This window comes from Dysidea avara, chromosome 2 (genome assembly GCF_963678975.1).
Source record: "Dysidea avara chromosome 2, odDysAvar1.4, whole genome shotgun sequence".
NCBI lineage: Eukaryota > Metazoa > Porifera > Demospongiae > Dictyoceratida > Dysideidae > Dysidea > Dysidea avara.
Window position 1 is genome coordinate 28,864,950 of NC_089273.1, and position 72,089 is coordinate 28,937,038.

The window sequence follows — 72,089 nt, forward strand, 5'->3', positions numbered from 1 at the left end:
ATTATTTGCTTAATCATTGCAGCACTAAGGACTCCTTCACTGACCACTACTACCTCCTGATTGACAGAGTCAAAGACTACAGCATCAGATTTATTGTTGTTGCGTGGAATTACTGCAAATTTGCCGATTGAAGTAACATCCCCTTCAGTATCCACAAAATAGGCATTGATAATAAAGTCTTTAGTATAGATCAAGTTAAATGCCAATCCTGAGTATCCTTTAATCGAGTAACAAAGTATATCCTTAGATAACAGTGGAACCATGAAATGTGGGTCACCTTCTGTTGAGAATATTAATTATTGGAAACTACACACATATATAATTTATATTATAAAAGGGTAGCATGCACACTGTAAGATGTAATGCTGCGATATTTTTTTACAAAACTCACTAGTCAGTCCACATGCTGTAGTACAACTAGTGCCGTTATTGAAGGATCTTCCTCCCAGTTCACAACACTCAGAAACACTACTAGCTTGGATAGTAATACTAACATCATCACAAATGTCAACCTATCGCTGTATGTAAGAAGATAAATAATGTTATTGCAAAATACTGTAGAAAGCTATGCCATATCCATACAATATCAAAGCGTATATCACAATTGCTCACCACCTCCTCAAGGCATAGATTTTTAAAGTATTTATGGTACTACTTTATGCAGAGAAGTTTTGTGCTAGCTTTCAGTAAGGTACATGTAGGGGGGGGGGGGGCATAGCCATCCTTTCTATAGCCCTCTACAGCTTATAAACCAAGTCACTGAAAAAGAATTTGAGATACTCTAAAAGAGAGCAGTCTATAGACTTAAATGGTACATCACAGCAATGCTAATGTTTTATATATTTTTGCTGAGCTAAAAAAAATTAATTGTAACTGATGTAGCCTAGTCAGAAATACTGCACAAGATAGGGACTTAGTAAAATAACACACTAATGATAGCTGGTATAGGGGTAAATGTAAAGTGTTTTCTTTGTTGTGCTTTTTCCAGGAAGCATGAACTTGGTAACAATGATCAAGCAGTTACGCCAGATGTTTCAATGGCATTACCCAGCTAACCATGCAGTTCATAATTTTGACCTTATTTTGGAAAATCAGTCTTAATGTCATATTTGAAATACATATAAATCTATACTTTGCTGTGTCACCAGTAATTGGGCACTTAAGCACTTATGCACCTAGTAAAATATTTTACAGAATTTCTTGTAATTGTACTGACTACTGATCTAATCACTATAAAGCTGAGTAAAAGTTTATATTGTCTTGCTGAAAATGTGACATCAAGACTGATTTTCCAAAAACTGGACACAGTTAATAGTCTGTACATGCTACACTTACAACAAGTAGCTCCAGTAAATCCATTCCTGCAATCACAAGTAAATGAATCAATTCCATATTCACAAATCCCACCATTTTGGCAAGGATTAGAATTACAGTCATTAATGATAGTTTGACAGTTATACCCAGTGTACCCGGGTGCACAGACACAAGCAAATGAGTTAGCCTCAATTTGACATGTTCCACCATTGAGGCATGGGCTAGAAACACAAACATCGGTGTGTATTTCACAGTTTATCCCATTGTAACCAGGTGGACAAACACAAGTATAAGAATTAACTCTGTCAAGACAAAATCCATTTTGACAGGAATTAGGAAAACAGTCGTCGATGTTTATTGAACATGTTGCTCCAGTGTACCCAGATGGACAAGTGCATGTAAATGAGTTTACTCCATCTTCACATGCTTGTTCATTTCCACAAGGATTAGGATCACAGTCATCAACGTTAGTTTGACAAGATACTTCGTAATCCTGTATGAAGCACAAGATACTTCGTAATCCTGTTGGCTTTACTTAGTATCCAGGATGATTCCTGTAATAGCATATCCTAATGCAGCCTTAATTTTCAGAGACTCCCTACAGTAATGTCAATCTTCCTACAGTAATATGGCATATCCTATGATCACAACATGTGCAAATGAAATTAGCTATATAGAATTCTGAAACAGCTTCAATAGTTTTGTGGCAAATTTAATCAAATATATTTAGTTAATTTATATTAATTTTAGCCAATGTATTTAGTTAATGCATTATTTAAGTACAAAAAGCTGTGAACTATTTGACTTCATGGTCAGGTTAATGTCACTTAAGTATCACATCTTTTATGACATTACTCTCCTATAATAATATACTATGTGAATACATTATAACAAGTGTATAATATGTACTGTACAATGTACATAACTTCGTCTAACAAATTATGTAATATTCTAAACAGTGCACAGTATGAACAATATTAACAACTTCTATGTGATATATGAACAATACTAACAACTTCTATGTGATTTATGAACAATACTAACAACTTCTATGTGATTTATGCAGGTACTGTATACGACATGTAGTAAGACGTAGTGAAGCTTTGAAGTAACTGTTGACAATTTCGTGTGATAGAAAGAGTAAATACTTTATACTACTTTTAGTCTCCTGAACCATAAATGTATATCTGTCATAGGTCCTTGAGGGATTATTATTGTTAAGACTAATGTATTACAATTGAAGTATTCTGAGTGTAGTTACTTACATAGCTGGCAACACCCATGCACAGACGGCAATTAAATTTCAGGATTCCTTAATTAGCTAATCTTATTATGACATATACAGCTATTAGCACACAATAAAGTGAACATGACGATGGTGTACAGATTTTTATCTCTTACTTTCCGAGCTACAGGTAATGTTTAACAAAGTTTTCCTACCTTATGTAGCTGATTAAATAATAATGATACCATAGCATTTTCAACATCATAGACAAAGTGCAGATGCTGACATAAAAGCTTGTAGAAGTGCAGAGTGATCTTTTCAGGATATTATGTAAGTTGGTGATTCTTAATTACAAACTAGCTCCCAGGTGTAACAGAATTCAAGCCATATACTAATAAAGCCATGCCATATGTTCACTGATTGGATATTAGGTTTCTAACATGACAAAATTTCAGATTCAGTATAAACTCTCAGTATATAGTAAAAATTCTTAAATGTGTAGCTAGATTCAAGCATTATTGACATGTACTTATAATACTTGATGGTGATGGCTGACTTTCAAGTCTCCTTAAAAATCCACTGTCTAGAATTAGCTATTTATATACACATCAAATACTTACAGTATCAGGGGCGGATCTAGGATTTATAAAAGGGGGGGGGGGCTAACTCAAGGTACTAATCTCTTGGGTAGAGGTAGCAAAGCACACTTCCCAGCATGTGAAGCATGCTGGAACTAGGGGGGTCTGGGGGCATGCCCCCCAGGAAAATTTTGAAAAATAGATGCTAAAACATTGCAATTTGGAGACATTTCCACATAAAATTCATAATATTTTTTGCCTGTAGATATTTTATATACTGCCTTTAGATTATAGGTATGGCTCTCTGAAGCATTTTGCTAATGGAAAAGTTTGGGTAGGTACAGACAACCAAGTACATGATGCACCCCTCTCACAATTGCACAACACTGAATAGGTGCATGTTAGAATAATAATGTTGAAAGTGGAAAATTTTGAAATTTGAACAATACAAGATTGAATCTGAGAGCATTTTCAATGGAAATTGTGAACCTGAATTAAGTATTGTCATACATATTTACTACATACACAAGTAGATGAATGAAGCCCTTTAAACAGACCAATTCATTTCATTACATGTATAGGTGCAGGCAGATTTGGAAAAATTCCATAACAGAACCAACTACATGTTTCCAGTGAATGTTCTATTAGAGTAGTTAGCTGACTGCTCTATTAGAGAATCTCGATCTTGTAAACCTCCAATGCTGATTCGGGTCCTTGTTGCATAAATTTTAGCATAAATCCACTGATAATACCTTGGAAAGACGTTTATAAGGTGGTTTTATGAGTATTTGTATTATTAGTGATCATATAATTATGCTAAGACAAAATTTCATTACTCAGCATATTGATCAAGTAAGGCCTAAATATGAAGGGGGGCTTCAGCCCCCAAAGCCCCCCCCCCCCCCTGGATCCGCCCCTGAGTATACAGATAACCAAAAAGTAATGCTCTAACTAATTAGCACTCTATGGCTACTAAGATGCCTGCATCTCATTGTTTTTGAAGAGAAATGAAACATGTGATATACATATTGTTTAATGGCTCTAGCGTTAGGTCATGTCTTAGTTTCCTTCAAACAATAACGTAGAGAGATTCCTGCATATGAAAGTGTCATCTTTATACATCAGAGTGAACACAAAGCCACACACATGAGGATGAATTTACAGTACAATCCAAAGACAAAAGTTAATGCATTTATAAAATTTAATCTGTCTACAATTCAGTTCTGGGATGGCATCATGGCAGACCCATGCACCAAGTGCATTTTGTAACTTGAATTACAAAGCCAATTAATGAGGACTGCCATAGCATAGTGAATTATTATGAACCATGAAAGTTATTAAAAAGCAAATAAATTGATTTGTGTGACTACGCACTTTATTTTTCACATACAATTGCAATAATATAAGCATGAGCAAGTCCATATTTTTAAATTGGGGGTCCTACCCTAGAGCATGGTAATTGTAGCCTCCGTCTAGTTATATCTAGTAGTAATATTTTATAGAAAAGGAACACTTTTCATTTAGACCTTTAGAAATGACTAAAGGCTTTTAAAAAGCTGTCAATAGTAAAAACATAATTACTGTTAGAGGTCAGTATCGTTTATTTGACTTGCTGTGTAACTTGAATCAACAGCTTATCAAGTAATGTCAAGGCTCTTCCAGAGTTTCCAGAGTTCTACCTGGATCCACTCCGGAAATAATAAATTGTGACCAGGCCTACAAAACTGGGGTACATGGGTACAAACTACATCCCATCACATGACGGATTATATCTCAGCACTGGGATAGAATATCTGCTTTCTGTAACTTGTGTTATGAAGTCAATTAGTTTAACAAGTGATAAAAATTGCATGGACACAGCATTATTAAATGACACATGACAGTGTGAAAAATTAGACAAATTTTATGTGCCCACACGCCCTATTTTTGTAAGCCCAGCCAGTCATTGTGCTTACCTACATTATGAAATTTTACCATGATTTTTATTCAAAGACAGGTCATGCCTATAGCTATTTCATTTTAGAAAAATAGCTGCCACAAATGAAACTTTATTACACATAACTATGTAGCTGCAAAAACAGTGTTATTAGCATAAGTCAGTCTTTCACAATTTAAACTTAGGATTTAAAATTAGGAGAAAAATAAATTTAGACTTTTCCAAAGGTAAGCTTCATAGACTAGTTGGGGGGAAGTATTCATCTGTATGCTTTTTGAAAATGTTGGTCTTGGTAGCACTATATGTATGGCAGAAACTGACAGATGAAGTCTGCATGCAGGTTCTCCCTGTTTTGTTGTTTGATACTCAATCACAAAAGGTAAGTTTGAAAAATTCAGAAAGGTGTAAAGTAGCAGGTGAATAAGCATAAGTTCTGGATAACTGCCAGTTTCAAATTTCTTTCAGAATTCTCCACAGTCTAGGCCTCTACGAACTCCACCAGACATGCACTGAATGTATTCCACCAGAAATATTGCCTGACTAGAAAAGACACAGTAGTAGATCAACAGTCTGAATAGTCTGAATGATTACTTTTCTGTGTATATCCCCAACCAATATCTGCATCCATCCTCCAACAGATATTTCCATCCTCTAACAAGTCAGAGGATGGAGTAGGCAGATGCAACTAAAAACATTAACACTAGTTATTTAGATACAGTATAGCATCAACATTTTGTATACCTGTAGTACGCTTTTGGGTAGGATGGAGGGCATAAATTAAAAAAAAATACTAAAATGTTGAAATAATGGATGATGTCTTAATTATTAGTATACATCATCATAATTTTTTGCTGACTGCAGCAGTATTGCATACACGGTATGTATTTATTCCATAATTTGTATCACTTTATGGTGAAAACAAGAACTTAAATCAATGGAATTATACATACAGCAGTGGTGTTGTGGCTTATAGTAACTTGACACAATGACATCCATCATACATAGTTGGTATTGACAACTTGTTTACATAGTATCCAGGATGGTTCCTATAACAGCATATTGTTCTTAATTTTCAGAAAGCATGATGTCAATATTCCTACAGTAATATGGCTTATCCTATGATTCTAATGAAATTAGCTAAATATACGTGACTGGGCCTGCGAGGGCATGTGGGCACAAACTACACCCTGCCACACAATCAGTCATATTGCAGTGTTAAAATACAATATTTGCATTCTGTAACTTGTATCATATATCCAATTACATATTTAATAAGGGATGAAAATTTCATGGCCATAGCATAATGCCAGTAAACGTTACGAGTCATGAAAGGTTGAAAAAGTAGGCAAATTTTATGTGCCCACATGCCCTATTTTCGCAGGCAAGGTCACACAAGAACAATCTCATAAAAGATGTTATACAAGCCACATAACCAGACAGCATGTCTGTCGTGTGATTACTTCATTGCTTCTTGTACTCAAATGCTGTATCAACTAAAGCATATCTTACAATGCATGGTTTCCAAAGTAGGATGAAATTCACACTGTGATAAAGTAGGCTGGAAATTCTTGTTACGTTTGAAACTTGTTACAAATCAGAGTGACCATAACTGGCCAAATAGCTAGCAATATTGATGAAATTTGTCACAAAACTATTGAAGCTATTTCGGTATTCTACATAGCATACTAATAATATATTTGCCTGCATAATCTATACAGTACTTAGTAGCTAAACTTAGTGTGAGGTAATGAATCATTGTAGTTACTGATTACCACACCACCTCAGAACCTGCTGTTTATAAAGTGCAGCACTTAAGACATGACATCAATAATTTTGCTGGTGACTACCACAAGTAACATTGTCTTTCTAATTACCTATATTAGCTGTCCTGTGAACACAGAATAGCATTGATTGTGACAGTTTAAATCACTCAATACATACAGTATGTAGGATTGAATCCACCCCGACTTCGAAATATACACTCTCCTAAATTTAAAATCGTCAAAATTCAGATTTTGCCTCTTCTGTGAAATTTTCTGTTTTGAAAGTAACCCACTATACGGTAGTTAAGCTACAGATGAGCAGCAAAATTGTAATAATGCCATACTAGCATACCTAAAAGTGTAAGTAGAATCATTACATTTATCCAGGGGTGTCAGAGTAAAAGTGAAAGTGGTAAGGCCCAATCCTTATAATGTTTTCCCAAGACAAATAGTCTAGGGGGTGGGGACATGCTTCCCAAGAAAATTTTGAAAATTATTTCACATTTGAATGCTACCTAGAGGCAGATTTGGATTTAATAGTAAGATGTTAGTTGCTACCTGACAAGTGTTCTGTGTTATTATTATAGGGATACAAAACTGGACTCTGACCAAACAGCACCACAGGGGCGGATCTAGGATTTATAAAAGGGGGGGCTAACTCAAGGTACTAATCTCTTGGGTAGAGGTGTATGAAGCACACTTCCCAGCATGTGAAGCATGCTGGAACTAGGGGGGTCTGGGGGCATGCTCCACAAGGAAAATTTTGAGAATAGATGCTAAAATACTGCAATTTGGAGACATTTCTACATAAAATTCATAATATTTTCTGTCTGTAGATATTTCATATACTGCCTTTAGATTATGGGTATGGCTCTCTGAAGCATTTTGTTAATGGAAAAGTTTGGGTAGGTACAGACAACCAAGTACATGATGCACCCCTCTCACAATTGCACAACACTGAATAGGTGCATGTTAGAATAATAATGTTGAAAGTGGAAAATTTTGAAATTTGAACAATACAAGATTGAATCTGAGAGCATTTTCAATGGAAATTGTGTACCTGAATTAAGTATTGCCATACATATTAACTACACAAGTAGATGAATGAAGCCCTTTAAACAGAACAATGCACTTCATTGTATGTATAGGTGCAGGCAGATTTGGAAAAATTCCATAACAGAACCAACTACATATTTCCAGTGAATGTTCTATTAGAGTAGTTAGCTGACTGCTCTATTACACACTGCTTGAAGTATCTTAGTTTACTACAGTGGTATATCCCCAGTATATGGAACATTTAATTGTTTGTTATTTTAGTAGTTTTTCAGTAAACCCGCATTCACTGATGTTTTACTGAGAGTTTAAAACTTAGTAAAATAATTATGTTCCATATACTTAAGTTTACTGACACTTTACTATCAGTATAACTACAGTAAGGCATCTTAACAAATTAGTAAATTAAGAACCTTCAAGCAGTGACAGTATCTCGATCCTGTACACCTCCAATGCCGATCCAGGTCCTTGTTGCATAAACTTTAACATAAATCCACTGATAATACCTTGGAAAGATGTTTATAAGGTGGTTTTATGAGTATTTGTATTATTAGTGATCATATAATTGTGACCGGATTTGCAAAAAGGGGTCTTCCACACACATCCAATTTACCAACTTTGATAATTTGTAACTTCAGATTGGAAACGGCTATTGACCTGAAATTTGGTCATAAGTGAGCACCAACAGTGGTTAATAAATGGAGAAACATTCAGGTTTACGTGTTACTTGAATACCAAGTTATGGTCTCTCAAGTTCATGGAATTGGATGTGTGTGGAAGACCCCTTTTCGCAAATCCGGTCACAATTATGCTAAGACAAAATTTCATTATAGTACTCAGCATATTGATAAAGTAAAGACTACATATGAAGGGGGAGTGGGAGGGGGGCTTCACCCCCCGAAGCCCGTCCCCCCCCCCCCCCCCCCCCCCCTGGATCCGCCCTTGCACCACCTCTGTAAAGCTGTTTAATACTTAAACATGACCATTTGAATTTATTAATTAGTATAAGGAATGTTGTCAAATTATATATAATATAGCTACAGATTATATAGGAGCATGGTGTTTTTATTATTATACCATTAAATGAATGGATGTTTACTACTTCTAGTTTTGGCTTCACAATTACAAGTTTGGAGGTTTTTTTATTTCACCAAAAAGTGGTGAGGCTCTGGCCTTACTGGTTGCACCAACTCTGATGCCACTGCATTCATCACATTATAATGTACTTAATGGAAATTCCTTTGAATTAAATCCCACATTAGCTAAAAACTAGCTGTATTATTTCAGACGGTGCATGCTCAACAAAGACCCAATTTGTCATAGGTAGCAATAATGTCTGCCGGATAGGCCTGAGTCAAATTTTTGCCCAAAATTCCTTCAGGAATTTCCACCTATTATGCTCTTCAGTGCTTCCATTATGCTTGCATTATGGTCCTAGTTTAGCAACATTTCTTACAATTATCTTGGAACATTTAATCAGTAAATGTGACCCGGTCTGCAAAAAGGGGTCTTATAGCCTTTCCAAGTTGTCAAGCTTGACTAATCATAACTTCTCATGTTTTCAACCTATCACCTTCATATTACACCAAGCCATGGTGCTATGTTAAGGGTATAAGGGGACCAAATGTCAGGGTGATATATACCACATTCACATGTCAAGTTACAGGTTACCAAGTACATGCAATTGAAAAGGCTATAAGACCCCTTTTCGCAGACCGGGTCACAAATGTTCTATTAGAGCATTTCACTACAAGGTGACTGTTACCATTTCATTACAAGATGACTGTTGTACAGGATTACGAAGTATCGATCTAAGGAGCTATGTACGATGCATAATTATGAGTGCTCTATTGCAGTTTTCAGGTTCTAATGACTGCTCTATTAGCATCTATTTTCATAGAAGGAAGCTCCATAGTTTGTATTATGCTAGCAATATACTGGCATAGCACCCAATGCAGGCTTACTGCCAGACTTATATAATTGAAACACCATGTAATAAGTTATTATAATTCAAAGCATACCAAATAATGCATGTTGTACAATAGCTATACATTTTACTGATGTATTTAACAAAAAAGCCTCTAAACAAAATTCAGTTAAATAAATTGTAGCTGATTTAGCCACATATACTTGAATAGGTACAATATTTATGCACATGTCAAAATGACAAAACCTCTACAGAATAACGCTATATATAAATACAATAGTTTTGTTACTGTCAGCCTAACTATTACTTCTGTGGAGTATACTTTCTGTAGTGGTCCTTAACAGCTTGACCTTTGGGACCTAAACAGAAACAGTTTAATGTTATGAAATTCGCAGTAAATCCTTTATTTCACAGCTATTAGTATGACAATATGCATGTTAATACAGTTATGTAATTGAGTTTTGCTGCTTCATTTACTTATTTGTGTCCACAGAAGTATGTATGTACATATTGTACACCTGGCTACACACAATAATTCAAAGCTGTACATGCAGTGTATTTGTTTCAACAGTGCTATATTTTCCAGTTTACCAATACCAGTCATGCATATTACCGCATCCCTTTACAAGACCACTACATTGTTTATGATGCCATTCAACAATGAGATATGATTGACATGTTAGGACAAGTACAAGTTACTGTTAGGTCTTCAATGTTGGTAACTGCAAAGTTCTAGTACTAAAGATAATAAGACATGTAGCGATTATGTCATTAATAAATTAATTTAAAAATGAATGAATGTTCGAGAGAACTACAAAGCCTAGGGCTGTGCACTAACTGGGAATATAATAAATAAGAAATAAACAATAATTAGGCATCTTCCTGCAGTGAATAGGCAGACATTTTCATTTGATATAACACCCATCATACAGACACTATACTCAGTATGCCACAGAAATGTGATTTACGTATAATAGTATACAGTGGAACCCCTCTAAGACGGACACCATCGGGGAAATAAAATATGTCCTTTAAATGGAGGTGTCCTTATTTAAGGGGATTTCTAAAAATAATCAGTTGTAATGCGCAAAACTAGACCAAGTGGTGGAGCAAGATGGGTTATGGTACTATGTGAACCAGATATAATCAATTTAATAGCAACAGAAGTAATGTTATTGGGTATGGGTTACCTATGGTGTGTGGCCTCTACTACACTATCCAGACAATTAGGCACCACAACTGAAATTTTATAGCTTGTCCAGATCACTCCATATTTGATTAGTTATCAAGATGGTTGGCTATACAGATTATGTTGTTTATCCTGTAGTGCAGTTTATTCTTAAAGTGCACCAGCTACTATTTTCAGAAGACCCGTGTAAGAAAATTAACAGCAGTACTTGTATATGTATTCATATGGCTTCTCGTAACTTCAGCGCTTTGTCTCACGCTTTGTAGAATAGGCAATGCAGAGACAGTACTTTCTGCATTAAATGATGTAGTTCGATTGATTATTGTAACTGGCAATGAACCTTTGTTACTTGTGTCCGCGATTAGTGAGGTGTTGTACTATAGTGCTTGCCATGTCTGGGAATTGTGCAGTGTCCGGTTTATGGAATAGAGAGGTGTCTGTTATTGAGGAGGCATTAATATGTACAGGTATTGGAAGTTGCATTTGGGGCTTTATTAATTGTCTGTTCTAAAGAGGTTGTCCGCCATTCAGGGGTGTCCGTTAAGAGGGGTTCCACTGTAATTTACAGTAACTGATTTACACATACTTTGTTTATCATACTCTTTCTTCTCAGAAATGCTCAGAAGTATTTCACTGAATTTACTCCCATAATTGTAATGATCCTCACATCCTCCTCGATGAAGACCAACAATCTCTAATCCATTTTTAGTAGCCTTCAGTATGGGACCACCAGATGACCCACATGCTGTCTCACTTGTATACAGCAGCAAATATTCTGTGAACATACAGGCAATACTAACACAAAGGTTGTGCATGAATCACAGGGCTACTGATTGTGACCCCTGAGTAAGTCATTATTAGGTAGGAGTCTATTATGCCTTTTGAGCTTCCAATTATTCCTACCGGCAATTCTTTTAAAACTTGACTATTATTCCCAAAATTATTCGTGATTTTTTGAAAAAACAAGCATATTAGTGCGAGTTGTTACAAAAGTGACTGCTATATTAAATTAGGGACTGTGCATTGACTGTTCTATTAGAGTATATCAATCTTGTCAACCATTTTTATACTTGCACTGTTTCAGTGTTGTATCCAAAAGATTGTGTTACACTACAAGAAAAATGCACTAATTATTCCTAGAACTTATCCAATTATTCTAACAATTTTTTTGTACCACCTGAAATTATTCCGGCATAATAGATGCTTCTCTACTCATTATACTTACATAAAATGTTTTTATCCAGTGGTTTTGCTATGCACAAATTGTAGCCAACAAGTTTGTGTAACGTATTAAATTAACATCTTCACAAATTATGTGTGAAGTTTCCATATCTATGTTCATTGTCACTGTATATTTTTAAAGTGTATGGGCATAACAAATTACAGAACCTGCTTTCACAAAAGAAGTGATGATTTCAGTAACTGTGTTGTGGTAGTATTGCAACTATTTATTTTATCTTAGGTATGTTGTTGCAACAGAGACGTATTATACAATATAAACTGCCACCAAAAACCAGACTAAAAATTACTGAATCTTTAAAGGTTAATGTCAACATGTGGAACATGAACACGTGGAAGTGAAACACAACATGTAGAAGTAATTTTTAATTACAAGTTCCTGTTTGTAAAGAAATTTTATTTGAAGAAACAAGCCTACAACATTTCCACATGTCCTACTACATGTAAATTTAGTATGAAACAGTACGGTAGTAGTGTTAAAGTAGGGATGCCCCAAAAGTGATGTGCACCACCTAAGATATACTACCTTTAAGAATTATCTCAGAGATATCTTACACAATGAAAATCACTTTTACAGAATAATATTATTAGACCATCTAATATCAAAATTAATCTGCATTAAATACAAGAAAATAATTACAGGTAGCCGGATATTAAATTTTGAAAAAAAAATCATCAAAACTCAAATTTTTGTCTACCAGCCTGCAGCCTAACCACAGTCACCAAGCCAGAAGCCAAAGAAAGCACTGCACAACCACAATTTATGCCACAATAATACATTCAACAATGCTATTTGCCTTTTGGGGTTCTGACGAGTGTGTACCTTTTGTGCCTTCCCTTTTCTTTTATCTCAGTCAGGCTGGTAATCGTCATCTTTATGCAATAAAACCATATCATGGCATTAATTTTCCATATCAAAGCTTTCTTTGAGCAGCATATTTAGATTCTGCATAATTTATTTAAGGTGCTTGCGCTACTGTAAGAGATACTGGACACCTGGTAGATACCTGTACCTTCACGATAGGTTGAGATCATGCCAACTAACATTCTTGGTTGATTAATAACAGTTGAGTGTGGAGACCACACCACTTAAAAATCTATTTATTTGATGGGAAAGACCGCACCATACTTTAAACAGTATTCATGCTAATGGAACAGTCACAAGTGTATAGCTTTATGCTATGACAAAAATAAAAAGAAACTAGTATTTTAAAAGTTATATTTAAAATGAAGTAGGGATCTAAGTAACAAAAAGTAGTGACACAAGAGATGAATGATGGTATTACAGACTAGCTTAGTGGGAAATTCCCTAATTTGGCACTGAATAAAAAGCTGTTAACATTCCAATGTATGGATTTTCTCACTGAGCTTTGCTGCAATATCACTATTCCTCTATTGTTTCACTACTTTTATCACTTGGATCTCTACTTCATTTAAAAAATAATTATTAATAATTTAAAAAAATATTATTACTGTATAGCCATGTACGCATAGAGCATACAGTTTATTGTATAATGTGATGGAAACACAATGGTAGTGACAACTGGCGAGTGAGAGCAATATTAAGCTGGGCATGCATGTGTTTAATATAGAATGCCTCAAACTACACTGCAGCTACAAAAATATGTTCATTTTAATGCATTCACACAGTTAGGTTGATCGAAGGCCTTCTAAAGTCATTAATAGGTGTTCATAATTTTAAAGAGTGCCAAGGGTACTCACTGTATGTTATACAAGTTGAGGATGAAAATGATAGCTCTCCACCAGCAGGATGTTGGATAATTGTAATATTATCATAATCTTTGATGGGTGCTGGTTTACTGAGATCAATGTATTCAGCAGCAGGGTGTTTCTCCTTCAATTTCTTCCAATCAATTTCTATCATTGCAAAATCCAGCTGCAGGTAAAAGATGAGGAAAACTTAAATTGTAATTTAATGCATTAACAGGATTGAATAACTCAAATTAATGTGACCAGCTGAACTAAAACCTGATTAGTTAGAATTTTTTCAACTTCTTTTTGTAATTTATTTGTAAGAAAACCAAAATGGTACCATAGATAATATACGAACCATGAATTGGAAACGCCCATATTATTTATGTAGTGACGTCATAGACCATCCTCGTTACAGTGCGCGAAAAGTTTATAGTCGTTACAGGTGGAACATTTTGTATTTCTTGTAAGCTACAAATACGTGTTTATTGGTTACAGCTGGGTTACAAAGCACCTACACTAATTGGAGGCTACACTGGTGAGTAGCAAACAACAACGTAACAAGATCCTAGTTAAAAGGTGAAGTATAGTGTTTCATAACAGTTGGGCAAATTTTCTGAAGAAATAAAAAGTGCAGCATCATTTGTTTTCTGTTCTTAGCTTCACTTGTAGCAGGTAGAGTGGCTTTAGTTAACCAGATATCTAATGTTTCACTGTATACTCAGACTGTTTGGATAAAACAACAGAAAACAGGCACTACTTTGGGCAATTGTTTTACCCAAGTCAAACAATTCTTTGGCTAAAAATTCACTTCAGTCTATCAAACATTTATTTGGTTGTGGCATAAAGGCTATGTTAAGATAGCTGGTAACGATGCTACTGAAATATTTGTTAACACATACCTTCCAGTATCCACCTGTCGCCAATGATATTCCATCCAACCTCCACAGACAAGCTATGTTCTTGTTCAGTACAAAACGCTACACTATAAACAATGTAAAAGGAATGTCCATGCCTTGAAACTAGCCTTCAAACAAGCGAGAGAAAGCCAAACAGCCACCCAGCACATTTCAACAAATTTTCCAATGTATTGGCAAAATAGGATAGATAAATAATAAATAATTTATTATTTATCTATCCTATTTTATTTATCTATCCTGTTTATTATTTATCTATCCTATTTAATTTATTATTATTTATCTATCCTGTAACTAGGATAGATAAATAATTTCATGGGCGTTTCCAATCCATGTTCATATATTATCTATGATGGTATTAAAGTTAAAATGGAACAAATAATGTTGTTACTCTCAGTATTTGTCGGGAATTCTGATGGTTTAGTGTTATATTGTTTTACTGTTTATTAAGGCAATTAAAATGAGTCACAATCATTACTATATGTTACAGGATTTGCAAAAAGGGTTCTTCCGCACACATTCAATTCTGTGAACTTGGAAAACAGTTACTTCTACATTTCCTTACACATCCGCATATAAATGATTTTTAAAGTGCCTTAAATTATTGAAACTTATAGCACATATCAAAGCCAAACACAAAGCTAATTACACAAACTTGTCAGGTTTTTGCACAGCAGGGTATTAATTATGATGCCAAAGTAGCAAATTTATTCACCAAGGTGACAAATTTATTAGTAACACATAATGAATTCAGTTGCCACTACAAAAAAATCTAATTATAAAAATAAGCAATTAGCTAACTGCTGAAGCCTGAAAATGACAGCATTAAAAGTATTATAACCTATAAACATTCAGATGAATGAAATAACTACTGTAACAGCAACCAAACTGGATAATTTAATGGTGCACATATCAACTTCCATATATTAAATTCAGCATGCATTTTATTTGTTATTAGAGCATGTACTTGTACAAACATACACAATTTAGACATAGCCAATTCATTATTAGAGGAACACACTTTAAACAGTTACCGTGTTCATATCGCTACAAATAAAAGTAGCTTTCACCAGCAGCTCCTTCAATTGTATGTGAACATTTGCACCTTCAAATTCAAGCAAACTGTTTTCAGCAACCTCTTCATTACCAATCACATGATAATTGGTCACAAGAACAACTGAAGACTTGTCAGAAAGTTGCATGGAGCCAAAAAATCCAGTACCATAAGCAATTACCTTCCCTTCTTTGTGATCCCTTCAAGTAAAAAAATCAAGAATTACAAGCAAGAAAAATAAGTGCTTAACTTACAGTAATTTAATCAAGCAGACAGCTCTTTTAACTAGTTGTCTAACTGATTCTTTAACTGAGCTGCAGCCAACATCCTTTCTCACAGGACCAAGGGCAGCAACATCTGTTTTGGTTTTTGGTTTTTTGGCTACATACAACAAAACAGTGAAAGTGTAAATAGTGCAGAAATCTTCTTTTCCAAGCTAAAATCAGCACTATCGTACTGTATGATTGTTTGGCACCAAACCCAGCCAACCAACACTGGTATGCATAATACTTCCAAATAGCCAAAAACACTAATGCAGGTACTGTAGGACTGGTGCAGGCGCCTATATGACTAGCACCTTTAATAATGGGTTACATCAAGACATACAATAGTGTGTTGTGCAGCTCTAGAAGCTGGCATGCCACAACAGTGTATCATTAATAGGAAGAACATCTCTATGAAATTAGCACATTTTTGGTGCAGAAATGCACCAACACTTTTGGTAGTCAACATACCAAATTTGAGTGAAATTGTTTCAAGTATTCTAGAGATACTGTACGTATGAGACTTAAAAAAATTAGCTTAATTTCTCTTCTTTATTCTCTCTCCCTTCTTGAGTACCTACAAAACCTGCTATACATCGAAAACCTGTAGTTTGATTTCCTTGAGATTGGCACACATAAGTTATGTTTCCTAATAAAATTGTGTCTTTCACCAAATAATTTCTTACCACTGCAGTTTGTTTATCTTACTAAAGTGATGTTCAAACAAAAACTGGAGGCGTGATTGCGCTAGTTTGAGAAATAACCTACTGTAGATTTTGCATGTATTTGCACTAAAAATGTGACATTGTGAACATGGGTACCACTGTAGGACAGGCTTGAATGTTCTCATTATCTGAATGTTGTTAAAGGTTGTCACGGTTATGCTCAGCAAACATGCATAGTAATGGATAAAGGTCTAGCTGTATGTGCTGCACACTTGGTAAAAATTCAAGTTTGGGCTGCCCTGCCAACCAAAAAGAGAGAAGCCAATTCTTGCTCACAGCATGGTGATGCAATTGGATGTTCACTCAGTCCATACTGCAAGTTTGAAATTAATTGGAGATTGTTTGTTATTGGTGGTGAAATATATCACGTTAATAAAAACACACCGTATAGTGGAAAACATTAGCGGTGGAAAACATTGGTGAATTGAACTATGATTTTTCTCTCCAAATTTTATCAAAGAATGCACTACTGGGAAATTTGGCATTGAAAATCCAATGAAATTTTCAAAGAAACCTATGAAAAGTCAAAATTTCATTGGTGTTACCAATGAATTTTTATTATCATAGTATTTTCATTGGACAAATCAATGAATATTCAATGAAAATAACCACACAAAGAAAAATATATTGCCACACAAAGAAAAAATATATATATTGTGTTACTACCACACAAAGAAAAATATAGCTCACTTTAGCACAGTATGGAATACACACAGTGACACTTTCTCCTTTGAAGTTGGATGGTTTCATAAATTAACAGATAATTATAGAACTGCCAGGCCTGTTTGCAGGCTGATAGCCTGCATTGAGTGAGTAATCACTCATTCTTTGCCAGTACAACCAATCAACCAAGCTACTCTAGGCTGATAGCCTGTACTCCACTGGCTGACCAGTCAACCCCAGAACAAAATCACTGCATTTGATTTATAGACATACTTGAATATTTCAATGATGGTTGCTTGTGGGTTAGCAACAGTGAACGTTCTTACTACGTTTTGTTCACATAAATGGATGAACCCTAGGAATATCACAGACATACTATGCTTAATATATATCACAATCAAACACTTTTAGTCGTTGAAAAGATGGACTAGACTCATCCTCTTGCTCATCGGTGCAGCAAAAGCGAAACACAGGTGAAATTCCTATTCTACTGATGATAAGACTGCTCCGTGAGTTTCTAACTGCTTCATGTATCTTGTGTGGACCTCAAGTTAATGGCTCTCTATACCAGTTAAAGCACTGCCTAGGCTCATGCCATACATCAAATAATATAGTAATCAATTGCAAATGATGGTCTTGAGACGAAATATAGCACTTGGCTTTATCTTGTGCAATATTAATTTTGTCTTTTGTTCACTTTTGTATGGCTATAATTGATGCATTATTATTATAGTACTGGCAGCAGTACTTTAACTCTTATAATCATAACTTCAAATATTGTTATGAATATGATCATAAGCCAATCGGGTGTGTGCAATGGAACTGGATCAGTCAAACTCCTCAGCACCGTTTCACCTAACGGTCAAAGAACTGAATTGTGCTATATTTCCATACAATAGCAAATATATAGAAACTACAGTGCAGTTATGTTGTAAAGTTGTAAAAATTGCTATTTTATATAAAATTATGAAAACAACCTCATGACAGTATGGTTGGTCATGTGCTTGACATTGCAAATCACAAAAAAAAAACTTGCAAAACTAACCCTATATGAGTTGTGTGGACACTTACTAATACCAAAATGTAGAGGTTTGAGTAATCGTGATGAACACTCTAAAGAAGTTGACTAGAAAGTACACAATAAAACAAACTCTTGTGCATAAACATGACAGTGGAAAATCCCATACAATCCTTAAGGTGGTGGTCACCTGGAAGTACTAGTTTATGAAGCGTTTGAAAAGTGAAGCCATATGTATCGCCACAAGAATCCATTAGTTGCATCATGTAATTAGTTTTTGCATAATATTAAATGGCTACTCTGTGTGTTATCGGCCAGAGTTTTGCAACAACAAGAAGATTGCTGTTGTTGTTAAGAATTTATTATAGAAGACACCCCTAAAAGTAAATAGAGTAGCAGAGATGCCTTGTTTAAGAAAGTTTGCAGGGATATAGGGAGGGGGCTCCAAGATGTTCAGGAACCCCCCTGTAAAACTCAAATTTCTGTTTACAGCAGGATCCTAACACACCATTTAGTGTGGCAGGACAAAATGAGTGAGTAATAGTGTATGGCACAGTACAACAATTGATAAAACTTGCATTCATCTCTGAGAGAAGGATGTACAGAGGTAACATGAGCCCTCTTCAAAACGATCGATATACTCTAATAGAGCACTCAGGTATATACTCTAATAGAGCAGTCACGTATATTTTAATAGAACATGCATGTAAATATATCCATATTGTTAAGGAACTTCATTAGCGAAGTTTATCAGACATTCTAACATTAAATGCACATGACCTATACTGCTACATAGCTTTGATGTGCAGTGTTTAAAGGTATAGAACTTCAGTAATTTATCACTTGTGTTATGCAAAATGAATCCATGCTATGCATATTTGTAGTTATAATGTTTTGATTGTAAGTTATTCCATTTGTATCAGTGGATTCATGGTTCCTATACCAGTGAGATAACTATAACTTACAGATTACTATGTGTCTATGTGATATGCTGTCTGTTTCTACTAGGTAGCTTTATCTAGTACTAGCTTTATCCCAGGGGCACTTATATGCATTATAATTAATGTACTTTTTGTATAAAATATAGCAATTTGCTGAGTTATGATTCATTAAAATATTGAAACTCTCTAAGCGGCTCCTAGATCCTAGCTTCTGGAAACTCAATACTGCTGTTGGAACCCCCTTCAAAAAATCCTGGTTATTCCCCTGGTTCGTGTCATATGCATGACACTTTGGGCAGTATACATCATCTGTGGATTAGGATAGTGTGCTAGAGAGCCTATAATACTTTCTGCGTCCGTTTATTCTTGTATACAAATGAGGGAGATCTCTATTGTTGTGTACTATAAGCGATTACACGGTGGCATGACGAGAAAAAACAATTTGTACTGCCTTTCAATATTATAGCGACTTTTGGCTCCTTTTGAAAGTTTTGAAATTTGCTAGTGTTGTTTCTGCTTGGAACAGCATTAAATGGTGTTCATTGTGCCCCGTATGTGCTGTTGGAGGGTAGATTCGTAGTAGAGTTAACCTTTAATATGCCAAGAGTTTCACGTAAAGTGACGTAAAAAGAAATTTTGCATACTCCTACAATCGACCTCATAATTCCAACTCTTAAAAAGCCACCACCATGAAAATTAGCATAGGAATAGTATAAGAATAAATGTATTACCTGGTGTTGAGTTCTTGGGCATACATAGCTAGTTAGACGAGCTTGCAGCGGAGTTATGAAAATGCACACTTCAAACCAGAAGTACAGGTGACCGCCACCTTAAATGTAAGTACTATTATAAGGAATCCTTTCTTCTCAGAAATTTAATGTCCAGCTATGAATTTAAGCCTTCTATCAGCATTAAATTTAAATTTTAACCCCACATGTGTGAGCAGATGCAAATTACATAAACATATACACATACAGTAGAATAAGACACTTTTCCACAACAATTGCAGTAAACCAGATGCATGACTTCAGTTAGCTGCAGGTAGCCATACACGACTATTTTTCAGAAATGGACAGTTTAAAATGTATTATACGATTGGATCTGCTTAAAAGGAGTCTTATTACCTTTCCAAATGTCCATGTTTGACTAATCATAACTCCTTTCTGTGTTTAACTAATTGTCTTGAGATCACAGTAAACAGTAGTGGTATGCTAGGGATACAACGTGACCAATTTTCAGGCTTGTACTGTATTCACAGGTAAAGTTAATATGCATTGTTAAGTATATGCATTTGGAAAGGCTATAAGACCTCATTTTGCACATCCGGTCACATATTGCATAAGTTGATACCAAGTTGTAGTAAACTATGACATGCATTAAGAATTATGTCAATTATAATCACTACAGTCATATTGTGGACAGTTGCATTAATCTTTAATCACCGGGTACTCCAATACTGTATGTGGGTAATGTACTGAGGAAAACAGTGTACAATTTGAAGAGCACAATTGTTTTTAAGAAGCATTTCCTTTCATTACAGCTGCGTAGTAAATTAGTTAAACAAAAAGTATTTTATTTACCCACATACTACCTGCTTTATATTTTTTTCCAGATTTGCATTGCAGAATTATATCTCTGATTCTAGTTCCACATCTGTATTCTTTATTGAATTTTCCACGATGAAGACCAACGGCCACGAAATTGCCATCAACTGCTTTTAGCACAAGACCACCAAATATTTTTGAATATTTTGCTCCTTCATAAAGCAAGAGGCAACCTGTATACAATAAATACAATACATTTCATAGTTAGATAACACAACCCTATATTTCAGTGCTGTTTATTTGTACAAAAAAACCTATACTGATTCTCAACAATTAAATGCAGCTGTAAAACTTTTTGAAACATTACACTAAGTGATGGAAAATGTCTACTTGGGATGGACACATTTTTGTACCATACTCACATAATAATAGCTAACTATGATTATATCATGAAATTGAAATACTTTTAAATCAAGTTAATGTTGAGGACAACAACAGCATCAGGCAATCGATCATAGAGGGGGCAATAATAGGAACAATTGAACATTATTAAGAATATGTGTGTATTCTCAGTAACATGTGCTGTATCATTTGCAGCTGGTGTGAACAAGTGGCCGTTAAGAGCTACGAGTTACAGACATGACAAAAAGGACTCAAAGCTAGATGACTACATTGCTGAAATCCCAGAAGAAAATGGCAACAAAGACTGTAGCTATGAAAACAGTATTGCGTGCAAAAGATAGCTCAGCTTTGATGACCACCATTACAGCAGGAAAGAAGAGAAAGAACACAGACAGCAAGGGAGCTACCAGTGAGAAGTGACAGAACATGCGCTCTTTGATGATGGCAGACTTTCCTGATATTGTGAGGGTGGCCTTCAAAGCCTTGCCACAGTCAGGTGTTGAGACACCCCTCCTCCCCAAAAGTGAAGAACATACTACCTGAATACCTAGACATCGCATATCCGGAAGTGCAGAAAAGTCCAACCAGTCTTCATGTCACCGAGAAGCAACACCATGAAGTATCGCCAAGCAGCGCATTTGAACTGACAACAAAGACTTTATGATGACAGAGAAACGCATCATTGGTATGCACACTGAAGACAAACAATGTAAGGATCACACTAGATTCTCAGGCTTGCTTAACATAAGAAAAGCTTAAAATGGATTCCCAACCAGGTGGCAGGCAGCTTGGTTATATCTTGCAAAAAGGTCACAAAAAGAGAGACACTGTCTTTAGTAGGCCTTCTGCAGCACACTACTAAGGTAGTAATTTCAGGAAGGACATTTGTTTACAGTGCAGCAGCACATCTCAAGCAGTTATCATACTTCAGACATCTCAAAAAAGACTTCCACTCAGACCTAAGGTGGTGGCACCTCTTTGCCAACCACTAGAATGAGCTCAGCTTTTCGACTGCTCATGACCACACAATTATCACGGACTGTTGGGTTGTGGTGCAGTCTTTGGGACTCAATGGATGGTCAAATAAATGGTCACAAAGGGATATAATGTTAGTCCTGATAGTGTTATTAATTAATTAATTAATTAAGCTGTGCTATGTGGGGACCACTACTATCAAGGTAACAGAGTGGAATATGATTGTAACAACAGCGGTGTTGTGGAATTAATCAACAAAGGCTCCTCCAAGGACCCAACAGTCATGCATTTATTACGATGTCTTTGGTTCTTCTCAGCTTATTTTGATATCAAAATAACAGCTCCCTATACCCCGGGTGTGCTGCAGGCAATCTGTCAAGAAACAGATAAACTCTACACTTATAGGGTCCCGTACTGATCACAACACCCCTTTTAAATATCATAATCTCTTCAAACGTAAGACTAGACCCCCCCCCCTCCTTCCTACGTCACTTCAAGCACACCCTAAGTATACACTCCATAGGCACTCACATTGACAACTAATGCACCTTTTTGTGAGCTAGCAAATTCGTAATTTATGATGTGCATATTGTATTTGGTTATATTTCTGCTTTTCAACTTGATTGTAGCTGATCCCTGTAACATTGCTGATCTCTCTACATGGTGACATGATCATAGCTGAACTCCTACAGGTTGACTTGCATTGTAGCTGAACTCTCTACAAGTTGACTTGTTTGTCTATAATTGAACTTTACTGGTTGACTTGTTTGTTTGTTTATAGCTACACTCTCTACAGGGCAACTGGTTGTGTAGATGAATTATCTGCACAATAGCTGAATTCTCTACATCATGACTTGTTGCATATACGTATAGCTGAATTGCTAATAGAGTGACTTGGACTATAAGAGTGTCTAAATCATGCACTTGCTGGGCTTAGTTGGTTTTCGTAGGATAACTCAATGGTTTTTAATCTGGTTACTTGTAAACCACTGAAAGGCCTTTTTAATCTACCTATATATTAGAGCTGGGCGGTATACTGGTATTGTTAGTAATCTGTGATATTTAAGTCATAGTGGCTTTGATACTGCCCATTTTTTTTAATACCGCCATACCATGTGGACACTATGGCCTCCCTGTGGGCTTGTCTCATCCCATATTTAGAAGGTAACCAGACATGTGACAATATTTGTAGGCAGGTGCTGATGTAGTCAGCTAACCAAACTATGTAAACAAGTTTGTTTGTGGTAATTTGTACCTGAGGTTTGCTGAGCTACCATGGGTATTTGGTGCTTTTGTTGAGGTAAATGACAGTTACTTTAATACCAATGGCTTTTACATTAACACTGCAATATTTAGTAATACCATGATACTTTTTATGGAAGGTATACCATGTGCTATTTTTCAATACCGCCCAGTACTACTATATACTTATTTTCAGCTCATTCCATTTTAAGTATTTACCCGGTAGGCAAGTAATACTTTTTATTAATAAATGTGACCTGCTGACTGAAAATCTGAGTTGTTTGCATAATTCTATTTTTTTAGATACATAACTGCCATTGAAATACAACACATGAATAACCACACAGTACAATAGTACTGTATAATAGGGATCACAAAGGAGTGGGCATAGTCCATGAAGAACATCACTCAGAAACCAGCTTCACTTTTCCATGATGACGATGAAGCAGTATTGGTTAGATAAAACTAAGCCCAAACAAGCCTTCAGATCTACCCAAAATGCTTTCAACAAGTTGCTACATTTTATTAAACTGAATTTTCTACTGACTTAACTGACTGACTGACAGATTCCTTCAGACAACTGTAACTCGATAACAGCCGGCTAATGCTACTAACTTGATTTTTTCACTGTTTGTCGTCGCTTCAGCTCGAGAGGTTCCTTTTGGCATATCACAGTATGTACAATGCACTATTCATGGACTTACGAGTTTCCTCCTTTGTGTCCCATTTATGTTTTCTGACAGTGAAAAGTGTTGATTTGGTGGTAGCACATGATGGCTTCCCTTTGTAACTGAAATCGTCCATATTTTTCATAGTGGCTATTTTGATTGTAGAGGTGCTTTTCGAACAGTTCTTGATTCTTAATGCTGTGTAATGGGTTGAACTGAACATAGCTGACAATGAAGCATAATAGATACTTCACTTTTCAAATGATAATTGAAGCTGGGGCACACTGCATCATTTCTTTGTTTTGATGTTGTATGCTCCAGTGCATTTTATCAATGTGCTATGGTCCCTACTCTAGTTGAAAATTCCAATTTTTTTATGCTCTTATTTGTTAACTATTTTGCATTTTACATACACTTTAACTGCTTCAGTAAACAGTGAAGAAAGATACAAATTAAATATACCAATTGCTTAGCCTCTTCATGGAGTGTAGGAATATCTTTGTGTTGATTCTGTACCATAAAGCAAATATGAGTTATGTGTGTTTGTTTATGTTGCATTAAAACATAACTTTACTGTAGCCATTTCTAAGCTTTAACAGCCTCTGTAGTCTGTTACACGTACATATGATCGATAAAGCAAGCACTTGTAATTTTTGCCTTATAGGCACTGTATAATTTGATTGATTTGCTCTTTTCGTCGTCTATTGCTATAACTCTGAAAGTATTTACCAGATAAGGCTGAAACTTTAACAACCCATTGGTTTAACCCTCTAGACAACAAAAAAGTCATTAATGAAGTTTTAGGAAAATGCAAACAGGTCGGGTTTTCACTCAGCGTGTCAAATATCAATCATGTATTTGCTACACATGTTTGCCATTTCTATTATTATAACTCCACGGTGATCCCATCCTTTCGAACCATGAAAGATTTGCACCATGATGGTTACTCCATTATAGGTCGATTTTCTTCAAAAATGGTTTACCTTGTGTCCATGACAACAAATCTATTACATTTTTCGCATCACTCATTGCTCCCTTCTTTCCTTTATCCAATCTGTATAAAACTGGACTGTAAATGCACTTTAATATACTCTTGTTTCCCTCCAAAGTTGAATAATACTTTCTCCATTAAAAATAATTGACATTATCACCATTTCAACCATTTCTTGGCTGACACCTTTGATTTCATAACTATTTTTACCATGACTCTGTTGTTTTCTTTTGGGGGGGAGAGGGAGGGGGGAATGGCACATCCATTTCCACAGCTTGTTTGTTTTGGAAGTTATGGGCTTTCTTGCTCAAAAATATCACCCTAAAACCAGCCTCAAATTTCCTTCATAACAGCTTGGCAGTATTAGTTGGGCATAGCCAAGCCCAAAAATGCCTTCAGTGTGACCCCAACAAGTTTCTACAGGAATTTAAAAAAATTCTATTTAACAGAATTTTATTCTGACTAACTAACTGATTCCTCAGTTCAGCCAAGCATAACTCGACAAAGGATATGGCTACGGGCTTGATTTTTTTAATGTTCGACGTCGCTTTGTCCCGAGACTTGCCTTTTCGCCAACCGCAGTACGTACATTGCAAGTATCATGGACTTACCTTTGTCTTCCAGTTGTTTTCGCTGACAAAGCAAGGTGTCGATTTGCGATAGCATGATACTGCTTCCCTCTGGCTTGTCATGATTTTTGCCTGCATTTTCCGTAGTGACTGGATTCATTGCAGAGAAGTTTCTTGTACCATTCTTTGTTGGTAACACTGAGTGATGAGTGGAACATATCTACAAATAAAGCGTAATGGCCACCTCAATTTTCAGTGCATAATTGATTATTGGGGTGCACGTTCAGACACAAAATTATGTTATGGAATGCCTGGTGCCATTCTTTCTTTTAATGTGGTACACGTGGATTCAGTAGTCATAAGTGTGTTATTAAAAAAGAATAGAAGGAAAAATTAGGAATTTTAAGCTGGATTAGGGATCAAAGAACAAAAAAGCAGGGAAACAAGGGAAACAAGGGAACAGCTTTAAAAGTTGTGAAACAAGGGAGGTTGCCTATACCTGCAGATATACTAGTGGACATCTAATCCCTAATTCAGTCATGGTTATAGACTGAAGTGTAGGAATTAAATGTCCACTAGTATATCTGCAGGTATAGGCAACCTCCCTTGTTTCACAACTTTTTAACTGTTCCCTTGTTTCCCTGCTTCTTTGTTCTTTGATCAGCTACTACTTGTATTACATACCTCCACACAAAATCTCTATAACTTTAATTAGTGCTCACCTACTACCTTACAACTTGAAGTTGAGTATTGTAGATCCCCACTATCTGAGTAGTGATTAATGACTGTCACTTGATCATAGTTCTGGACTGGCACTGGTTTAGTGAGATCAATGTACTCTACATCCTGGTTTATTGCTTTTAGCTTGTTCCAATCTATTTCTATCTTGGTGAAATCCAGCTAGGCAGAGAGAGTATTTACAATAAATCGTTAGACATTTAAAATTACTTTTACAAATGATAGAGCACATAGAATTGAATATTGTAATTCACTCATTGAATACATTCTATGACTCTTTTTACCATGCCAATTTGCTTAGTATGTTCATGTGGAGCTGAATCCTGAAAAACAGCTAAAAATTAAAACTGGATTTTTTCTTAACGGAGTTACCATTTCAGCCAACCAGATGATTATTGGTAACAGCAAAGGTATCAACAACAGACACGTACGGTTTGGCTCTATTACAAGTTCGGGAAAGGGCTGTAATGGCCACTATACTTATATAGATTCCCCATAGGAAATGTATTGTGAAAAGTTTGATTGGCCGTAAATATTATGTCTAACATTTGAATAAAACGATTTTGAAATATTTTTAGCGGGTCAAGCAGTACTACAAATGAGCCAAATTTCAAGATCGTGTGTAATTGCATCCATGAGTTTTATTAAATGTTTTGAGGATTCAGCTCAACGTGAACATACTATAGATGTAAATATAATACATGCAAAGCACACTAAAAAATTGTGAATGCTAACTTCTATGAGTAGTTTAGTTGCTTAAAAGTATAGTTGTGTTTATGCTTAATATACTATCAAAAGTACTTGCATGTAATACTATTCGGTTGTCATAACATAATGTTGAATTGCTGGAGGCACAAAAACATAATTATAGCTAACTATTCCTTCCATTTTTGTATCAGATGCGAATCAGAAATTTGCCACTTAGTTTAATGGCAGGATAGCTCAGAGCTGTTACTTGTTCTAAGCACAAAGTGATAACCAAATTACAGTGGAGTGAGGTAGTTATATCAGGCAGTCTTATCTGGGTAGTCCAGTGTATACTATTGTCTCTATCTGAAACTAAGAAATACATGTTAATAGGCCAGAGTAATTTGCTTGCATAAAAGTATTGCTGTCTTTAGAGGAAGTACTACAGATCACTCCCCTGGGCTGTATGTTATAGTTATATCCCGGTACGAGGGTGATATCATCGTTATTACATCGTTATTACATGAGTCCGAGGCGGAGCCGAGGACAAGTGTAATAACAATGATATCATCCGAGTATACGGATATAACTGTTTTATATCCCAGTGCGCGGGAGTGCGCAGAAGTTTACGGATAGTAAATTAACTTCCGGTTTGAGTTCCTGTCACTGTGCTCAAGAATTCGTCCGAATTGTGTGGAGATTCTACTTCGTAGCTACAAGAGAGACCTTACATACTGCCTACAAACTGTAGCGAAGGGCGGTGTTATGAAGCAGCGGTTCCAGGTACGATTCACCTTCGTCAGAAATTGGTATGGTGGTGTCGCATGGTGTGCAAGAGAAAAATAAAGACCAACAAGTGGCTACCATAGTCCAAGATAGAACGATGAAGCTAGAGGAAGTTAGTTCTTCACCATACTGACCGTTGGGAGTGATTGCTGGAGCGAAAATCGTCACGGACTATTCTTGACATTTGTTAAACTAGCTATCACGGTATTGGTAACTTGTAGTGTTATTGTGTAAAGGATTAACAGTTTTCTTGTAAGATTTAGGTAGTTTTAAGTGCTGTATTGGTGTGTTTTGTATCAATATTTCCTTATTTGGCTCTTTGTTTCATTGGTAAACAATGCCATTCGCGGTTATTATGATGTCACGAAAGAGACTGAGTGGCTCCGCAACAGGGTGATAAGTTAGTTATCACTGGGTGATAACTAATATATCGTACAGTAGCAGCGCCGCTCTGTCTAGCTGTATGGTAGTTATAACCCAGCGCGGCGCTTTGATACTCCCACGCACTGAGGTTTAAAATGTATTATCGCCTAGTGATTAAGTGGAAGTTGATATTAATGGAAAAAAAGCAAGCTACCTAACAGGAAAACAGCAACCTCTGGGCTCCTTCCCTGTACTTTCATTTAACCCAAACTTCATTATTATCAATAGACTACAAGCGATGTGACTAATGTGGGCTGTTTGAGCTTACCTAAAAAAACATGGATTCCTTCCCATACTATTAGCATAACTATAATCAATTTGTTGCTGTAGATTTTGGTATGGAGCAGCTCTTTGCAGAAAATTTGGATTTATAGTGACCCAGCAATCAACAGAAGGAAAGTCACCAAAACTAACCATACAGCAGCATAGAGTGGAATCTCTCTTATATAGACTTCTATTATTCAGGCTGCATTTTCCTGAATATAAAACAATCTCATGATTTTTGTTTTACAGTATGAAAAAGATAGATCTTAGAAACCTACCTGTTGGGCACAATGTACATACATCCGTAGATAATGTACATCTGTAGATAAATGGTATTTTATATTTTAAATGGTATTTCATGTAATAAATCACCAACTTTGGTAGCTACATGGATGAAATTTCCCTGAAGATGAAGACATTTATGGCCTTTCAAAGTATCTAGAGTACAAGAAGCAGCCTCTACAATTTCCACCATTCTAGATGGGTTTCCAAGAGCATTGCTGGATTTCGGGTCCTCACAAAGGGGTGAAGGGTGGGGGTGGTGGGGTGGGAAACACCTGGAGTGCACAATGGACAAGTGTCATAATGGTAAGCTTCAGGCCAAATTAAATGTCTCCAGGATCTCTAGGTGAATCACAATGGCACAAAACACACATTTCATATTACAAAAATTTTCCCTTACTATTTCAACCTGTACGGAACAACCTATTTTTCTACATGCCGCCAAACCTAAATGTGATCTGATTTTAGAAAACCTATCTTTTGAGTAACACCAGCACGAGATGGCCATACTACATGTATCTAAGTAACAATTTTTACACTAACTTAATAGTTTTGCCAGGTACTGTATGTTTTCTAGAGACAAACTTCTGTAAGCATTTCAATGCCCTTATATTGCTCTAGATGTCCTGAGAAGACAATGGAGTGATTCCATCATTAAAAGATAACTCCACTATTATTAACTCTTGATATCATGAATATGACTTTCACTGTGAACCACATGAGAAGTAAATCATTGAAAAATGTGTTTAATATTTAGGAAGAATTAAGTAAAAGAGGACCAGTAGTCCAGTAAATCAAATTGGCATCATCAAAATTGTATGCACAATGCACATTAATTCCTGTACCTCTTTTGTATTGCTAGACAAGTGGGACTTTTTCACAAAGAGTTGATCTATCGGTATTTCAATAGCACCAAATTTTATTGAAGTGTTCTTAGCAATCTCATCACTGCCAAGTGCATGATAGTTGGTCAGTAGCACAACTGAGGGCTCCTCACGTAACTTCACAAGAGCAAGAAAAGCAGTTGCCAGATTAATTTCTTCACTATTCTTCTTACTACCACATACACAGTACTGTAAGTACAATAATATACTGTGTCTGCAAGCTTACAGTATTTTGATCAAGCAAACTGCTTTTTTAACATTCTCTCTTGCTTTTTCACCAACATAGTCATGCCCTCGACATGAATCTACAGTACTGGGGAGAGTAGGACTTGACCCTGTACAATATACAACAATAACAATATAATAGGACTAAGACCAATAATAGAGAAAGTATAACATGGTGGGGCAACCGTTGTGATTTTCAGATACATACCACCACTACAACTGAAAATTGTTCTTATGATAATCAGTGCTGAAAAACATGGAAGGTTTCCTTCTGTTGTTCACACTTTGATCAGTGGGGTTTTTTTTTTTTTTTTGCATGATTTGACAATAAAGCAATACAACAATAGTTTTCTCTACCTCTATTACTGAAATGTACCATTAGAAAATGCCACACTAAGTGATACCTGGTAATGGTTTCAGATTCTCCAAGGATTTATATGCTGACCAGAACAGATAGACATTTAATTCATAACGTTAAGTTGAATTATATTAAAAGAATTTTATCAAACAATAATGCATATACGTAATTTGTGCAAGCTACATATCTATGGCATTACAAGTCCACCTGAAGAAAGGTTTAGGATAGCTCTAAAAAGATATATAGTAATATAATAGGTTCTGAGTAGTTACACATAAATTATTTGATCAAAGTGTACCTGCCTTTAGTATGGAGAATTATATAATATCAGTAACAAATCAGAATGATAATATGGAGGATCCTTGGTTTACCAAAACAAAAAAAAGTATTTGAAAGGTGACATGTATAGGCTGTGTTTAACAAAGTATTGCCATACAAAAAAATAATATCATTATGCCTTGTCGTATTCCTATATCTATCTACTACTTTTTATGTATAGTTCATAGTTTGTTTATAGTGCCACTCCAATGGAGGATGTAGTTCCCCAGCTGGATGTTTCTAAAATTCAATGCAGGCAAAGATATTTATTGTCATTAGAGAAGAATCTCTTTGAAATATCCTAAATAAAACCCTTCTTGCCTGCTATACTGTAAGATTTCCTATTTACCTGCTAAGAGTGTAGAATGGTTTTAATGATATTTGTGGTATTGCTATAAAAATTGGCGCAAAAGTGGATAATTGAAGTGCAATATTAATATACAGTGAACTACACTTTTGAATACAATGTATGTAGATAAACATCACATAAACCTACATGATTCAGGACCCATCTTTTTTCTCATTTCTGTAACAAGTTCTTTCATTTCATAATCTGCTCCTTCAAAATCTTCCATTGCTGAATAAAGCCTCTCTATACGTACACAAAAATTTTTACTACTGATCATATGGTCAAGACAAAGATGTAGCTCTGCTGCATTATCTGATGGTGTCACTTGTGATTGTATAGCCTCTAGCTCATCCTCAGTAAAAACACCATGCATAACCAACATACATTTGAAAACATAGTCATCTATTGGTAGTATTTGTGCAAGTTTGCTTTCAAATTCTTTTAATCCTTCTATTGTTGGTGTGAGTATCATTTCAGGTTGTAGTATTGGAGATTCAATTGTATATTTTAGTTGGGAAACTGGTAAAGGCTGAATAGGAATTGGTGTTTGCATTGGCTCCCCTTCACTTGACATCGCTTCTCCAGATAATCATATATTATCGAAATGGTAGTTATTGCAAAATGTACACTCTACAAAAAGCATATATATGACAATCAGTTGTATTCAGGTGACAGGCATATCATGTATATGCATTATAATGCTGTAAGTGTTCTTACTGTATGTACATAATATTACGTACTTCAGTGTCAGATCAAGATACACAGTAGTACAGTATGTTGTGCCACCCTAGAAGCTAGCATTCCACACCACTAAGTGTTTTATCAACAGGAATGCCATTTTCATGCGTAAATAGCTCTGGCTGCCTTTACGAAGTAAAATAATCTTTTGATGTATATGTATTCACTAGTCTAAATACCAAATTTGAGTAAATTCGCTCCAGTCATTCCCGAGATATTAGCCTTCAAAAATTGGCTTAATTTCTGAGTTAATTTCCTCTTCTTTCTTTCTTTTCTTCACACTTACAAAACTGCTAAACATGTGATCCAACTGCCTTGAAATTTGACACACATAAGTGTAGTATAAAGGCTAATCTTGGTACTAATTTTTGTTTGAATATGACAAACAGTTGCGGATTTATTAACAATTATCTACGAAAAAACAAAACACCAATATAGTATATTATTGTTACACTACACCGTAGCTAAACCACTTATGGGAAGAGGCTAAAATCAATACATAGATAAGTGGGCAATAATTGTGAAACTGTTCTCTCATGTGGCATTGAAAACTTTACATAATTAATTAATCAGTTTACAGAGTTATATGAGATAATGTTATGGATGTTCATCAAAAATTTTAAAGCTACAGCTGACATATCACTGCTAGCACACACCCAGTGTTGGGAGTAACGCGTTACTTATGTAACGCGTTACGTAATATTATTACTTTTGTGGTAACAAAGTAATATAACGAAATACGCTATAAAAACAGGTAATATAACGCAAGCTACTTTACTTACAAATGTAACGCGCTACCTAAGTAATATAGTTACTGTAATGAGTCTAATATTACGTAATATTATTACTACAAGTAACGAAGTTACTAATCTCGTTAGCTATCCCTGAGTAACGCCTAGCCACAACAAAGTAACGAGGCCTACTGAATGAAACTTATTCACCAGCTTCTTACTTATAACCAATATTTGCATATTGTCCAACAACGCAATCATGTCACGTGATAAGGTGGTAGTTTCACACGTGACAGCTTAAGGCTGTGGACACTAAGTAATATAATATGTAATATTATTACAGTTACTTTATTTTATGGGTAATATGTAACTGTAACTAAATAGTTCAGTTGCAAGTAATATGTAATATGTAACTAGTTACTTTTACAAAGTAACTTGCCCAACACTGCACACACCATGAAATTATTATACTATATTACAAGCATAGCTGTGTATTGGAAAAAGCAGTATTCTAAACTTCAGTTAATTTCAATTAGACAATGGTATGCATAGTTTACTTTGATTTATGGACGTCTCTCATTTACGAAGAAACCTGATATCAGGTGTTGTATTGGTAAGAAACCTGACTCAATAGAACACTTGTTTACAACCACAATGAGATCCACAGTAATGCAAACATTCTCTTGTGTACAATATTAGTATGGGAAGTGATACAATCATCACCCTAATGTAACAGGTAAGAATCATAAGATTACAGCTAGCAATATTGTACTTGGATAGAGTAAATAACCAAAAATCCAAGCTGTAAAAAAGGGTGTGGTCCCCTAAAATGCCTTAGTGAAAAGTTGTGAAAAGTTGTGAAATTAAAAAGTGGCCAAGAAATGACTGTGATGGAAGGTTAATGGCAAAAAAAATTAATAACGACAATTCGGATGAATTTGTGTTGACTCCAAGTTTCACTAGAATTTGGCACAAAATTCACCTGAATTGGTTTATTAAAATTTTTGCTATTAACCTTCTGTACCATCACGCCATTTCTGTTTCTATTACACATTGTTTTGATTTCTTTTCAGACCACCAAAAGTCACTCCTATGATGGTTACTCTACTACAGACAAATTTTCAACTGATTTTGTGAAGCGTTTAGTCTGTAGGTGTAACAGAAGTTGATCTGATTTTCTGTCAATAATTAGTCTTAACTCCATAAAAATAATGTTGATTGGATTCTCACTTAATTTGGCACTGAGATGTGCTTTAATAATCCTTTTCAAGGAACCAAATTTCAGCTTGATTGGAGTACACGTTTGTGTTTTATGGTGGATTTTGCAAAGTGTGTGAACAAAAGAAGAAGGAAAACAGCACTTGTACATACCTCGGAAATGGCTGGGTGAATTTTCTTCAAAGATTGTACATCGACTCCCTATCTGGCAGGCAATCCTATAGCAAAATTTGGTTCCAATAGGTTAAAAGGATCATGGAGCTACATATCTGTGAAAATCATGTTTTGCTTCCTGTCAACATACTTACGGTGTGACGCCCCAGCTTCTTGGGTTGCACGACAAGCTACCGTGTGACTTGATAGTGGTAGTTGGTTAACAGGACAGAAGCCATTACTCAAATTTCCAGGTAACCTTTGCTGTACATCACACCATAGACCTAGACAGCCATGCTGGCACTGGCTATTCAAATTCACTGTCATTCCCACTTATTGAACCCTCAAATACAAACACTACCAGTGAACAATGCCATGAAATAATTAGCTACCTATGGCTCATCTATTAAAATGATCCCCATGAATGCAACATGAGCAAATCACTTCATAGATATGATTTCCATGCCATGAAATAGCTACCCATGAAAGGTAGAATCCATGGCACTGGCAAAAATAATTAGCTACACCCCTGTAGCTATGTCATGGTATAGTTGGAAAATTTCATAAATGTACATGTAGTAGTGCCCATGAATTGTTTTAGTATTTCATGTATAGGCAGTGTCCTTGAAAACTACATGAATATTACTTTACCAAGGCATTTTCGTAGCCTGACCTAGTCTCTCCAGATCAGGCCAGATCACTTTTTCTCCCACGGTATTTATCGATTGGAAATTATAAGTGCCGTGGGAGATCAATTGGAATGAAATTATAAGTGCTGTGGGAGAAAAAGCAGTCTGGCCACACAAGACTAGCTATGTAGCTATAATGAACTTAGGGATTTCACTGCAGTTGCCTTGTCTGAAGTTTGTTATGATGTGGCAATTGAGCCAGTGTTGCAACCCCTAGCTATCTGGTGAATCTTTTCACTATGCCACAGCTAATGTGGAGGATGAGGCATGTCTGGATGTCAGTGTGTAAGGATTTTGGGAAAACTGCCATCAAAAGGCTTTCTTTGATGTAAGAACTTTTAATCCAACTGCTCCTAGTTATAACACAGCAGTTTCTTATCTACATACGTAAAGGGTTTGAGTGCGACAAACAGCGTAAGTATGAGCAGCGTGTAAGGGATGTTTAAATGGGCTCTTTCACCCCTTTGGTATTCTCTACTTTTGGGAGGAATGGGAAGTGCAGCCACTACTGCTTACAAGAGGTTGGCATCTCTGCTTGCTGCTAAGAGAGACCAGTAGTAGTGTCCTGGATTAGATGCTCCACTAGTTTTTCTTTACTGAGGTCAGCTGTAAACTGCTTGCGTGCATGGAGCCAGGTCTCATTGTGGCAGCCCAGTGACTATCGGAGCACTTGACTTTGCAATATCTGAGGGTCAGGTGCTTCCTTCACATGTACTTTGAATTGTTGTTTCTTGTTTTTCTTGTTTTTTTTTTTCATTTACTTGAAATAATAAAAAAAGCTAGCTACCGTAGTTGTTAGACTAATCCGGCACCGTAACTCAGGCTCCATGGCTCGCCGTGACCTCGAACGTTTTGCTCACTTGGCCACGGTGTGTATGATAGGAATACTCTCTGTGTGTAGCTATGCCATACCGTCGACTTCGAGGATTAAAAATCATCGCTGACGTTAATAGAAAAAAAATAAGCTGCCTGGCTAGCTGTACAACGCGTGACGAGACTGGAGTTGAGGTGTTTAGTAGTAGCTACAAGCCTATAGCGGGAGCCTTACTTAATGATTACATATAGGCTAGCTAGCTACAGAGCTAGCTGGTTAATTATTTATTTATTTATTTTTTTATTATTAACACTTTACAGTGACCAGCACTGAAGGTCTACAGCAACATGTGCTGCAGCCTTAGGATTACCTAACCTAATTTCAAGGACTTAGACTTAATGACTTATAGCTGGAAAGGTGTAACAGAAAAGGGGCCAAAGTAAGGAAAAAAATCCCTCCAACCCCAGGATTCGAACTGCAGGTCACCCAATGTCTAGTCGGGGCCACACTCAGTCTTCCTCCAGGAGGGATGGTTAAGGGTAAATACACCAGTAGCTACCCCTATACAGTAGGTAGATACGTAGTGAAGAACACGATCGTATTTCAGCCGTCATATTTATCAATTATTTAATACTCGTGACTGATGCTGAATGTGCCACTACAGTACCTACGTACAGTAGCTACATAAATTGTTTGGGCGCTCGCTCCCGTGCCGTGGGACATGACAAAGATGACAAACAATTCAACTCACCAAGTCACCAACTGACAACTATTACCACACAACCAAAACGAACGAGGCACAATGAGAAAGATTTCTACTGTAGCTGGATGTAGTTATTGCACACACGTTCAGATGATAACCGCTCGGTTTGATCCACTTCAATTAATCTCACGTGAGCCACTAAGCATTTGAAGACAACAATTACTAAAGCCAACCAAGTTGCAATACTTCCACTTGGTGGAATTCCATCACCTCTAAAATTATTAGCTAATTAACTTACAATTAACTCTATCTACGTACTTATTAAAAGTAATGATGCAGCTAGCTACTTGTTTGTACTTATGTGTGTTGTTGTACATTAGTTGCTCTGGTAAGGAAACTGGCTTTTGCCGCTTTATATCAAGAGGGTTGAGGGTATGCAATAAATCAAATCAATTCACTATCAAGGGCGGATCCAGAGTTTGGAAAGAGGGGGGACACCTTGCTGAAAAAAGTTGAAGAGCAAAAACAAAGAAAGGTCACAGCAATAATAGCTAGTTATCCTTTACCAAATATATTATATCACGTATGTTATGTAAAATAAAATCCTATTTTATAGCTTCATAAGTAAGCTGCACTGCCTCATGAAAATTGTGACTGCTTTATTAGAGTAATTGACTGCTCTATTAGAGTATCTCGATCTTGTATGCAATTTCTTGAAGGGGTCGGGGGGGGGGGGGGGGGGCATTTGCCCCAAATGCCCCATCCTGGATCCGCCATTGACTATAGTAGTTGTAGCTATTTATCTATTTTACCAGTTTGGCAAATGAACATTCCACAATGTCTACGAATGGTGGTGGGATATGACAGAAGTGTATTCAGTACCTGTTCAAATACCTACAGCATACTATTGATCATTTACACAAGGAAATTTGTTTGTAAAAGAATATATGATGTCAAGTGATCCACATATAATTTATTGTATATCCATGTCAACTATAGCCTATAGGTAAACATATATGTAAACATCTGCTCTCAAAGCATTAATGTTAATTATCTAAGGAAAATTATTTTCTGTAAAAATAATTGGTTATTGGCTGGCATTATGCACATTCTCAATGCATCTACAATATAGCAACAAAAGCTTGTATGTGTACTATAGCAAATAAATTATAACCAATGAGCATTCAGTGACAGTATCCTGAGAGATGATTCATTGTAGGTCAGAAATTGTGTGTACTAAAAGTCCTGAAGCTAATTCACAATTAAATTGATGCACAGATTAATACGTATGCATTAGAAGCACCAACCATTGTGCTAAAGTGATTAGCAAGAGGTAAGATTCTGCCTGTAAGAGACAAAATTCATCTTTAGGTTAGATGCAGGTTCAGTGATACCACATGTTATCATCTACAGCACCATATATACAACACTGTACACACTTCACTGACACTTGAGACTAGATATGTTTTTACACTCACTCAGGAACCTGCAATAGCTAACCTCAGTGCAGTCACCACAAGCATTATTTATACTTGACTACATTGCTGTAGTTGAAATGATATGCAGCTTTTGCAGTGAAAGATGACCACCATAAAATAACACTTATGTGTACAGTAGCAATAGCTACATGATTATGCACCACATGTCCTGTGTAGGGGTATGTACAATGTCATATGATTGGTTAGACAGTATGATTTCTTGCAACTCAAACCTGCTCAGATGATTGAGAAACCATAGCATGTTTACTCTGGCAATGACTATAAATATCTGTGGTTGAAATATGATATATTAGTGGAAGGAAACTACTACATTCCATGGGACACATTAAAATTTTTATAAAAAAGAACTATAATCTATATACTTGAGATAACCTGGCTTCCACGCACACAAAATCCCACCCATGTTTACCTGAAATGGTTTGCTGGCTTAATATTCCACTTTATCTTTTCACCAGTGTTGCCAAGTCTGATTTCTGCAGAAGTTTTAATCAGATCCTGTGAAAGCCACAATGATGCCCTTTAACAGCCATGGCTTTGTTGAAATGGTGTGTAAACCTTAGAGAGAGACTGCCAGTTGTGTTCTCCTTCATTGTAAATGATTTAAGCACAATGGAGGTCCATGGAGAGCCCAAATTGGATAATGGATTGCACTTGTATGCTTTTAAACTCCTACACTAAAGCCTTCAACTGCCACCGCAATTATCATCACCTGTAATACATGAAAAACAGAGCATATTTTGAACATCAGAAACTGACAAGGTGATAATATACAGTAGCTACTGGTACAAATTTAGTATGCATGGCTTTAGGTGTGAAATTACTCCACAATGATTATTTAAATTACGACAAAGATTTGTCCATCAAAGTCATGCTTTGTTAAATTCAGTGGCATACATTATTGCACAAGCAGAAAAAAAATTTCTAAATGAAACAATAATGTATGATGATTCCACAATGATAATGCTTTGTGTCAATAGATCCTTATATGGAAATTTCTATTTTCTACCTTGTCCTAAGATATTCCTTTTCCGATAAAAATGGTCATTGTAGGTGAAGCCCTATAAATTATGATCATGATGCAAAAATATTATTTAACATAGAAACTTAAATTTCACAAGCGAAAATATTATACTAACCCACCTGTTTTAAACCAGCTATACCTGCCTATTAAGGCCAAAAATGTTGCCTTAAAAGTGACCAGCTCAGACAGATACCCCTGCATGCAATGCTTTGGCATTTAATCAATTCAAAATGATACATATTGTTCAATTGTTATCACACACACACACACACACACACACACACACACACACACACACACACACACACACACACACACACACACACACACACACACACACACACACACACACACACACACACACACACACACACACACACACACACACACACACACACACACACACACACACACACACACACACACACACACACACACACACACACACACACACACACACACACACACACACACACACACACACACACACACACACACACACACACACACACACACACACACACACACACACACACACACACACACACACACACACACACACACACACACACACACACACACACACACACACACACACACACACACACACACACACACACACACACACACACACACACACACACACACACACACACACACACACACACACACACACACACACACACACACACACACACACACACACACACACACACACACACACACACACACACACACACACACACACACACACACACACACACACACACACACACACACACACACACACACACACACACACACACACACACACACACACACACACACACACACACACACACACACACACACACACACACACACACACACACACACACACACACACACACACACACACACACACACACACACACACACACACACACACACACACACACACACACACACACACACACACACACACACACACACACACACACACACACACACACACACACACACACACACACACACACACACACACACACACACACACACACACACACACACACACACACACACACACACACACACACACACACACACACACACACACACACACACACACACACACACACACACACACACACACACACACACACACACACACACACACACACACACACACACACACACACACACACACACACACACACACACACACACACACACACACACACACACACACACACACACACACACACACACACACACACACACACACACACACACACACACACACACACACACACACACACACATTAATAGTTGAGCCATAGCATTGCCACTTACAAGTTAGTATAGTTTAATAATGACAAATTCACGTTTCATTTTAAAATATTAAATCCAGCTTACTAAACTGTAGTTGATATGCAGTAGCTACAATACAATATTAATTATATGAATATGCACATGTAAATAACAGCAAAACATAAATACAATAGGTTTGTTGCTATCAGCCATGCTACAATTTCTTCTTTGCAGTTAACCTCCTGTAGTTATCCTTGACGGCTTGATCTCTTGGATCTAAACAGAAACATTACATTTTAAGTGACCATCCTAGGTGCATGCAGTTTAATAGTTTATGAATTAAACACAACATCATGATAATAAATCATTGTCCTTCAGGTGTGTGTTTAGCTGCTTGAATTGTTAATCTCTACGGGGAATTATTCCATGATTGCTATATACAGTAAACAAAGACAAAATACATTCAACAGTGATGTGTGATACACCTAGCCAGAAATAAGAGCTATTAGTGTCTATGTTTGAGAAAAGGCTTACTGTCTGTGCACTATACATACAGTAGGTAAAAAGAATACTTAAATTTAAATCTTGATCAATTGAGCATTTTAATTATAGCAAAATCAAAGATGTAGCCAGGAGGGTATTCCTCTGATGGTTCAGGCAAACTACCCTTTTTGTGTCAGAAATTTTAAAATTAGAATTCACACCAAACTTTCAGCTTTGGATCTTTCCAGTATTATGTACACTGCTGCTGCCCTCCTAAGGACAAAACTACGTCAATGGTGAATCGTTAATGATAAAACAAATTGATTACATTTGGGTGAATCACATGATAAATTGTGCATATGATACCTGGTGGAAAAGGAGGAGAGATAAATTGCAGCAAAATTTGTGGAGATAAGTTACAAGGTAGTAACTACATTAAACTTTTGTGGTCATGTTGTCCATGTGTCAATACTTGTCTACAATAAAGGCTTAATATCATTAGTACTTGCTTTGCCAACAAAGGAATCCTGGTTTGGAGGAGGACGGTATGCTAAAAGATTTATGTTGGCAATCAGTATGCTAACTGGAATTAGCTAGTTATATATTACAGTGTAGTTTTGGGGTGGTGTAAAACTGGGACGGGCCGGGGACAATAGGGGTATAACTGGGACGGGCCGGGGACAATAGGGGTAAAACTGGGATGGGGACGGGGAAAATAAGGGTAAAACCAGGATGAGGACAGGGACGGGGACGGCCAACAAGAGTAATACCGGGATGGGGACAGCCAAGGGTATAGGGACCACTGACGCAAGGGCTCATCTACTGTGAACTTAGCTACTACAGCTATGACCAGAGCTTCATGAATTAGCTAGTTAGCTATATGTTGTTAGAGACTTAGGGTATTATATGTGACCGGATTTGCAAAAAGGTACTTTTTTCACACACAAAATTAGATCCCTTTTTTGAACTTTGAAACTTCATAACTTTTTTATCATTGTATGTAATTGCTTGAAATTTTCCATGAGTGCAGATAACGTATCTGGCTGTATTTTGAAACTAAAAGTAAGTTAATCAGTATAAGTATTCAAGTGTTGCATCATTTTGTTTGCTGGCATGTATAATGTGTGGAAAAGGTACCTTTTCGCAAATCCGGTCACATATGTAGTGATCATAAGCAATTTTCTCTGAATGCCTGTTTACCAATAAAAGTCCATGGGCAATTCAAATCAGCATAGAATCAATCAGCCTCAAAGAAATCAATAACTTGTCACTGTCACTTATCATTATGGTCAGCGTTATTAGCTTGGTGGCGCACCATCAATACCGGAGGACATTGTGTCTCTATCAAGATGTGGCATGGATATCCCTACTATTGTGATGGTATGAAGTCAACAAAATAACAGTGATTTGTCAAATATTCCTCTAACGTGGCCACAAAGTTGAAAATTTCAACTGGTTCATATGCTAATTACCTTTGTAGAGACAAACTCTATGCTGTGCATGCCACACATTGCTATACAGCTACATCTATGATTTTTCTTAGCATTTGTTTTATTATACTGTAGGCACTGAGCTGCAATTTTAATTCATGATTTTGGTGTCTTGTATAGCTAATCCTATATTTTCAGTGTTTATCATGTCATCATTGTCTTATCAGTATAGTTAGCTAGTGGCAATCTTATATTACTATATTATAGCTCCTGCATGCTGGAAGTATATTAGCCGCCCTGGCCACTGAGCCATATTTAATTTAAACACCATCATGAATATGATGAACAAATGAAATTAAGTATATATGTGACTGGATTTCATATAACAAGGCTTCCACACACACAAAATCAAACTTACGATTTTACCAGAAATGGATTGCTGGTCTAATACACTATCATATTTCACACTGTACTTCCTTCAGCACTGGCAAGTCTGGTTTCTGTAGCAGCTTTCTTCCGACCCTGTCAAAGCCACGAGTGGGAGATTGGCACCATTAAATGGCCATGGCTTTGTGATAATGGTGTGTAGTGAGCTGGGACTTCACAGAGAGCTCGCCAATAGTGTTCCCAGTCAATTTGGAGTAATTTGAGGGCCATGGAGAGCCCAAACTTGGCCTCTGGATTCCAATCGTCTTCTTACTCCATTTTATACGCCGTATATTTGGATTCCAATCGTCTTCTTACTCCATTTTATACGCCGTATATTAAGATCACCGTCCACCCCCACCCTCCCACCCTATTACTACCATCTGTGATATTATTACCCGCTCGAAAAAAGCTGCTCAAAACAAGGAAAATTTTGGGTATCAGAAATGTATACACCCACTCAGTGATAACTAGTGAACAGATGAACAATTGGTGCAAATTTTGTTTGCACAGCTGTAGGCACTGGGAAGTTATTACACAATGATTCCTTAAAATCGCCATATCTCCTAACAAAGCTTTGTGCGTCGAAGCCTTGTTTTGTCAAATTCAGTCACATATATACAATCTAATCCAAAACAGCCAAGCTGTAAAAAAAGTGTGCGGCCCTCAGAAAGGCTATGGTGAAAAAAGATGTGAAATCCAAGGTGGCGGCCAAGAAATGGCTGTGATGGTAGGTTAGTGGTAAAAATTTTAATAACGACAATTCAGGTGAATTTTTGTGAAGCGGCACAAAAATTCACCTGAATTGTCATTATTAAAATTTTTACCACTAACCTACCATCACAGCCATTTCTTGGCCGCCACCTTGGATTTCACATCTTTTTTCACCATAGCCTTTCTGAGGGCCGCACACTTTTTTTACAGCTTGGCTGTTTTGGATTAGATTTCATTTCTTTTTGTATTTGTATACCCCAAAGCCGGCCTATGGCCAGCTTTGGGACTTTTTTAACCTATGTTTTTTTCTTTACTACAGGAAGAAGAAAAGATGAAGTAGATGTACTTTAAATATTTTATCAGTAAATGTACAAATTATATATACTGTATAATACATATGTGACCGGATTTGCGAAAAGGGGTCCAATTTGCCAACTTTGACAATTGATAACTTCAGATTGGAAAGAGCTATTGCCTTGATATTTGGGCAGTGGTGAGCACCACTATAGCTGAATACATGGTGAAATGTTCAGGTTAATAATTATGTTACTTGAACACTGAGTTATGGTCTCCAACATTTACGGAATTGGATGTGTGTGGAAGACCCCTTTTCGCAAATCCGGTCACATATATTGATTACAGAAATCTCCATGGTGGTTTCTTTGTAACTGAACACTCTACAAGGTGACTTCTTCTAATTGCTCTCTCTACAGGGTGAATTGTTTGTAGCTGAACGATCTACAAGGTAACTTCTTCTAGCTGATCTCTCTACAGGTGATGTGTTTGTAGCTGAATTTTGTATAGGTGATTTGTTTGCAGCTGAGCTCTTTACAGAATGGTTTCTTTGTAGCTGAACTCTCTAAAAGGTAACTTCTTCTAACTGATCTTTCTACAGGGCAATTTGTTTCTGGCAGAATTTTCTACAGGGTGATTTCTTTGCAGCTGAACTCTCTACATGGTGGTTTCTTTGTAGCTGAACTCTCTACAAGGTAATTTCTTCTAGCTGATCTCTCTACAGGGAGATTTGTTTGTAGCTGAACTATCTACAAGGTAACTTCTTATAGCTGATCTCTACAGGGTGATTTGTTCGTAGTTGAATTCTGTACAGGTGATTTGTTTGCAGCTGAGCTCTTTACAAAATGGTTTCTTTGTAGCTGAACTTTCTCCAAGGTAAGTTCTTCTAACTGATCTTTCTACAGGGTGATTTGTTTGTAGCTGAACTATCTACAAGGTAATTTCTTCTAGCTGATCTCTCTACAGGGCGATTTGTTTGTAGCTGAATTCTGTACAAGTGATTTGTTTGCAGCTGAGCTCTTTACAGAATAGTTTCTTTGTAGCTGAACTCTCTACAGGGTGATTTGTTTGTAGCTGAAATCCCTACAAGGTAACTTCTTCTAGCTGATCTCTCTACAGGGTGATTTGTTTGTAGCTGAACTCTCTACAGGTGATTTGTTTGTAGCTGAACTCTACAAGGCGATACTTCTAGGTGATTTCTCTACAGGATTCCTTGTTTCTAACTGAACTCTCAACAGGGTGATCTGTTCATAGCTGAACTTTCTACTGGGTGATTTGTTTGCAGCTGAACTCTCTAAATGGTGGTTTCTTTGTAGCTGAACTCTCTACAATGTGACTTCTTCTAGCTGAACTCTCTACAAGGTGACTTGTTTCTAGCTGATCTCTCTACAGGGTGACTTGTTTCTAGCTGAACTCTCTACAGGTGATTTGTTTGTAGCTGAACTCTCTACATGGTGGTTTCGTTGTAGCTGAACTCTCTACAAGGTAACTTCTTCTAGCTGATCTTTTTCACTGCATATTTGTTTGTAGCTGAGTTCTCTACAGGGTGATTTGTTTGCAGCTGAACTCTCTACATGGGAGTTTCATTGTAGCTGAACTCTCTACAATGTGACTTCTTCTAGCTGAACTCTCTACAGGGTGACTTGTTTCTAGCTGAACTCTCTACAGGTGATTTGTTTGCAGCTGAACTCTCTACATGGTGGTTTCTTTGTAGCTGAACTCTCTACAAGGTAACTTCTTCTAGCCGATCTTTCTACAAGGTGATTGAGTTTTTTGCAGCTGAACTCTTTACATGGTGGTTGCTTTGTAGCTGAACTCTCTAAAAGGTGACTTCTTCTAGCTGAACTCTCTACAGGATGATTTGTTTGCAGCTGGATTCTCTACGTGGTAGTTTCTTTGTAGCTGAACTCTCTACAATGTGACTTCTTCTAGCTGAACTCTCTACAGGGTGACTTGTTTCTAGCTGATCTCTCTACAGGGTGACTTGTTTCTAGCTGAATTCTCTACAGGTGATTTGTTTGCAGCTGAACTCTCTACATGGTGGTTTCTTTGTAGCTGAACTCTCTACAAGGTAACTTCTTCTAGCTGATCTTTCTACAGGGTGATTTGTTTGTAGCTGAATTCTCTACAGGGTGATTTATTTGCAGCTTAACTCTCTACAAGGTGACTTCTTCTAGCTGAACTCTCTACAGAGTGATTGATTTTTTTTGCAGCTGAACTCTCTACATGGTGGTTTCTTTGTAACTTAACTCTCTACAGGGTGATTTGTTTGTAGCTGAACTCTCTACAGGGTGATCTGTTCATAGCTGAACTCCCTATAAAGTAACTTCTTCTAGCTAATCTTTCTACAGGGCGATTTGTTTGTAGCTGAGTTCTCTACAGGGTGATTTGTTTGCAGCTGAACTCTACATGGTAGCTTCTTTGTAGCTCTACAATGTTACTTCTTCTAGCTGAACTCTCTACAAGGTGACTTGTTTCTAGCTGATCTCTCTACAGGGTGACTTGTTTCTAGCTGAACTCTCTACAGGTGATTTGTTTGCAGCTGAACTCTCTACATGATTGTTTCTTTGTAGCTGAACTCTCTACAAGGTAATTTCTTCTAGCTGATCTCTCTACAGGCCGATTTGTTTGTAGCTGAACTCTCTACATGATGGTTTCTTTGTAGCTGAACTCTCTACAAGGTGATTTCTTCTATAGCTGATCTTTCTACAGGGTGATTTGTTTGTAGTTAAACTCTCTACACGATAGATTCTTTGTAGCTGAACTCTCTACAAGGTGATTTCTTCTATAGCTGATCTTTCTACAGGGTGATTTGTTTGTACCTGAACTATCTACATGATGGTTTCTTTGTAGCTGAACTCTCTACAAGGTAACTTCTTCTAGCTGATCTCTCTACAGGACAATTTGTTTGTACCTGAACTCTCACATGAGTGTTTCTTTGAAGCTGAACTCTCTATGAGGTGATTTCTTCTAGCTGATCTTTCTACGGGGTGATTTGTTTGTAGCAGAACTCTCTACAAGGAAACTTCTTCTAGCTGATCTCTCTACAGGGAGATTTGTTTGTAGCTGAACTCTCTATACATGATTTGTTTGCGGCTGAATTCTCTACATGATGGTTTCTTTGTAGCTGAACTCTCTACAAGGTAACTTCTTCTAGCTGATCTCTTTACAGGGTGAATTGTTTGTAGCAGAACGATCTACAAGGTAACTTCTTCTTACTTATCTCTCTACAGGGTGATTTGTTTGTAGCTGAACTTTTTACAAGGAAACCTCTTTTAACTGAGCTCTGTACAGGGTGAATTGTTTGTAGCTGAACTATCTACAAGGTAACTTCTTCTAGCTGATCTCTCTACAGGATGATTTGTTTGTAGCTGAACTATCTACAAGGTAACTTCTTCTAGCTGATCTCTCTACAGGGTGATTTGTTTGTAGCTGAATTCTGTATAGGTGATTTGTTTGCAGCTGAGCTCTTTACAGAATGGTTTCTTTGTAGCTGAACTCTCTACAAGGTAACTTCTTCTAGCTGATGTATCTACAGGGTCACTAGTTTGTAGCTGAATTCTCTACATGGTGGTTTCTTTGTAACTGAACTATCTACAAGGTGACATCTTCTAGCTGATCTTTCAACAGGGTGATTTGTTTGTATTTGAACTCTCTACAAGAAATCTTCTTCTAACTGATGTTTTAACAGGGTGAATTGTTTGTAGCTGAACTCTCTACAGGGTGATTTGTTTGTAGCTGATCTCTATACAGGTTACTTATTTCTAACTGATCTCTTTAATTCTGTTCAGGGTGACTGCTCTATTAGGATGACTGCTCTATTAGAGTATCTCGATCTCGCACTTGCTACACCAAGTTGGATTTCGTGTTATAACTCCGTGGATTTAAGTCTGATTCTTCTACACCATTGAAGAGCCTTTCTAAGATGATAACTCCATCTGTACAGCGATTTTGAAAGCATTACCCCAAGCGGTTTACCTGGTAGGCGTGGCAAGCATAATAATAATAATAATAATAAAATAAAAATATTAAAAATTAGCTAATCTCGATTGCGTAATTGTTACACACTGTTGATTTTTTCGCTGTATCTTCCTGGTTTTTAGCTCGATTTCTTTCAAACCACAAAAGGTTTGAGGTTCAATAGTTAACCTATTCACCCACCGATTTTCAGCTTCTTCCCATACGCGGTTTACCCTGTAGGCGTGACAACATATTGGTGTTATTTTTCGTGCATAATCGCTCATAACTCTTTGTCTGTTTATGGTATTCCAGCCAAAGTTGGTACCGAGATGCGCCTTTATACCCCCCTTCTGTGTGCCAAATTTCAAGGCAATCGGATAACGCGTTCGAGTTTTATAGCAGTTTTTGTAAGTGTGCGACAAGAAAAAGAAAAATAAGAAGAAGAAGAAGAAGAAAAAAAAAACGAAGAAACTCAGCCAATTTTTGAAGTCGCATATCTCGGGAACGCGCGAAGCGATTTCGCTCAAATTTGGAATGTAGAGTGCTGCAGTTGGGGGGCATGTCCACAGCAAAAATCGTCTTGTTTCATCAAGGAAGCACAGAGCTACGGAGGTGCGAAAATTGCGTTTTCTTTCTTCCTGTCAATATACTCACGGGTGTTACGCGCCGGCTTCTTGGGCCGCACGACACACTACCGTGTGTCTTGATTGCAGAACCTTGGACAGCAGTACTGCTATAAATGCAATGTGCACAAAATTAATATGCAAAATAATGCACATATGAGCTACTTGAAAATTCATGTGTATGGATCCTTGGTAAACATGACCACATGTGTATCTGACTAACTTGGGTCAGCTGTGGGCATGGCAAGGAAAGCAAGCACACTAAGTATAGCTTGAAGACTAATCGGCTCTTCTTTCTAATTAAACATCGCCATTATTTATAATGGGCAGCTAGGGATACAACTTCTGTGATACTTGCTGTCCCCATCCTGGTTTTACCCTTATTTTCCCTGTCCCATCCCGGTTTTACCCTTGTTGTCCCCATCCCTGTCTGTGTCACCGTCCCGGTTTTACATCACCCCTGTAGTTTCAGCTAGGTAAATGTGCATGTATAGTTTTCATCTAGAAACTGGCTGTATTGAGAGAACTCTGGGACTACCCCAGATAATTCAGTTAAATTCAACCCCATTCAGAGAATCCTGGCTTGTATGTCTCTTGAAATATTCTGGTCCTATCATGATCATGTTTAACCTTGATTTAAAAAAAAGCATTGGTGGGCCAAGATGAACTTATCATAGCTTACATTTGTATTCAAAAGGTTTCAACCTTAAAGTTTCTGCCTGTCTGGGCTCTACGTATACAAGCATAGAGAAATTTACAATTTAAAATTTGAGTAGTGATCATAGAAAAAAACTAGGCCTGAGGCAAATATGCTCAAAATTTTGCCTAAAACGTTTTCAAGAATTTCCTTTCTACTACACTCTTCAGGTGTTCCCATTATGCTTCTAGGTTAACAACATCTCTTACAATTATCATGGATTATTTTAATCAGTGAATGCTCTATTAGAGTATTTCGCTACAAAGTGAATGTTCTATTAGAGAGTATTAATCTAATGAACTATGTACAATGCATTTGAGTGCTCTATTGCAGTTTTCAGACCAAACTTTCTCCACATATGTAGTACAACCTTAACTTTAATTTTTTGATGGGATCCATCTTATTCTATAAAGGACCTTTCCATAAAAGCATTTATAGTTATGTAACAGAATAATTTTTAAAATTGGTAAGCCATATAAGTGCTAATTTTGCTCTATTTCATGCAAGAGAACAATATGCAGGGTTGAACATTAAACCAAGACCTGATAAACAGTAATATTACTCTCACAAGCTTGATTCAATGCAGACAAGTAATTTTTTCATTCATACTATAGTTTACAGTGTATACAGCTTTTATGAGCCACAAACTGTATAGAGGAATTTCCCTATAGTTGCTCACTATGGAAATGAATATACACTGTTAATATTTGCAGTAATTATGTAGTTTGTGATATATAAATGAAATATTTCTTACATATACTGTGTCATTCAGATGTCACAAGATGCATCTTACAGAATTCATTTTGTGCTTGTTTGCGAAATAGCCATAGCTTGCCATACTTACCAGCTTATACTACACCAGCTCTTGTTATTTAGTATGAAAACATGTTTTATTGCTGCATCTGCATGCACGACAATAGTGTTTATGTTGATATCACTTGTATGACTACAACAGTAAGGTTCTTCATACCATTAATCCAGACTGCAGCTGTATATCACGTAAGTTAAAATTCATTTACTCAAGTCTCAAGCTGAATTAATGCTATAAATGTGTATTTTTAGTAGTGGATATAATGTATAGGATTTCACCAAGGTTTGTTAGAGAAAAGTGTGGTTTAAGTACAGTATGACCGTGGGTTGCAGTCACCATGGATTATTTTCATGAATTTCCAGACAGCTTTTATTATGCAATAGTAGAGTCACTGCTTGAAGGTTCTTAGTTTACTAATTTGTTAAGCTGCTTTACTGTGGTTGTACCCAGATATACTGATAGTAAAATGTCAGTAACTTTAAGTATATGGAACATAATTGCTTTACTAAGTTTTAAGCTCTTAGTAAAACGTCAGTGAATGTAGGTTTACTGAAAAACTACTAAAATAACAAACAATTAACTGTACCATATACTGGGGATATACCACTCTAGTAAACTAAGAAACTTCAAGCAGTGAGTATAAATGACTATATACATATACATAAATATAATTGTGTTGCTACCAGAGCCTGACTGGACAGGTACGGTATCTTGTATATACACCTGTATCAAATGCTATGGTTGAAAGATACTTCAAACATATGATGCAATCTGATGAAGTATTGCAATCTTAAGATCAAATTGTAGCAGTGAAAAATAACTTTTAGTATTATACGTTTACATTCACCATTACCGTAAACTTAGTAGCCAAAGATTACACATAGATAGTTTTAGCATACTAGATTAGGATTTAAAGAATACAGAATTGCATTTTTTTATTGATCAGGTACTCAAAAGTGTAGAATTTCAACTATGATATTTGGCACAATTGGGTAAGATAGCTGTGCTGAAATCACATGCAAAGAAGAGTCAACTAGCACAGTGGTCATGATAATTTTATCACTGTGTAGCAGAACTTTATAGATGTTGACTGTTCTAGTCTATCAAATTCCCACATTCAATAAACAGTCCTGCAAAATTAATATTATTAAGTTTGGCCATGCAGCACTGATTAGTTTTCAGAAGAGTTTAGTTCTTTTCCTTGCAATTTTTTTCTTTCTGTTATGATACGGTTGTTGTGTCATAAGTAAACATGTACTCTACTAGCGTTTCCTATAAGCAAGTACATATTTAAATTTCTGAGTGGGTAAACACTCCTAGATCTGGACCCTTAGGCTGAACATTGTACACTTCAGAGTAAGCTAATCTAAAAATTCCATCTGTCAAAATATGTACATGCTTGAGGAGAGTGCATATGCACTGCACAACACAGCCTAGGGATACTTGTGGTGGTGGTCTGGTAGATTGTTGCATGCATTAAGTGATTGTGGTTCAAGTAAATGTAAAAAGCAGGGTGGAACTGTGCTTATCTTTGTGTTACAGGAGACAATAGTACTGTGTGACTGCTCTAATAGAGTAATTGTGAATAAAACACAATTATTTAAATTTAATGACATAATTTATAATTTAATGACATAATATTTATAATTAATTTAATGTCATTTGAAATACTCTAGACTATTCCAAAGTTTAAAATTACTATTTAAAACACTAAAATTGCAAAAGGCATACTTCCAAACCTTGAATGGCCTCCCAGCAAGCATGCCTGAGGTGGATCCTATCAAAAAATTAAATTTTATGTGGTAAGGAACTCACAGAAAAAAAATGGTGTTTTTGTCAGTTGTGTCCTTTTTTTTTGCTAAGCCACCTAACTATATTTGATGCAGGCCTGAATAAAACACAGACTCAGTCACAGAGAAACAAGGGAGGTCATCTACATCTGCAGCTATACTAGTGGACATTTAATTCCTACTTCAGTAAAATACAGAGCATAATCATAACTGAATTAGAGATTAAATGTCCACTAGTATAGCTGCAGGTGTAGATGACCTCCCTTGTTTCCTTGGGGATTCTTGCTTTTTATTACTATGATTCCTACTCAAATACAAAATTTCTAATACACGTACTTGTTTGTTTACTTTTTGTAGCAATTACTAGAGAACTATGCATGCCACATTAATGAAAAGAATGGCACCAGTCAGACTTACCCACGTGCCTGAATGCATTATTGTTATTTTGTTTCATTTCCAGCTTTGCTCCATCCATTATATGTGGCATAAGACTATTATGCACACAAAATCTGTAATGCTTTGTGATAGGTTCACTTTGATAATTACATAATGATTGTATATTGCATGTGTACTTTTAATGAAATCACATGAGAACACCACATATACTATGACAAATGAAGAACAGTGCAAGAAGCACCTCTGCAATCATTCCGGTCACTATGTAAATTGCTGCAATTAAATACTCAGTCTGACTATCAATTATTTTAAGCAAACAGCTATTCACTTCATTCTTCCTGTTATACAGCATTGCAAACAAAGACCAGTATGAGAAAGTACTCTGCAATTAATCCACTCAGTATGGAAATTACTGACCATTCTCATAAGCTGAGGCCATCGAGCATTGCTGCAAATCAACACTTTCCAGGCAGAGGAGAAAGAAATAGGACGCAATGGAAGACAAAGGTAAGTCCCTAATGCATGCACTGTAGCTAAATACTGCAGTTGGAATAAAGGCACATTTTGAGCTGAAGTAATACAAACGATGAAGAAGTCAAGCCTAGCCATAGTCAAGTCATGCTTGGATGAAGCAATCAGTTAGTCTATTAGTAGAAAATCAAGTTAAGTAGTTAGGACTATAAGTTACTCACCTATTTAAATATAGTTGTTTTCTTTGTGTTGTTCTGTGGTCTGCTCAATGGCTGACACATGGTAGATAAAAATACACATCCAAGCATTTCCTAAATGATTATTTTACTGATCATTCATAGTTTAGTAAATACTAGTCAAATCTTAGCAACTATACTGAGCCTAGCCTAACCAGCAAACCCAAACCCACAATTAAACACTCCATGTTGTTCTATATAATGCGTCAAAGCATATTGTATCTTCAGACTGGTTGGGCATCAAAGCCATGAACAAACTGAGATATTCCCTAGGGTACATGCGAGTTAAACCACAAGTGGTGCCATTGAATGCCCACACTAAAGTTGACCTTCAATGTCTCTACTGTTCCCAAGGTTATATGCATACAGTTTCCAACCATTTTGGTAGATTTGTCTAGACTTTGGACCAAACATGATTAATTTTATCACATCTTTATATAGGGTTGAGAGTGGGCTTATGTAGATGTGTTAATATTGATGGCAAAATTAGCTATTGTAGGCTGTTTAGGCCTTTTGGGTGAATAATAAATCTCAAATACTCCACCTTGTTTTATAATATAAAGCTAATAGTCATTCAAAAAGTTTACAAACAAAACTTGTAAATGGCATAATCAGATGGCAAAAGTGATGAGGAATAGGGTTGGGAGGTATCTCGGTATTATAGTAATACTGCAATGAAACGATAACTGTATTGTCTAGATTTCAGCTAAACAATAATATCATGGTATTGATATTACCGCAGTTTCTACAAAGGATGTGCATTTGTAACAGCTCTTTAGAGGCCAAAGACCATTATATTGTGGCACAATCAATCATGTGATGCTACTGGAGACAAGGGCCAGGCACATGCATGTACAAAATTATGCAAAAAAATCTAGACACCCTAATAGAGCAGTCAACACCCCTAATATAACAATCACCAATAAATATCACAATAAATAGTAGTACCGTGATATATTTCTACATGATATATATGCAGGCACTAAAATTCTAAAACCACCCTGTTCTACTATTATTGACTGCATTACAGTAGTTTTTCCTACAGCTGGATTTTGCCATGATGGAAATTGATTGGAAGAAACTAAAGGAGAAACACCCTGTTGCTGAATACATTGATCTCAGCAAACCAGCATCCATCAAAAATGATGATTATATCACAATTATCCAACATCCTGCTGGTGGAGAATTATCTTTCTCATCCTCAACTTGTATAACATACAGTGAGTAATCTATTCTCTGATAAAATATTGATTTAACCAGATTGTTATTTTTATTATATATTCTCTGATAACCGAGCCCAAAATACCTTCAGTTCAACCCAAAACGCTCCCAAACATAAGATTTTACTCAGAGTGATTAATAAAACATATTCAGTCATACATCATGGCTCAATAGCAACTAAGTCTACAGGTTTGGTTTCTCACTGTTAGATATCAATTTGGCCTAACATGTGCTTTTGTTTCTCACTGTTAGATATCAATTTGGCCTAACATGTGCTTTTTGCTATGCTGTTCTGTAGTTCATACATTGCATGCATCATGGACTTGCCTCTGTCCTTCTTTGTGTCCTCTATATTTTTAATGATAACTAAAGGTGTCGGTTTGCAGTAGCAAGCTGCACACTATGTTTCATGTTTCCTACCTCATACTGTAAAATAAAACAAAATTTGTCCATATATTTGTAGTATTTTTCCAACAGTTGATGTAAGCAGAATGATGGTTATCTAGCTTCATGTTTTGCTCACCATGCGTACAGCTGTGCAATGGGCAGAACATATACTTGTAGTTAAAATGACTATATAATAATTAATGCTTTTTATGATAACTATTGGGAATTTATGTTAATATAGATCTGGCATTATTCTTTCAATGTTAAAGAATTGACTGGTGATGAGTTGCTTTACGAAATTTAGAAAATTACAAGATAGTGGAAACATTACAATATAAAGTGCTTAAACAATGGAGAAGTGCAAATATAGTTCCTAGTTTAATAAATTTTGTAAATTACTATTATTATATTAGTATTAAAATAAAATTAGAATACAGGAAAATAATATTATTATCAATGCATCACATTTAATGTTAGAGTCACTCATAGTAGTAATTAATAGTACTGTGCTTTACACACAACTTGTGTGTTAGCTTTTCCCTGTATGTTCATAGAATACTTGCTGCTGTATTTATGTGAGACAGCTCAAGGGTCATCTGGTGGTCCCATACTGAAGGCTACTAAAGGTGGATTAGAGATTGTTGGTCTTCATCGAGGAGGATGTGAGGGCTATTACAATTATGGAAGTAAATTCAGTGAAATACTCCTGAACATTTCTGGGAAGAAATATCATGAGCTAAGTATGTGTTCCTATAAGTAATACAGTGCTACACATAGTTCACATTTCTGTGACATGCTGAGGATGGTGGACTTCTTATTTAATTCAAGAATGTAAAATTTTGTGTGCATCACTGCACTTTTTATAAAAACTAGTTTACAACTTCTCAGAATGGAATGAAAGATGCCTGCCTTATAAAGTGCACAATAGGAAATTCTTCAAGGGAAAAATTACTAAAGCAGAAAATTATTATTTTCTTATGATCAATGGTAATGCTATAGGTATACAGTGATTATACCAGTACAATTTAGGGATTAATGGACATGTGTTGGAATCAAAGATTGTGCTGATAATTTGAGAAAATAATGTAGTTTAATAATTACAAGTACACAGAAAATTTTGGAATTTTCAACTAGTCTAAGAGTAGGGACCATGACACATCAATAAAAAGTACTGGAGTAGTTAGGTACCGGCCGATTATGCCAGCATAATTTAAAGCATAACAGGTGACCAAAAGCATCAAGCATAATGCCAGCATAATAGGGACGATGTTTGAAAAATTAATTAAATGCGCAATACGCGCGCCTGAAAGAAAGCAAATATTCACTGCCAATAGTATTATTAGTGCATTTCATATTAAAAACACGTAATATAACTTATTAAACCGTTTCTTTGTACACTTTGCAGAAATAAGATCGAGATACTCTAATAGAGCAGTCACTTACTCTAATAGAGCAGTCAGGAAAGGCTGATATACTCTAATAAAACAATCATTTTGAAAGCATAATTTTGAGCATAATAGGCTTAATTTTTGGGCAATGCTCAAAAGCATAATAGGTAAAATTTTGGGCATAATAGGCTGGTGCCTAGGAGTAGTGCATGATATTCAATCACAGTAAAACAATAAGAAGTGTTATATCCCTAATGTGCATTCCATTATGGTATCTTGAGCATGGTAGGGATATAATACTTCTTATTGTTATACTATGATTTAATATCGTGCACTACTCCAGCTTGTTTCAGTACTTTTTATTGATGTGTTATGGTCCCTACTCTTAGACCAGTTGAAAATTCCAAATTTTTCTGTGTACTTGTTGGTTAATTTTTTTTGTAAATAATTATTATGACTGCTGAACCCACGCATATCGCATCTGAAATGGCACTGCATGCCCCAATTATCATCTGAAAAGTGAAGTATCCATTATGCTTCGTTGTCAGCTATGTTCAACTCATTATGCAGCATTTCTAATCAAGAACTATTCAAAAAGCATGCGCACCTCTACAATCCATGCATACATAAATGGTGCCGCGCACCCCAGTTATATTATCATCTGAAAAGTGCAGTATCCATTATGCTTCGTTGTCAGCTACAGTATTTTCAACCTGTTACACAGCAGTACAAATCAAGAACTGTTTGAAAAGCACCTCTGCTATCAAAATAGCCACTATGACAAATACACACGATTTCCGTTACGAAGGGAAGCCATTATGTGCTATCCCCAAATCGACACTTTTCACTGTCAGCAAAGATGAATGGGACACAAAGGAGGACACTGGTAAATCCATGAAGAATGCATGGTACGTACTGTGGTATGCCAAAAGGCACCTGTCGGGCCGAAGCGACATCGAACAGTGAAAACATCAAGCCCGTAGCCTTAGCCGTTATCGAGTTATGTTTGTCTGAAGGCATCAGTCAGTTACTCAGTCAGTCAGTCAGTCAGTAGAAAATTCCGTTAAATAAATTATTTTTAAAATTCCGTAGCAACTTGTTGAAACCATTTCGGGTCGATCTGAAAGCTTGTTTGGGCTTAGTTTTTCCTAATCAGTACTGCCTCATCGTCATCTGGGAAAATTGAGGCTGTTTTTTGGGTGATGTTGTTTCATTGGCCATGCCTACTCTTGTGTGGTCCCTACTGTATGATAAATATCGTAGTGTATGATAAAAATCGCCATGTCCATAATTTCATTATTAAAGATTGTGATACAATTATACACTATAATTCACCAGACAAACGTTCTAATAGAGCAGTCACATTTCTTATATGCTATTCAGAAAGTTGTCATTCTTTATACTTATTGCTATACTGTAATGCAACAACAAGTTGAAAGAATAGAATACTGTTTACATCAAAGTATTACCAAAAATATTCTAAATTGTAATTTGGGAATAAATCTGAATTTTGCAGAAGCATAACAGGAATTCTCAGTGACCAGGCCTGCTAAAATAGGGTATGTAGGCACAAACTACTCAACTACACTCCATCACATAACAGATCATATCTCAATGTACTGGGATAAAACATCTACATTCTGTAGCCTTCACCGTAAAGCTGTATAAGTGCTGAAAGTTTTGTGGACATACATGTAACATAATGACATATGGAAAATTCTAAAAAGTAAAATTTTATGTGCCCACAAGACCTACGTATTTTTGCATTCCTAACACACAGACACATATGTCCATATTCAGTAAACATTGTGTAAAATAATAAAGCTGCAATGACTGATCAGTGCAACACTCTCAAACACTTTTTTCTATAATACTACCAATTGCTGATATCATTAAGACTAGTCACACACAGTGACATTTTTTCTACTCAGAAAAAAACTCCTAAGCAATGTTTTACTCTTGATGTGTACAGTGGCTGGCATCACAAATTTCAACCCTCCATGCATTCATAACATACGCACAAAATTTAGAATGAGCACACATTCCTAATTGCAGTGATATAATTGTGCACTAAATTGTGTCACATGAGCATGCATGTTTGCCATGGTGTTAGTATTATCACTAATGATCTAGCCACCTTACCGATACTACGGAAGAAATAGCTATGTAGGTGTTAAGTAATTTAAGTGTAATGTAAAATAGAGTGTACAGCAGTTATTTGGGAACAACGTTGAGTATATGGAATTTACAAGCCCTCAGGCCTTTAGTAATATCCTCACTTCATTGATGTGTCACAAACTTGGGCCTTACAAGTTTATAAATTCTTATGTTGTGCCCATATAATAGTTCTTCCTCATTTTGTTCTACTTTAAGAAGCATGAGAATATCAAGCGTCAAGCTTATGGTCAGAGAATTTGTGAGGTTGAGAGTGCTTCTTAAACTACCATCATGTTGGTAACAGGGGGGTTAACTCACCAAGCCACAGTTTTCTATAAGCATCTGGCTTCCCTCTTATCAGCTACATGTAAGTGGGGTGATGAATACTCTGTGGTCCTGGGTTGGCTTCAGTGTTGTCTTGGTTTCCCTCTGCTCCGGTAAGCCATTCAACACATTCGAGGTACATGCTCATTAATTGGTGCTTACACTAGGGCTCCACCACCAATGGATTTAGTGGAAGTGGGGTCCTGCCTGTTAAATTAACATGCTGGCCGTGTACTCTACTTTTTAAATTTCTCTTTCAGTTGTCCAGCGTGTACTGTCCTTTATGCTGGGGGTGGTAGGCAAGGGCAGTCCATCAAACCTGGATTAAATATATGTATTTATATAACTATTATTTAATCAATGTAGATAAAGGACCTTATTGTGTTATGTAGTTGCCAAGATGATAAATTAACCACAAGCAAAATAATTTAAAGTATAACAAATGATAGTAGAAAACAGCCTCTTCACTTAAGTAGACAGTAATTGGTGTCACTATAATGAATGGCTCAACTATATACAGGGAAATTTGTTTTCTTAATACTGTAACCACAAGCACAAAAAAAGTTCTGACGTATCAAAGATGCAAATTGTACAACTGATAAATATGATTAGATTCACGGAGATGGGACTTCCAAGACTATAACTATAATTTTCAAGACATGAACAAATGAAACAAGTTCTTCATGCATTACCCATCTACTAGCAGGCATCACAACTCACCCATAGAGTAGAGCTCTGGGTAAGCAAGTAAGAGAGCACCAAATGGCCAAGGCAAAGGAAGGTAAACCTAACAGCTACTTCATCCATCCAATTGGGATGCACTGTCTAAGTATAGCTAGAACTGGCCACTCCACCACCATTGTAGGAAAACACCAGCTGAGATTCAAATTCATTGACAAGGATGTCATGTGAGTCTTTAATTAATTTTTTTACATACATGTAATAATACAGCATCACAGATCAGATAAAGCAAGAGAGAGGAGTATGCTTTGAGAGTCAATCATGACACAGTGGAATAACTGAGTTGTGTATAATTATACAGCAGCTTGATAGTACCAAGCAAGTTTATGAATAGGTCAAAGACTACTTTTAATTTGAAGAACAGTTTTACTTGCCTATAATATTACGAAGAAAAACTTTGCATAATTGCAATTTAAATGTGCAATGGTCTTTGGTTATCCCAGAAATGGGACCCCTGTAGTTATGTCAATATCTTTACTAGCGCATCTTGTTGTGAATGCAATAATACAGTTTACACATAGCAAGGTGAATGTTTATTCTATGGGTAAGTCATGGTTTTTTCCCCAATACTATCAAATCCCTTGTCTGTCAAGGTGCCTCCCTTTGATCATGGAATGCAGCCACACTATCATGGTGCTTTATCAGTAAATCTTTTAAGGTGTTATCAATGCTTTCTCCCAGTCACGTTTTGGTTGCACTTACTATCAGAATTAATTTCAGAATACATAACTTTTGAAAAATTCCTGGGGTATGCACTATTCTGTTTTTCGGCAATATATGGCAAGTGGGCAATGCAACAAAAATTTGAGAAGGCCCAGTTAACTATGACACTGCCAATGCAGCATGTAAATACACCGCACATGCTACACACATAAACACAACCACACAGAGGTGCATACTTTAAAGAATTACCGTGTTCACATCACTACACGTAAAAGTGTCTTTCTCCAGCAATTCTTTTAAGTCTATTTGATTATTTGCACCTTCAAATTCAAGAAATCCTTTACTAGCAGTCTCCTCATTACCAATCACATGATAGTTGGTCATAAGAATAAATGAGGACTTATCAGATACTTGTAGGGAGCCAAAAAACCCAGTGCCACAAATCTGTTTTCCTGTCTTTTGATCACTTTAATTAAAAAACATGTAATACAAGCAAGAAAATAATTATGTGTTTAACTTACGGTACTTTAATCAAGCAGACTGCTCTTTTAACGTCTTCTCTAACTGATTCACTAACTGAGCTGCACCCTGTATCTTTTTTCACAGGACCGTGATCCATAGAAGCAAATTTTGCCTTTGCTTGTGATTTTATATCTACATAAAACAAAAGAGCTAATTATGTAAATAATTACTTTACTAAAAAAATCTGATTTTCAAAGAAAAATAATCATATATTCATAGTGGAATTTATGTTATAGTTATATCATAGCAAGAGTAGAATATCTCAGTTATTGACACCATTCTGAGGTGAAGCTGAAGGTAAATGCTAATAACTAAGACATTCTATGACTGCTGTGATAAAACTGATTTATGTCACTAGTATTTTAAAAATAGGGATCTATGCAATAAAAAGTAGTGAAACAAGAGATGAATGATGGTGTTACAGCATACTGTAGCTCAGTGGGAAGTCCCTACTTTGGCATTGAACAAAATAGCAATAGCTAATGTGCCAAAGTAGGGACTTTCCCACTGAGCTATGCTGTAACATGATCATTCATCTCTTTTGTTTCACTACTTTTTATTGCATAGATCCCTACTTCATTTTTAAATTAACAATATTTAAAATACTAGTGTTTTTGTTGTGGCACAGCTAGCTACAATGTAACTTGTATTAGTCCACCTGTATTTTCCACATCTGTAGGTATGGGAAAGGCAGATACCATCACTTATAAACATCTTGCCCATTTGCTCAGTGAGAAGTGGAGTTCCCCATATTCTATGGTTATGCTGTAGTTTGGGTTTCTCATTGCTGCAGTATTCAATAATGAGTATCAGGGGATTGCCCGTTCTAGATGCAAGCGTCCCTGTATGCCTCAAGCTGTCGACCTTACTGTTGCTGAGGGGTGCCTGTCTCATTTAGAACTATACTATACTAATTTTATATTTTGCTTGCTTCTTTTTCTTATATAAATAACTATGTCTTCCAGAACAATATAGCTTATATATAACTGTACATGTTCCATCATACATGACTGTTGATTAGAGTAACTGTTATGTTAGGAGTATTCTGGAGTCAGCCAAGGGTTGTGCAGCTAACTAGACCAATAAATAGTGAGGTGATCTTGTTTATTGTTAACTAAACAGCTAGATTGTTAAGAGGTCGGGTCTCAGTACTCTTTCATCATTACCTTTATTTGGGAGGCGTGGTCACAAACCTATTGCGAACCGGATCCCAATCACGAAGTTGTAGATATCTAGCAAGTGTAACTCTTATAGTAGCACCAGGACTGAAGTGCTTCTGAAATCCAGCTCTGAAATAATTCTGTAGCATCTAAATATGCTGCTGAAAGAAAGCATTGATACGGAAAATTAATGCCTCGACATGGTTTTGTTGGATGAAGAAGAAGACAAGCAGCCTGATTGAAGATAAAAGAAAAGACAAAAGGCCCTACACCTGTCGGAACCCCAAAAGGCACATCCCACTGGTGAGTTTATTATTGTGGCGTAAAATGGTGGCTGTGCACTTCTTTGTTTGGCCTCTAGCCTTGTGACTGTGGTCAGTGAAGCAGTGAGTGAGACTAAAATTAGAATTTTGGCGTTTAAAAAAATCTATATTCGGCCAAACCTGTAAGTTTTATTATATTTAATGCTGTAGTATGTATTATATGGACTAGTACTATTTCGTAAAGGTGATTTTTGTCACGTAAAATGTCTCTAGGGTGATTTTTGAAGGTTGAATTTTGGGCGGCGCGTGAAAGTTTCACCGCAATCCCTACTTAAACAGTACAGTTGTACTGTTTGATACAGTATGATAGTACTGTATAGTAGGGACAACAAAGATGTAGGCATGGTCCATGAAAAAACATCACCCAAAAAACCAGCCTCAATTTCTCCTGGCGATGATGAGGCTGTATTGGTTAGGCCCAAACAAGTTTTCAGATTGACACGAAAAGCTTTCAACAAGTTGCTACAGAATTTAAAAAATATTTATTTTATGGAATTTTCTACTGACTGAGTGACTGATTGGCTGACTGACTGAGCAACTATAACCAATGCTTTCAAACAAGCGTAACTTGATAACGGCTAAAGTTATGGGCTTGATTTTCCACTGTTTGATGTCACTTCAGCCCGAGAAGTGCCTTTTGGCATATCACTGTACTTACAATGCATTTTGCATTGGTTTACCAGTGTCCTCCTTTGTGTCCTGTTCATCTTTGTTTTAAGCGAAAAGTGTCCATTTGGTGGTAACACATGAATAGCTTCCCTTAATTGTCCCTATTTTTAATAGTGGATACTTTTATTGCAGTGGTGCTTTTCAAACAGTCTTGATTCGTACTGCTGTGTAACAGGTTGAGCATAGCCGGCAAAGAAGTGTATTGTATACTTCACTTTTCAGATGATAATTGGTAGCTGGTGTACACGGTGACATTTTTTTTCTTTTGATGCGGTATGCGTGAATTGCAGAGGTGCTTTTCAAACAGTTTTTGATTCATAATGTTGTGTAACAGGTTGAACATACATAGCTGACAACTGAGCGTAACGGATACTTTATTTTTCAGACAATATTGATAAGCCGGGGCACATGGCACCATTTCTCTTTTTGATGCGATATGCGTGGGTGCACTAGTCAAAATAATTACTTACAAAAAAATGCTAAACAACAACTTTCAACTGTTGTAGGGACCATAGCACATCGATAAAAAGTTCTGAAACAAGCTGAAGTAGTGCATGTTATTAAATTACACTAATTTAATAAGAAGTGTTATATTCCTACTGTACATTTCTGTTATGGTATCTTAGAGCACAGTAGGGATATAACACTTCTTATTGGCTTCATATTCGGCTTTCAGAAGTGCATTATACCGACACTGTATTTTGATTGCCAACATTGCACATTTTGTGTTAACACCTTACTGGACAATAATATATGGTAACTGTGACTGGATCTGCAAAAACCGGTCTTATCGCCCAAGACAGAAAGTTTGATTTTTTCACACAAACACAAAGCTTTTTATGAATGCACTATCAAATTTCCCTGTCATAATCGACCAGAGTAAAGTGGTCTGCTTTTGCTAGCTGCCTTTTTCAAGCACAGTGGCGAGTCATATGAATGGTTTGGGGTCTTGATGGATCCCTGGAAAACCAGGAGATGGCTGTGTGTGACTGTACAGCTCCATGGTATTGGACATAACCCGTGCTGTAAATTTCCTTTCATTTTAGCCAGTTTTGAACCCTGAATGGCCAATAACTTGGCCTGATTCATTCCAACACATTTCTCTTCAATTTTTAAACAGCATATGCATCTTTCCCACCTTCCAGGCTCCCAATCCCAATCCTTTTGGAGGTTGCCTAATACAGCAAACCTTGGTGAAAAAGCTATCTAAAATGGCAGGAAACTTAGCTGTAGACTACAGTACTTCTTCAGTGAATGATCTGGAAGGTAATAAATTGTAAAATGTGTGAAAAATTGGTGCACGTAGCTACCACCATTGGCAAGCTACAACACTCTGAATATTTAAAACCGGCATTTCTTAATGCTTTTAAATGGGTGATAAGATCGGTTTTCCCAGAGACATTCACAATTATAGTATTTCTAGGCAATAACTACCATACAGTTCCAGTAAATTCATTGAAGTATGGCTTCACAGGATTATAAGCTAGACTATGTATAACCTCTTATCTATTGAGGTATTAATTGTCTCCTGTTAGTGTTCTATTCATACATTTTGGCATACAACACAGTCACCTATGTATACTGGTATGCATAAAACTCCAAATTTGATTCAGTAGTCAAATACAACTAAGTGGGTAAGTGTAGGTGTTTGGTTGAATTTAAGAACTGCTAACACTGTTTATAATGGTTTTTAGGAACAGTTATTATCTGGCAATGTCAAAGGTAACAATATTATGCTGTGTTGCTTCTTATAAACTGGAAAACCAGCTTGCTAATGACAAATTGCTATTAATGATGACATTAATAATAGAATTGCTGGTTGGTCTCATACTGGCTTGGACCATTAATCACCTGCAGGATTTTAGCCTGCTATTAGCATTGTACATATCAGTTATATCATGTGCCCTCGTGATTTCCCTGATATGTACATGGACGCCTTGGCCTGCAGTTCTCGACCCTGGGTGTACATATCCAGCAAATCACTTGGTCCCATGATGCAACAACTACATAAACTCATCCCTTGTTTCTGAAGTGATTAAGCAGTGCACAAAGTATTTCTGTAGTGTTTTACCAGCATTCATTTGTTACTGCACAGTACATTGTTGTCTTAAAAGGCACTACAAATACTTCAGTGCATGCATATGGAGTAATGTTATTGAACAAGTTGCTGTTGTAGCACTTCTAAAAAACAGGCGCAATGCAGCAAACAAACCTAACTATGCAGCAAACAAACCTAAGTTGATGTTGTGCTTTTAAGCAATGCTCCAAAATTTCTCCTATTATGCTCCAATTATGCCCAGTTGTGTCCCGTTATGCCCAAAATATGCTCCTTGAAAATTGTGTCTTTATTATTCTATTATAGGGTACTTAGGATATTTCAACATAAGGTGACTGTTCTATTAGAGTATATCAATCCTTTGCCACTTTTTCTTGACAAGAAGCTGTAAATACTGTGTTTATATGTTTCGTTAGACTATACCATTGTGAATCGTGCTATATATGTACAGTTTCAGCTTCTCTGATAATTAGGCATGAGGCTATTATGCTCCAAAAATTGAGCATTATGTTTTTGAGCAGTGCTCAAAAATTACCTATTATGCTTTTGAGAATTGGCCAAATTATGCCACCATAATTGGCTAATAATGCCAGTTTATTGCTGTATCACACCATTTTTATTGATGTTCATAAGCTTCAAATAGTCTTGAATTCTTTAGCTGGTTGCTGTATTAGAGTATTTCATTTCAATGTGACTGCTTTATTAGGGTAAATCATATTCAGTGACTGTTCTATTAGAGTTTCTGACTGCTCTATTAGAGTATCTCGATCTTTTTTAATGAGATTACACAATCTGCAGATTTTCCTGCTGTTAAAGCTTTATAATCACCTCAAAATGCTAGCATAATTCCTGATTCCCACACATACCTATTATGTCTGAAATTATGCCGGCATAATTGCCGCATCCCTACTGCTAATCAATGCACAAATATTTGTGTATTTTGCTGGCATTATGCTTAATGCTTTTACCTACCTATTACGTCCAAAATTATGCTGGTAGGCTAAAGTGCATGCATATGGGTAGCAATGTTATTGAACAAGTTGATGTTGTGCCACTTCTTAAAACCAGGTTCCATGCAGCTAGCAAACCTAAATAGAATTAATTAACAGTGTACTAAACTAATATTAATTTTATTTTGGGTTTTGCTTTGTTGCTACATACACAATTGAATCATAGCACTGCTAAGGAGGCGTACCTCATACAAACCACTTTAAAAACCCTTTATTGGCTGAATTTCCCAGTGCACTATACAAGGCACCCAGAATCATGCTGTATAAGCTTCACTGTACACCAAACCACTTGGTTACTATACCTCTATGTAAATGCTGTGGACTACAATCTTGACTGGGTTGATTTTGTTTACGTAAATAAAACCACAAAGTAATTATAAGACAACAAAACTAAAAAATATGCTAAAAGGCAGTCACTAATAAACTATCTACAAATAAGTACAGTATTACAGTGTAAGAAACTATTTTATATTGTTTCTTTACTGAATCATTGTCTTCACAGCTGGTTTCTTCGAGTTTTATTACAAATCCAGTGTCACGCATGCACACACACACATGATTGAATAATGCCACATGTCTGAAAAACCATCTACAGCTACTTTCCAGTTAGTCTATAACGATGTATCTTTGTTTAAAACATTACTATCAACTCAAATATAAATGAAATAGCCCTATTTTTGAAAGAAAAGTTTCACTGGGTTATGTAATAAACCCGTAATAGTGAGCAAACTATCCGGTTATCCCAGAAACAGGAACTCTATGGGCGTGCCCATTTCAGGGTTAGCGCATCGTACTATCAAACGCACAATAGAAGCGCTAGCGTGTTGGAATTACACTCAGCGCTTGTTTTATACCGTCGTGCCGGTTAAATCTGGCATATCAAAACATATGTATGGGATTTGTAAACTCAAGCATTTTCAGGTGGTCAACATTAAAAGTTTTCAAACAATGGGTTAAACCTTTAAAAATTAAGAATTATGCATTAAATAAATCTAATATCTGTTTAATATCCTTTTTGAAACCTTAACTTGGTAAAACAGGCTGATCATAAAATCTCATCATTCCTTGTCATTTTTTGTCCAATACAAAATACATGTATTTTACACTACACGCTAAAACACTAATTTACAACCTTTAACTCACAAAATTTCTACAGCACACCATACAATAAAAGAAAGCCCTTCAATTTCTCTATCCAATTCCGACCGTACAAATGGGAAAATGTCGCCATAGCGACAGTTATTTACTGCTGATGATGACATAATACGCGCTCCATACATTAACCTATTGGAAAATTTAATTATCTCGCCGGGAAAATCCCAATTTACAAGTTGTTATCCTCAACCAAATTCGCTAAATTTGGTATCATTCTACGCAGCGAAGGATGCTTAATAAGACTCCGACCGTACAAATTGTTAAACAGGTTAGTTTATAGAAATATGTTTAAAAACACGTGTTTTTACGGGCATTCTGGACACGTAAATTTCGCGGTACAAGGCTCCTTTCTAGCTTCCCCTTCGTTACTACACAAAGAACTTACACATGAATCGAATCGCCTTTCATCAAGGAATCTGATAAACCAAATTTCGTGTCTGTCAACCAAAGTACGCGGAAGTTATGGCGCCTTGTTTAGAGGACGGTGTTATTTTATACGAAACGGGCGTAACCCATTCGGAAATCCGGAATATCTTACACAAGTTTTGATATGGTTACAGCCATAAAAGGGTTAACCCACCAATTGTGCACAAAAGAATCTTCTTAACTGTTTTATAGTTTGTCTGTAGCAACTTCTTAAGCAAATTCTCCAGGAAAAACCTCAAAGCTACTCTTCATTTTTGTTTGTATATGTATGGGCACACCCCTCTTTCAACTTGAAGGAATTCATTACACCTGGTAGCCTAGGAGGCCAACTGTGTTGTTTTTTTTGGCTGTTTCAAGTCTGTAGAGCCCATTGGGAAAGGCCTTCACCACATCCTTATAAATTTGCTTCACCTGTATTTCAAACCCGCACATGCTAACTACCTTAAATCAAAGCTTGCCTGCCCAGAAATTAAACACAGGCTCTAGCTATATGGCCTTTATTTCTTACATAAAGGCTATTTTTACTGAACAAAGTTTTGCTCACGTGGGTGCAGAAAGCCAAACGAATATAGAAACATACATACAAACACACAACCTTTTCGAAAAACTATTTCAGTAAACCAGGTGGGTGCCAACTTTAAAAACTATCATGATTCATTTCAAGCAAAGAAAACTGAGTACAATTTAAAGGAAAATAAGTAAACTTAGTATTACAGTATAATAAAACCATTTTATAACTTGATGGCAACCAATATGTTTTTATAAATCCACATACTGCCATACCTGCATTATATTCTTTTTTTCTAGAAATGCTTTCTAAAATATCTCTGATTTTAGTTCCACAACAGTAATGTTCACAGAATTTTCCACGATGAATGCCAACAGCCACAAAATTTCCATCAACTGCTTTTAGCACAGGACCACCACGTATTTTAGACCACGTGTAACCTTGATAAATCAACAGGCAACCTAAAATTATAGCACATTGACATAGTTAGACAATTAAACCTATAATTATAATTAGCTCACTACTGTTATCAAACATATGCAAAAACCTACACAAATCATTTAATGCTGTAAAACATACTGAAACATGCGACGTGATATTTATGTAGAAATATTTACTTATAGGCAAAGCTATTCTTACAGCAGGGTATTGTCACATATACACCTAGCTCTTATAGCACATCAAGGAAAGTATGTGTAACCATTTCTCTTTATTGAGGTGCAGACTGTCATTTTTAACTAACTTTGAATAAGATGGCTGAGGCCATCCCATAAGATAAATAGTTACATACAATGGCCACTAATCCTATTGTTATATAATGAAGTTAGTACTAGCTATTATAAAAATTAAAAATTTCAAAAGGAAGTAAGGATTGATATAATAGTGTTTTTTTAAAATTGTTAATTTAAAAATGAAGCAAATTAGATATAATGTTCATTGCCAAAGTAGGGACTTTCCCATCGAGCTATGCTGTAATACCATCATTCATCTCTTGTTTCACTACTTTTTATTGCATAGATCCCTGCCTCATTTTTAAATTAACAATTTTTAAAAGTACTATTATATCAACCTCTATTTCCTTTTGAAATTTTTACATTTTAAAATAGCTAGTTTGTTTACTTTTTTAGTCTAGCTAGCTGGCTATATTATACTCTGTTTCTCCACATAGTATAAATATCACTTGAAGCAGCTTTTACCTTAGTACGCAATAAGCGCCTCTAAAAATAACTATCGCTTTGTCTTTTAAAGCTATTACAGCCAATGTTAAAGGCTTCAGCTGCATTTGTAATGAAGCTGATGATTTTACAGTAAAACAATGCCAGAGTGTCCACCATTATAAGAGTGGAACTCTCACTTTTAGAAGTCTGGATCCCGAGATGGATCCGTCCCTCAAAGACATTATTACCTAGCTACCTCACACAAAAAAGCTAAACAGCTAGAGGCAGAGTGGCTTCAATAAGTTATGCAGTAGTAATATAGTATCACTTGTCATGTACTAACGGGTGGAGCCACTCAAACTAATTTGCCATCACGAGATAACAACTGCTAATAATTATGCCAACTTCATTGAAGATGTTGTTACATCTATAAAATAATTTGACATGCTGTATAATTCTCAGCTTCTGTAGTATCTTCTGTAGTACACACTATGTGTACATGTGTATTATGAAGTAGTTAGTGAACACATTACAACTGATATATTATCACTCTTTTAGTACAGTTTTGCTGTTATGTGACCGGGTCAGTGAAAAGAGGGTATATAGGCACATATGTAAATTTGCTTATACTTGTAGTTTGTTTTATAATTTTCACACCTTATACAGGATAACTTTAATATCCACATAATTTTCATTTATTAATGTGACAAGTTGCAGAATTCAAATGATCTGAGATAACAATGGGAGTTGTGTAATAGTGTACAGTTTCTTTCCACTTGCACTGTTTTAGCAGGCCAAAACACATGTCTTATGGTTATGTAGATGCCAAGGTTTTGCAAGTACAACCCATGATATGTGGCTGAATTTTGTATTAAGTACAATAAATATTCTTGATGTGCTTTTCTCCATGTTTTCACCAACTAAATCTGCTATATTAAATTTTTGGCTTTAATTAATTGCCAGCTTTGTTGACTGCTAGCACACTGTCCCTTTATTATTTGGTACTATTACTCTGTGTCAGTGGCCCACATAACTACTACATTAACACACAAACTTGACACAGGTTTTTCTTCCAGTAAACCAATTTATCATACAGCTTCTACATGTCTAGAATGGCATTGTGTAATGCCATACCTGTAAAAGAGAGAGAGTGGAAAGATAAAATCCTACAATACTATTGTGCTCATCATGTACTAAAGCTTTAAAGAACAAAAGAAATCATTTGTGGAAAAGATATACCAGATCACAATCTACTGCTGATCATGTTGCTTACACTCAAGCTCGTAATGCCTTGCGTACTCTTACACGCAACTTGCGTAAACAGTTTGAGAGACAGATTGCTAACAATGTTAAGGAAAATCCAAAAGCATTTTGGAATTATGCAAGAAATAGAATGAAGACACGACCAGCTTTAGGAAATATTGAAGGAATTGATGGCAAACTTTATACCTCAGATATAGATAAATCCAATGCACTTAACAATTTCTTTTCCAGCGTTTTTACAAATGAGGATCCAAGTACAGCACCAACCTTTAATATAGACAAAAGTGATGATGTCTCATTATCCAGTATTACCATAGATCCATCTATTGTGTTTGAAAAATTGGCTTCTTTTAAAACTGGTAAGGCACCTGGACCAGATGGATGGCCGGGGGAGGTTTTCAAACAGTGTGCAGATCAGTTATGTGTCCCTCTGTCTATCCTTTTTAACAAATCTTTAGAAAGTAATGTACTACCAGATGATTGGAAAATTGGTTACATAACACCTATATACAAGAAGGGTAACAAGACTAAAGTAGATAATTATCGTCCTGTTTGTCTAACGTCTATTGTCATTAAAATATCTGAATCTATTATAAAGGATACTCTGTCCAATTACCTCTCCGACAATAACTTACTCTCACCTAATCAGCATGGGTTTGTTCCTAGAAGATCATGTAGTACTCAACTACTACATGCTTTAAATGATTGGACCTTATCACTCGATGAACGTCTCTCTACTGATGTAGTTTATTTTGATTTCTCAAAAGCATTTGACAGCGTCCCACATACTAGACTTTTATTGAAACTTCAAGCATATGGAATTAATAGTCAACTTTTGAGCTGGTTCAAAAGTTTTCTTACGAGTCGACGTCATTGTGTTAAAATTAATGGTGTTTTGTCATCTTGGGTACAGGTTTCCAGCGGTGTCCCACAAGGTTCAATACTTGGTCCGTTATTGTTTTCTCTATATGTTAACGAACTGCCGTCACTTGTCTCCAGTCAGTTACTGATGTTTGCAGATGATATAAAGCTCTATCGTACCATCCGTTCTTCTGAAGACTGCCTTGTACTGCAAAATGACATAAATATCTTGCTTGACTGGTCAAAACGTTGGTTATTATCTTTTAATATTTTAAAATGCAAGGTCTTACATATTGGCAATGCTCCATACACCGGCAATTATACTATAGCAGGAATCCAGCTGGAGCTATTGGATAACATTCGAGATCTTGGCATACAAATTGACTCAAAATTAAAATTTCACATTCACACAGATATGGTAGTTAAAAAGGTCTACCGGATTCTAGGTCTCATCTGTAAATCATTTGAGTGTAAGGACTCTGATGTCATGGTAAAACTATATAAAACACTTGTCCGCCAAATTGTTGAATATAACAATGTCATATGGGGACCTTCTTACACACTTGACAATCAAAAACTTGAAAGAATGCAGCGTAAAGCAACCAGAATGATTCCATCTATCAACCATTTATCATACTATGACAGATTAAGATATCTAAACATACCATCTTTACAACACCGTAGACGAAGGGGTGATTTGATATATTTGTACCAAATTCTCAAAGGCAGTTATGATATAGAAAATCATTTATTTACCCCATCCACTTCTACTGTAACAAGAGGTCACACAAGGAAATTATTCAAACATCACACTAATTTGTATACAAGATCTAATTTTTATAGTAACAGAGTAATCAATGACTGGAATTCATTACCCCAATCTATTGTTGATTCTCCCTCTGTCAATGATTTTAAAACACTGCTGGACAGACACTACAGTAATTGCTTATTTGATTTTGTATAGTAATTAGAATAGCTAAGTACATAATAATTATTAATTTTGTTTATGGATGTACAGGCATAAGCCTTTATCCTTAAAATGCAAATACAAATACAAAAATGACAATAGCATTAATGTATTACCACAAAGGCTGAGAATTATGTGGTATATGTACCAAATTAACAGAATTTCAATAAAGAGATGTAACAACAGCTTCAATGAAGTTGGCACATTAGCAGTTGTTATGATAGTCAATTAGTTTGAGCGGCTCCACTAGTTGGTTCGTGACAGGGTAACATAATATACATATATATTACTACTACATAACTTATAGACGCCACTCTGCCTCTAGCTGTATGGTAGCTCAAATCACCAATCATGCAGTCATGTTGCTGCATGGAATCTCTAATATTTAGAAGACTGAAATTGAATTTCATTTTGACATTGATATTCAAGATTTCCTCCTGCTGATCATACCAGACAGTTCCTGTGAACATGCTATGGTTACTCAGTTATCTGAGTAGGCTTGAGTTTCAAGATATCATACAATTTAATTTGATGTACACACATATTATATACCAGTTCAACACTACGTAACACAAGTGGTGTACTAGTCCTGTAGTTATAGTGACTGAGTCAGCAAAAATAGGGAATGTGGGTGCATAGAATTTTACAAATAACCTTTTATGAGGTTACACTATGGCCATGCAATTTTAAACATTTAACAAGCTTTGTGATTACAAATCTG

General features: G+C 36.2%; 1 protein-coding gene across 1 annotated transcript; it reads right to left on the minus strand.

Annotated features, from left to right (window-relative positions):
- Window positions 1–9,860: 9,860 nt before the first annotated feature.
- Window positions 9,861–36,453, minus strand: LOC136244221 (uncharacterized). Its single transcript, XM_066035778.1, has 11 exons — window positions 36,318–36,453; window positions 31,371–31,853; window positions 30,200–30,308; window positions 29,935–30,145; window positions 26,632–26,809; window positions 21,110–21,295; window positions 16,163–16,289; window positions 15,889–16,108; window positions 13,947–14,121; window positions 11,572–11,760; window positions 9,861–10,155 (listed from the first exon to the last, which is right to left on the minus strand). The coding sequence occupies exons 2-11, from the start codon at window positions 31,795–31,797 to the stop codon at window positions 10,100–10,102; spliced, it is 1,878 nt and encodes a 625-aa protein (XP_065891850.1). The 5' UTR covers window positions 31,798–31,853; window positions 36,318–36,453; the 3' UTR covers window positions 9,861–10,099.
- Between the last annotated feature and the right edge of the window lie 35,636 nt (window positions 36,454–72,089).

Excerpts from the sequence above, each read along its gene's own strand:
- LOC136244221 (XM_066035778.1), bottom strand. The coding sequence starts at position 31,797 with ATGTCAAGTGAAGGGGAGCCAATGCAAACACCAATTCCTATTCAGCCT. Across the intron at positions 26,810-29,934 it reads TGTCTAGCAATACAAAAGAG|CTGGATTTCACCAAGATAGA; the intron begins GTACAGGAATTA and ends CTCTCTGCCTAG. Across the intron at positions 16,290-21,109 it reads TGGAAAAAAATATAAAGCAG|CCAAAAAACCAAAAACCAAA; the intron begins GTAGTATGTGGG and ends TGTTGTATGTAG.